General features: G+C 40.8%; 1 long non-coding RNA gene and 1 other non-coding gene across 2 annotated transcripts; one reads left to right on the top strand and one right to left on the bottom strand.

Moving 5' to 3' along the window:
* Positions 1-32458: 32458 nt before the first annotated feature.
* Positions 32459-53728, top strand: LOC132516327 (uncharacterized). The gene is made up of 3 exons (XR_009539298.1): positions 32459-33155; positions 51877-52051; positions 53544-53728. It is a non-coding gene; the product is annotated as an uncharacterized LOC132516327 (long non-coding RNA).
* Positions 53729-63641: 9913 nt separating this feature from the next.
* Positions 63642-63738, bottom strand: LOC132516609 (small nucleolar RNA SNORA40). The gene has a single exon (XR_009539428.1). It is a non-coding gene; the product is annotated as a small nucleolar RNA SNORA40 (small nucleolar RNA).
* Between the last annotated feature and the right edge of the window lie 358 nt (positions 63739-64096).

Here is a 64096-nt window from a genome sequence, read left to right as displayed (position 1 = left end):
GCAGGCACACCTCCTGGGGGTGCTGATGAGCTGCCTGCAGGTGGCAAATCCTTGACTATGACCAGCCCTATTCTGAGCTGATTCATGGAGGGGGGTTCCCTTCCTAAACTCCAACACAGGCTGACAGACCATGAAGCAATTCCACATGTATATTTATATCAATGTTGAGGTTTAAGTGTTTTTTGTTTGTTTGTTTGTTTTTTGTGGTACGTGGGCCTCTCACTGCTGTGGCCTCTCCCGTTGCGGAGCACAAGCTCCGGACGCGCAGGCCCAGCAGCCATGGCTCACGGGCCCAGCTGCTCCGCGGCATGTGGGGTCTTCCCGGACCGGGGCACGAACCCATGTCCCCTGCATTGGCAGGCAGACTCTCAACCACTGCGCCACCAGGGAAGCCCCAATCTTGAGGTTTAATTCACAGAAAATAAAATGCATAGATTTTAAGTGTACAATTGGATGTTTTGACAAATGTGTACACCTGTGAAACCCATACCACTCTCAAGACACAGAATGTTTTTATTACCCAGAGAATTTCCCTGTGTCCCTTCTCAATCTCCCCCAAGGTCAGAGGCAGGCACCTTTCTGATTTTTTGTCGCCATAAATTAGTGTTGCCTGTTCTAGAACTTGTATAAATGGAATCATACAGGGTGTGCTCTTCTGTGTCTGACTTCCTTTGTTCAACATGATGTCTGTGAAGATTCGTGGATGTTGTTGCCTGTGTCCGGAGTTCATTCCCTTTTGTTGCTGAGTAGCATTCTGTGGAGTGAATGTGCCACAATTTGTTTAATCCATTCATCTGCTGTTGGACATTTTTTCCCATTTTGGCTCATATGAATATTCATGTAGGATCTTTGTGTGGACATATGTTTTTATTTCTCTTAGGTAAACATATAGAGGTGGCATTGCTGCATCCCCAGGTAGGTGTATGGGTTTTTTGGGGGGTTTTTTGTGTTTCTGTTTTTTGCTGTACACGGGCTTCTCACTGTTGTGGCCTCTCCTGTTGTGGAGCTCCGGATGCGCAGGCTCAGCGGCCATGGCTCACGGGCCCAGCCGCTCCGCGGCATGTGGGATCTTCCCGGACTGGGGCACGAACCCGTGTCCCCTGCATCAGCAGGCGGACTCTCAACCACTGCACCACCAGGGAAGCCCCCCAGGTATATGTTTAATTATATAACTAAGCTGTTTTCCAAAGTACATTTTACACCCTGACTAGCAATGTATGAAAGTTCCAGTTGCTTCATACCCTTGCCAATCTTTGGTATTATTAGTCTTTTTAACTTTAGTCATTCTAGTGGGTGTGAATTGGTTTCCTTTTGTGGTTTTAATTTACATTTCTCTAATGACTATTGATGCTGAATATCTTTTCATGTATTTACTGGTTATTCCTATATATCTTTTGTCTGTTCAAAACTTTTGCCCCATTTAAAAAATTGGGTTATTTATATTATAGATTGTAAATAATTCTTTGCATATTCTGGATATAAGATCTTTGATCATATATATATACTGTGAATATTTTCTTGCAATCTGTGACTTGCCATTTCATTTGAAGAAGTTTTTCATTTTGATGAAATACAATTTATTTCTCAAATTTCAACTTAGTTTCACTTTTTTTCCTATTTCATATTTTTACCTATCGAATGGTCACAAAGATTTTCTTTTAAGGGAAATCTGTAATTTGAATCCATGATTATACTTAACAACCACTGAGCCTTTGTCACCAAGCACTATGCTAAATCATCAGTGTTACCTCCATGAGGTAAATTATTATCTCTACTTAAAAGATGAGGAAATCTGGGTGGTCCAGTGGTTAAGACTCTGCACTCCCAATGCAGGGGGCCCAGGTTCGATCCCTGGTCAGGGAACTAGATCCCGCGTACTGCAGCTAAGACCCGGCGTGCCAAATTAATAAATAAATATTAAAAAAAAAAAGATGAGGAAAACTAAGCAGTGAGAAGTTACTTACTCAATAACTTACTCAAGGACACACAGCTAGTAAGAGATAGAGTTGGGATTAAATTCAGGTCTATCTAACTTGGCACTCCCTGCTCCTAACCTTTGCTTCTTTACTGCCTCTCTCTATTTTTTTTTTAAATTTTGTTTTATTTTTGGCTGCCTTGGGTTTTCGTTGCTGCACACGGGTTTTCTCTAGTTGCGGTGAGCTGGGGCCACCCATGGTTGCAGTGCACCGGCTTCTTATTGCAGTGGCTTCTCCCGTGGTGGAGCATGGGCTCTAGGCTCGTGGGCTTCAGTAGTTGCAGCACTCGGGCTCAGCAGTCGTGGTGCATGGGCCCAGCTGCTCGGCGGCATGTGGGATCCTCCCGGACCAGGGCTCCAACCCCTGTCCCCTGCATTGGCAGGCGGATTCTTAAGCACTGCACCACCAGGGAAGTCCCATGCCTCTATAATTTTAAACCCAAATGATGGTTAATCTGGGAATTTTAAAGGTCTAGGAAGTTTTTATTGTGATTGCATTGGATCTATAGCTTAATTTGAGGAGAATTAACACTTTAACAATTTTGAGTCTTCCAATTCAAGAATGCAGTATATCTTCACCTTTTTAGGTTTTCTTTAATTTCCCTCAGCAATGTTTTGTAGACTTCAGTGTCCAGGTCTTCCATATCTTTTGCTGACTTTATCCTTAAGAATTTGATATTTTAAAAAATAATATTGTTTCTTGCTTATTGCATTGGCTAGAATCTCTAGTACAATATTAAATTTAAAAACATCCTTGCCTTGTTCTCAATCTTAGGAGGAAAGCACTCAGTCCTTTACCATTAAGTATGATGTTATCTGTGGGTTTTTCCTAGATGTCCTTTATCAGGATGAAGAAGTTCCCTTCTCTTCCTAGTTTGCTGAGAGTTTTTATCATAAATGAATGTTACATTTTTGTCAAATGCTTTTCTGTACTTATTGAGATGATCATGTTCTGTTTGTTTGTTTGTTTTCATTGTTGTTGTTTTCGTCTGTTAAGGTGGTGAGTTACATAGACTGATTTCAGATGTTAAACCAGCGTTGCATTCCTGATATAGATGGCTATTCAGATTATCTATTTCTTCCTGAATGAACTTTGGTAGTTTGTGTCTTTCAAGGAATTTGTCCATTTCATCTAAATTGTTGACATCTAATTTATGGGTGTAAAGTTATACAGAATATTCCCTTATTATCTTTTAATGTCTGTGGTGTCTATAATAATGTTTCCTCTCTCATTCCAGATATCAGTAATTGTGTCTTTTCTCTTTTTTCTCCTGATCTGTCCGGTTAGGGTTTATCAATTCTATTGATACTCTCAAAGAATTAGCTTTCAGCTTAATCAGTTTTTTGTATTGTTTTTCTGTCATCTATTTCATTGATTTCTACTCTTAAAATCTGCAAGGTTTATCCTGGCTCCTCCAATGGAAGCTGACTAAAATACCAACTCTGTCATGCCTCTTTCTCATGAGTTGCTAGTAGAGGTGCCTGATCTTTCTGGAGGGCAATGTGGCAATAACAAAAGGTTTAAAATGTGTATAAAATACACATACTTCTTGCTTCCGAAATACTACTTTGAGGAACTTATACGGTAGCATGCTGGAAAATGTTTAACAACTCATAGGGGCAGGGAGAGGGGTCCCCAATTTGTAGCCTTTACTGATTTTGTGATGTAAACACTCCCATAATAGCCAGTTTCAAGCACTAACACAGACATGCAGTTGGGAAGAGATGGGCACAATTGGCTCTCATGAGCTGGGACAGATGGGCTCTGGGACACCACTAAATTTATGGCAAAGGAGAATTGAGGATGAATATAAAAATTATGCACAAATGTACTCTCAGTGTTGTTTTATTGGTGGGAGATTGGTGAAACTTAAATATACACCAATGAGATAACAAGTGCATATATGGTACAGCCATATGGTGATATATGACATGAATAAAATCTTGTTTGGGAAAATTATTAAGAACATGGGGAAATATTCATGACATAATGTGTTTAAAAAAGCAAGTGTAAGTACAGTATAAGATAAATTTATTTTCTTAATGTTATATGAATAGAAAAAAAACAGATAGACAACAAAACATTAACAATGATTCTTTTTTGTGCTTTTTAAATACTTGACAAACTTCCTAAAATGAATCTATGATTTCAGAAAAAAAAAGTCACAAACTCATACATTGAAAAAGTATGTGCATGGACTTCACTGGCAGTCCAGTGGTTAAGACTTCACCTTCCAATGCAGGAGGTGCGGGTTCAATCCCTGGTGGGGGAGCTAGGATCCCACATGCCTCGTGGCCAAAAAACAAAAACATGAAACAGAAGCAATATTGCAACAAATTCAATAAAGACTTTAAAAAAATGGTCCACATCAAAATAAATAAATAAAAACAATCCGCCTGCCAATGCAAGGGACGAGGGTTAGAGCCCTGGTCTGGGAAGATCCCACATGCCACGGAGCAACTAAGCCCATGCGCCACAACTACTGAGCCTGCACTCTAGAGCCCGTGAGTCATAACTACTGAGCCCACATGCCACCACTGCTGAAGCTGGCGTGCCTAGAGCCCATGCTCCACAACAAAAGAAGGAAGCCACCACAATGAGAAGCCTGTGCACCTCAACGAAGAGTAGCCCCCACTCACTGCAACTAGAGGAAGCCCATGCACAACAACAAAGACCCAACACAGACAAAATTAAATAAATAAATTATTTAATTAATTTTTTAAAAAATGTGCATGCATGTGTGCTTTCAGAACCCAGTCCTTTCCTAAGCACATGTGCTGAGAATCAAACAGGTGGGGAGATTCAGAAGTAGCTGGCTGAACATCGTTCTCAATGGTGAAAAACTGATACCATTTAAGATCAGGAACAAGACAATGTTGCCCACTGTCACCACTATTATTCAACAGAGTTTTGGAAGTTTTAGCTACAGTAATCAAAGAAGAAAAAGAAATTAAAGGAATCCAAATTGGAAAAGAAGAAGTAAAACTGTCATTGTCTGTAGATGACATGATACTATACATAGAGAATCCTAAAGATGCTACCAGAAAACTACTAGAGCTAATCAATAAATTTGGCAGGGTAGCAGGATACAAAATTAATGCACAGAAATCTCTTGCATTCCTATACACTAAAGATGAAAAATCTGAAAGAGAAATTAAGGAAACACTCCCATTTACCATTGCAACAAAAAGAATAAAATACCTAGGAATAAACCTACCTAAAGAGACAAAAGACCTGTATGCAGAAAACTATAAGACACTGATGAAAGAAATCAAAGATGATACAAACAGATGGAGAGATATACCATGTTCTTGGATTGGAAGAATCAACATTGTGAAAATGACTATACTACCCAAAGCAATCTACAGATTCAATGCAATCCTTATCAAACTGCCAATGGCATTTTTCACAGAACTAGAACAAAAAATTGCACAATTTGTATGGAAACACAAAAGACTCTGAATAGCCAAAACAATCTTGAGAAAGAAAAACAGAGCTGGAGAAATCAGGCTCCCAGACTTCAGACTATACTACAAAGCTACAGTAATCAAGACAGTATGGTACTGGCACAAAAACAGAAATATAGATCAATGGAACAGGATAGAAAGCCCAGAGATAAACCCATGCACATACGGTCACCTTATCTTTGATAAAGGAGGCAAGAGTATACAGTGGAGAAAAGACAACCTCTTCAATAAGTGGTGCTGGGAAAACTGGACAGCTACATGTAAAAGAATGAAATTAGGGGCTTCCCTGGTGGCGCAGTGGTTGAGAGTCCACCTGCAGATGCAGGGGACACGGGTTCGTGCCCCAGTCCGGGAAGATCCCACATGCTGTGGAGTGGCTGGGCCCGTGAGCCATGGCCGCTGAGCCTGTGTGTCTGGAGCCTCTGCTTCGCAACGGGAGAGGCCACAACAGTGAGAGGCCCGCGTACCACAAAAAGAATAATAAATAAATAAATGCTGGAGAGGATGTGGAGAAAAGGGAACCCTCTTACACTGTTGGTGGGAATGTAAATTGATACAGCCACTATGGAGAACAGTATGGAGGTTCCTTAAAAAACTAAAAATACAACTATCATATGACCCAGCAATCCCACTACTGGGCATATACACTGAGAAAACCGTAATTCAAAAAGAGTCATGTACCACAATGTTCATAGCAGCACTATTTACAATAGCCAGGACATGGAAGCAACCTAAGTGTCCATCGACAGATGAATGGATAAAGAAGATATGGCACATACATACAATGGAATATTACTCAGCCATAAAAAGAAACAAAACTGAGTTACTTGTAGTGAGGTGGATGGACCTAGAGTTGGTAATACAGAGCAAAGTAAGTCAGAAAGAGAAAAACAAATACCGTATGCTAACACATATGTGTGGAATCTAACAAAAAATGTTCTTATGAACCTAGGGGCAGGACAGGAATAAAGACGCAGATGTAGAGAATGGACTTGACACGGGGAGGGAGAAGGGTAAGCTGGGACAAAGTGAGAGAGTAACATTGACATATATACACTACCAAACGTAAAATAGATAGCTACTGGGAAGAAGCTGCATAGCACAGGGAGATCAGCTCAGTGCTTTGTGACCACCTAGAGGGGTGGGATAAGGAGGGTGGGAGGGAGACACAAGAGGAAGGGGATATGGGGATATATATATATGCATAATATAGCTGGTTCACTTTGTTATACAGCAGAAAGTAACACAACATTGTAAAGCAATTATACTCCAATAAAGATGTTAAAAAAAAAAAAGTAGCTGCTGTACCCTTGACCATAGCCCTATAGAGCCACCTTTCTGCCATCTGGACATCAAAGGAGAGTCTTAACTAATCCCCAGAGCCTTGCAGGGACACTATGGCAAAAAGAAAATGATTTACTGATTCCCGACACAGAAAGCAAGGAAGCCTAAGTAGGGACAGGCAAGTGTTTTGATTGCCTAAAAGGCAAGATGTTTTAGAAAGATGAAATTTATTTATTACACTATACATTGCAGTGATGTTGGCATCTGCTCATTTGTCAGTCAACAAACATTTCCTGGACTTCCCTGGTGGCGCAGTGGTTAAGAATCCGCCTGCCAATGCAGGCGACATGGGTTCGATCCCTAGTCTGGGAAGATCCCACATGCCACAGAGCAACTAAGCCCGTGAGCCACAACTACTGAGCCTGTGCGCCGCAACTACTGAAGCCCACGTGCCTAGAGCCTGTGCTCTGCAACAAGAGAAGCCACCGCAATGAGAAGCCCGCGCACCGCAATGAAGAGTAGCCCCTGCTCACCACAACTAGAGAAAATCCTGCGCGCAGCAGCGAAAACCCAAAGCAGCCAAATAAATAAATAAATAATAAAATATTTTTTTAAAAAAACACAACATTTCCTGGGCACCCACGCAGCATCTAATTTTTTGGAGGAAAAAAAAAATGATGATTTTGGTTTGGTGTTTGTTAAAAGGCAATCACTGTTCCTTCCTCACATTTACCACACACTCAGCACTTAACCAGGGGCTTTAAATGCTTTAGCTCATTTAGTTATCAAAAACTACATCAAAGAGATATTATCATTTCACACATGAAAAACATGGAATGTCAGAGAACTTAAATCAAATGAAATATTGAAGAACTTAAATCCCTTAATCAATAGTTCATGTTTATTGAGTGCTTATCGGTGCCACCCACTGTACTAAGTGCTTTATAAGTATTATTGCCTTTATTCACTTACTTATGGAGAGAATGCTTCGATTATACTCATTTTACTTATAAGTATGAGGTTAAATTATTGTTATTATTAGCCATGTGGCATATGGGATCTTAGTTCCCAGACCAGGGATTGAACCCACACTCCCTGCATTGGAAGCACGGAGTCTTAACCGCTGGACCGCCAAGGAAGTCCCAAGGTTAAATTATTTTTGAGGTTAAATTACCTACCCAAGGTCATCCTGTTAGAAAGTGGTAAAGCTGGTACCAGTACTGGACTTGGCATTAGTAGACCTTGTTCAGATTTTGTTTTTACAATGTGGTTTTAGGCAAGCCACTGAACGGCTCAGTTTAGTTTTTTGCTTAAGTTTTTAAATGAGGATTATTTTAAAGTCGCAAAAGAATTTTGTGTACCTTTAAGGCACTTTACACATGTATTATTATTTAATCAAAAAACATTATTGATCACCAGTTATGTGCACAGCCTATACCGGGAGGCATCGGGAGAATACATAAATGAATAATCTGTTGCTCTTTAGTGGTTTATAGAAAGGTGATCAGATATAAGTGTAAATAAGGAACACAAGTCTAAGGAATCCCATTCTCACAACTAGACTGGGCTCTGGTATCAGATGGATCCAGGTTTGAAAACTTGGTTCCACCACCCACTAGCTGTATGGCTTTGGGCAAAATAGCCAGCCTTTCTGAACCTCGGTTTTTTTCTCTCTCATCTTCCGTATAATATACCTACTTTACACAAGAGTTTTGGAGGACTAAGTTGACTAAGTAAAGTGCCCAGCACCATGTCCGGCACAAAGCAGACATTTAATCAGTGGTAGTTATTTTATTTATTAAGTGCTGCAGGCAAGGTCCCTTTTGCCTGTGTCCCTTTTGACTCTCTGTTTCCTCTTCTTCCTGGGCACGCAGCTAGACTACATTTACCATGTTCTGTGACAGAGTTCTAGACAATGGGATATGAGCGGACATTATCTGTCCACAAAATCCTCCCAAGAAGACTTCTCCATTTCTTTCTCCTTCCTGTGGTTTGACAAACATAGCCACTTTGGGCTTCATGCGGTGAAGATGGCAGAGCCATAAGATGGAAAGAGCCTGGCTTAATGAATCACTGCTTGGAGGAAGGTCACATATCAATCGGGGACACCTGTTCTGGACTTTACATTAGCCAGAAATAAACTTGTTTTGTGGCTTTGTTTCTTACAGCAGCAAGTGCTACCCTAAGAGATCAATGAAGGGTCTATTCTCATCTTTGGCAATCCACAGCCTTCAAGCTTTCCAGGATCTGTCTTTGTGGACCTGAGAAGCCCACACAGAGAGCCCAGCTAGGGTAGTATCACTCACTCCAGACCCCCTCATACTCTGCAACCCCACTAACTAGACATAGTTATCAAATAATGGAAGAGCTGATGACTGAACTCTGTCTTCAGTGTGTTGGATAGTTTCCCTGACCTAGGACTGCGGGAGACATATGGTCTCAAACTAAAAAATTAAGTCTCTAATGATAACATTCTGGGGTGGCAGGTTTCCAGAGGAAAAAACTCTGAACGGGATAGCAGGGTGCCTCCCAAACCATATTCCCATGAAGTCTACCTACTACCCTGTAATTAAACTCTCTTGCTCACAAACATCACTATGCTGTCTTTCCAGGTTTCCATCAAGTTTCACCTCCTCCAGAAAGACTTTCTTGATCATCTGAGCCCAATTGCTTTCTCTTGTCTCCTTTTATTTTTGTTGCTTGCAACACTCATTTGACTATTGCTTTTCCATCTTTCTTCTTACTCTTTCTTTACTCTTTTCTTAACTCTATGAGCTACTCTTCTTAACTCTTTGAGGCAGAGAAAAATAATAGAATGAGGTAGGAGAAAAAGTGTCTCATGCAGAAATCATAAAAACACTGAAGCTGAAGCAAAATTATTGTCCCAATTCTGTTATTTACCAACTGTGTGACCTTGGGCAAGTCACTTCCCTCTCTGGATTTCAGGTTTCCCATCTGTAATATGAGGAACTAAGACCCAACCAATGGTTCTGTTTGTTTGAAAACCATTAAAGCCCCCTTTGTGTTATTTTTTCCTTCACTAATCCTGTGTCTATAATCAAACCACATTTGTTGATGGGAGCAGTGGGAAGAGACTGAGATTTGAAGTCAGTTAGATCTAGACTGGGATCTCAACTCCACAGTTCATCAGCTGTGTGACCTTAAGTAAATCATTTTCCCTTTCTGAGCCTGAGTGATGCTCTTTCTCCCTCACCTTCTCTTTCCTCTTCCCCTACCTCCTCCTACTCCTTTTGTCTCCTTCTTATCTTCCTTTTTCTTTTTTTTAAAGACTTTTTTTTGATGTGGACCATTTTAAAAGTCTTTATTGAATTTTGTTACAATATTGCTTCTGTTTTATGTTTTGGTCTCTTGGCCACGAGGCATGTGGGATCCCAGCTCCCCCACCAGGGATCAAACCCTCACCCCCTGCATTGGAAGGCAAAGTCTTAACCACTGGACTGCCAGGGAAGTCTCCCTTCTCTTTATTTTTAAAATGAGGGACTTCCCTGGTGGTCTGGTGGTAAAGAATCCTCCTTCCAATGCAGGGGACATGGGTTCGATTCCTGGTTGGGGAACTAAGATCCCACAGGCAGCGGGGCAACTAAACCCGTGCGCCACAACTACTGAGCTTGCATGCCTCAACGAGAGAGCCTGCACAACGTAAACTACAGAGCCGATGTGTTCTGGAGCCTGCGTGCGACAACTAAAGAGAGAATACCCGCCTCCACAACTAGAGAGAAGCCTGAGCGCTGCAACAAAGAGACCATGCGCCTCAGCGAAAGATCCCACATGCCTCAACACCTGACGCAGACAAAAAAAAAAAAATCAAATGTCCTGTTATAATTTTCATTCAATAAAATACACCTACTTAAAGTATACAGTTGGATGAGTTTAGACAAATATATATACTCATATATATGAGTATATATACCTCCCCAATCCAGATACAGAACATTTACACTAGCCCCACAAATTCTTTCCTGTCCTTTTGCTGTCAATCTCTCCGCCCCCAGAAAATCGCTGATATGCTTTCTATTACTATAGTTTTGCCTGTCCTAAAATTTCATGTAAAAGAGGGTCATATAGTATGTACTCTTTTTTGTATAGCTTCCTTCATCAGCATGATGTTTTTGAGATTCATCCGTATTGCATATTCAATAGTTTGTTCCTTTTTATTGCCAAGTAGTATTCCATTGTATTATTATACCACAATTCATTTATTCATTTACCTGTTATAGACATTTGGGTTATTTGCAATTTGGGGCTATTATGAATAGAGCTGCTATAAACATTCATATACAAGACTTTTTGTAGACATATGTTTTTATTTATCTTGAATGAGTATCTAAATTAGAATTGCTGGGTCATAAGTTAAGTGTATGTTTAATTTTATAAGAAACTATCAAACTGTTTTCCAAAATGTTTGTATGTACCACTTTATAATCCCACCGGCAGCATATAAGGGTTCTGGTTGCTCAGCAACATCACCAACACTTGGTTTTATGTCTGTTTAAATTACAGCTTTTCTGGTGGATGCATACAGATATCTCATTGTGGTTTTAATTTGCATTTCCCCTGATGCCTAATGATGCTGAGCATTTCCTCATGTGCTTGTTGGTTGTTCATATATCTTCCTTGGAAAAGAGTCTGAACGAATCTTTTGGCTCTTTTTCATTGAGTTTTCTTATTATTGAGTTGATAGATTTTTTTTACAAATTTATTTATTCATTGATTTATTTTTGGCTGCATTGGGTCTTTGTTGCTGAGCGCAGGCTTTCTCTAGTTGCAGGGAGTGGGGGCTACTCTTCCTTGAGGTGTGCGGGCTTCTCATTGCTGTGGCTTCTCTTGTTGCGGAGCACAGGCTCTAGGCGCACAGGCTTCAGTAGTTGTGGCACGTGGGCTCAGTAGTTGTGGCACACGGGCTTAGCTGCTCTGTGGCATGTGGGATCTTCCCAGAGCAGGGCTCGAACCCGTGTCCCCTGCACTGGCAGGCGGATTCTTAACCACTGCTACCAGGGAAGTCCGAGTTGATAGATTTTTTTTACATATTCTGGATACAGCTCCCTTGTAAGAAATATATATTAAAAATAAAAATATTTCCCCCTATTCTGCAACTTGCTGCTTTAATTTTTAAAGGGTGTCTTTAGAAGGGCAGAAGATTTTAATATTGATTAAGTCCAATGTATCAAGTTTTTCTCTTATGGTTAATTTTCTTTTTTAGTTCTAAGAAAGCTTTTCCTATCCCAAGGTCTCAAAGATTTTCTTCTATTTTCTTGCAAAGTTTTAGCTTTTAGCGATCTACGATCCATTTCAAACTAATTTTTTCTGTATGGTATGAGACAAGGGTTGATATTTCTTTTTTATTTATGGATATCCAGTTGTTTCTGCACCATGTTTTGAAAAACTATCCTTTTTTGGCACTTTTGTTGGTAATCAATTGACCATATACATGTGGCTCTGTCCCTTAACTCCCTATTCTATTGCTCTATATGTCTTAATACAATACCATACTGTTTTGATTGCCATAGCTTTATAGTATTTACAGTAAGTCTAAATATTGGGTAGTTTAAAGTCCTCCTGTCTTGAATATTTTTTTATTTTCTCTTCCTTGATTTGGTGCAGTTTCACTATGATGTAACTCTTCTTTTTTAAATGTTGACTCAAGAACAGAATGACTGGGACATAGGCTAAAGCCAAAATTCATTTGACTATGTACTGGCAAAATGCTCCACAGAATGGCTGCACTAATCTGCATTCCCACTAGAGTCCTTATATCCCCCCTTTTTGGCTAACACTTAGCGCTCCCCAGCTTTCTAAGTTTTACCAGTCTAATGTTACGACCTGATATCTCCATGTTGTTTTTTAAAACAACTCTATTGAGATAAAGCTGACATACAATAGATTGCACAGTGTACAATTTGATGTTTTGACATTTGTATACACCTGTGGAACCATCTTCACAAATAGGTGATGAATTTATCCTTCACCCCCAAAACTTCTTTGTGCCCGTTTGAGTCTGAGCTTTTTCATCTGCAAAATGCAGCTCTGTTGTGAGGATGTATGATGTGAACTTAGCTTGTGGTCTGGCATATAGTAGGCACTGGGGAAATAGAGCTTGTACTACTGCAACCATACAGGTGGGCAATTAGGTGAATAGATAGGCCCTGGAGCCATACTGTCTGGGTTCAAACCCATCTCTGCTATTTGCTTCCTTGGACAAGTTATTCAATGTCTCTATGAATCAACTTTTCCATCTGTAAAATGGGAATGATAATGTGACACCTACCTCAAAGGATTGTTATGAGGATTGAGTTAATGTGTGAAAAATTTTTTTTCTCTGTCATAAGTAAATGAACAATTTTAGCTAGACTTTTTGACATTTTGAAAATATTCATTAGACCTTCTCTGACATGTAGGGGTTTGGGACTCTAGCTTGGTAACCTCTGAACTAAAGTGGTTTCTCAGTGGTCTCTAACAACTGCAAATTTGATCCCATAAAGTCTATGATTTAAGTGGTAATGGTAATTCTAGGAGTAACCACAAGAGGGACTAGGAATTTACTCTTGTGGACTGTGAGAACAACTCAATAATATTTTTTATCTACCCACTTGGAAATAACAATACTGATATCTGAGCAACCAGCTCCTTCTTAGTACGTCACATCCAGGGCCATGTGACTGACTCGTTAGTGTCTTGTCCATCCTGAGTCTCTACACTGCAATGTACATATGACCAAAAGGGCTTACAAACAACCTTTTGGAGAGTAACCTGTTTAATAAGTAGCAGTTTTAATAACAATAATAATAGTAACCAACATTTACTGAATGCACACTTTGTATCAGACACTATTCTAAGTGTTTTTCATTAAACTATCCTGTAAGGTGGGTATTCTTATTATCTTATTTCCCCACTTTAAAGATGATAAAATTGAGGTCCAAAGAGTTAGGAAACTTGCAAAGATCACAAGTTATTAGAATGATTTATAGTTAATCTAGGAGAATCCTGTAGGAGGAGAAAAAAGGAGAGAGCCTATTTTGATGAAGGTCTTTTTGTCTCTTACCTGCTTTTGCCACTCATCTTACGTTACTAAAAATTACGCAAACTGGGAAATGAGTCAACCAGATGTGTAGATAAAGCTCCAAAATAAAAGAGTTCCCACCAAATGATTTTACCTTAGTCAGCCTATCATGCAGTCTTCACAAAAAGAAAAACATTAAATTTAGAGTTTACAAGAGGCATCAAGACTTAGTGGAAAGGACATGTCTTTGGAGTCAAAGCAACTAGGTTCAACTTCTGACTCTTTTTTTTTTTTTTTTTTTTTTTTTTTGCGGTATGCGGGCCTCTCACTGTTGTGGCTCTCCCGTTGCGGAGCACAGGCTCCGGATGCGCAGGCTCAGCGGCCATGGCTCACGGGCCCAGCCGCTCCGCGGCATGTGGGATCTTCCCGGACCGGGGCACGAACCCGCGTCCCCTGCATTGGCAGGCGAACTCTCAACCACTGCGCCACCAGGGAAGCCCCAACTTCTGACTCTTCCAATGGCTGTGTGACCTCGGATAAATTACCCAGCCTCTCTGAGCCTGTTTATTCAGGTATATAAAAAAATTAAATACATGTACTTCATTCACAGAGAGTTTGTGAAGTATAAATAATGTAGCTTTTGTAAGAGCACCTAACAGGTTTTAACATATAGTAGGAACTAAGGACATGCTTAGTTGGATGCTTTGGGAACCTTAGAAGCAGACACTGAGAAAATGATTCCTGGATAGGAGATTAATTAAGGAAGTCCTCCAAGAAGCCAGTAAGGGCACAGGGGAAGCAGGGCAAGGAAGGGGAAGAAGCCAAGCAAAAATGAGATTTCAGGCAGTCCCAGAGAGGGTAGCTTAATCCCTTAGGGAACTCAGTAGCAGAAACTCTACTGCAGACAAGTAAACTGGGTTTGCAAATTCCCATATCCAGTTAGTCATTTACTAGAGACTAGGGAAGAGAGAAGAATCAATGCTATTCTGGTAGCCAGAAGACCATCCTCCTCAGAAGAGGCACAGGTACTGACTGGTTATTGGAAACAAAAGCAAACAGCAGCCAAGGGAGGTGGGGAGGAAGTGGCAAGAGATCTAAGATGATCTGGGATGGGCAAGAACAGTATCTGCCACAGGGTTTGGGTTTTTTTCTTCCCTTTAGAAAACCTGGGTTCAAATCCTTGCTTTGCAATTTACCAGGATCAAATGGAACCTTATAATGAAAGCCTTCTGGAAATTAAAATGCTAGATGTGGGAGTTCCCTGGTGAACTAGTGGTTAGGATTCCAGGCTTTTACTGCCATGGTCCGGGTTCAGTCCCTGGTCGGGGAACTGAAATCCTGCAAGCTGCATGGTGTGGCTGAAATAAATAAATAAACAAAATGTTAGATGAATTCTTTATTCAGCAAGTATTTATAGAACTTCTACTATAAACCAGAGACAGTACTAGGTGCTGGGATATACACCTTGAGAAAAGATTCGTAAACAAGGAGCTTTTAATCCAATAAGGGAGTCAGATAAGGAAATAATAGAAAATTACCTGACTATGTGATAAGTACGTTACTAAAGTGTGGTGGGGAAGGGAGCCACTGGTACAAAGGAGGGTGTGGCCAATTCTATGGAGCCAGGTGTCAGGAAAGGTCTCAAGAGGGGCTGATGCCTAAACAGAGTCCCAAAAGATGGGGAGGAGTTTGTCAGGCAGATGGTGAGAAAGGGCATCCCTGGCAAATCAGAGGGTGAAATAGCCTGGAGTTTGATCTTAATCCCATAAGGCAGTGGGAGCTGTCGAAAGATTCTGAGCTGGGGAATGGCTTGATCAACCTTGTATTTTATTTTATTTTTTTATTATTATTTTTTTTGTGTGGTACGCGGGCCTCTCACTGTTGTGGCCTCTCCCGTTGCAGAGCACAGGCTCGGGACGCGCAGGCTCAGCGGCCATGGCTCACGGGCCCAGCTGCTCCGCGGCATGTGGGATCTTCCCGGACCGGGGCACGAACGCACGAACCCAAGTCCCCTGCATCGGCAGGCGGACTCTCAACCGCTGCGCCACCAGGGAAGCCCAACCTTGTATTTTAGAATGCTCACTCTGGCTGGCAGTAGTGTAAGCAATGTCGCGGGGGGAAGAGAGACCAGACAGAGAGGTCAGATGGGAGACAATTACAGTGGCCAAATCAAGAGCTCAAGGGACACACCCATAAGACTTGGATTATTGGGTGGAGAGTGGTGTCTTTTACCAAGATTATAAATTATTATTTTGCCAAGAGTGAGCGGAAATAAAAGTTTTTATAGTTTCCCTATTAATCCCAGAGAAGAAACCAGGGATATGGGTAAGACTGGGGAGAACCTGTAAACAAAGTAAATTATTAATAAAAAATCATATGGAATATCATACTCTTCAAAGTTCTTTCACATCCATTATTGGGTTGATCCTCAAACAACCCTGGGAAGGGAGGGAAACAACTGACAGATGAAAGGCTTGAGCCCCAGAGAGCTGAAGTGAGTTGCCCATGGTCACACAGGGTTTGTTTCTTCGATGTTTTTTAGTAAAATATGGAATTAGAACCCAGTCATCTTTTAGGGGAAATAAGTTTTTCCTCCATTCTGCAACTTAATATATGCTGATTAAAGACAATTGGAAAAGACTAAAAAGTAGGAAAAAATGTTTAGTCCCTCATGGCCTCACAAAGAGCTACTGGTAATATTTTGGTGTGGCTTTTTTCCCCCAAAAATACTTATTTTTCATGCTTAGGTTTTAATCTGCTCTTTTAATCTATTTCATGTGATATTATAATATAAACACTATATCATGTCACTAATTTTTAATATAAGTATTTATAATAGCTTCAGAATATTCCACCAAGTTGGTGGTTCTAACCATTTGCTAGTTGGTGGACATTTGAGTTGCTTCTTTAAAATTTTTTTTCATTATAACATGATCATTGTGATAAACATCTTTGCACACATCGCTTTTTCGGATTCATCAATTAGAAGACGTTTCTAGGAGTGGCATGAATAAGTCAAGGAAAAGAACATTCTATGACTCGTAGAGAATGGACTTGAGGACACGGGGAGGGGGAAGGGTAAGCCGGGACGAAGTGAGAGAGTAGCACTGACATATATACACTACCAAATGTAAAATAGATAGCTAGTGGGAAGCAGCCACATAGCACAGGGAGATCAGCTCGGTGCTTTGCGACCACCTAGAGGAGTGGGAGAGGGAGGGTGGGAGGGAGACGCAAGAGGGAGGGGATATGGGGATATATGTATACGTATAGCTGATTCACTTTGTTATACAGCAGAAACTAACACAACATTGTAAGCAATTATACTCCAATAAAGATGTTTTTTTAAAAAAAACATTCTATGACTCGAAACAATAATGCCAATTGTTTTCAGAAAAGATTGTACCCCATTTCTTGGGCCCTCCATCAGCAGTTTTGCTCTACCTCACAATAATAAAAACAGACAGTGATACCTTAAAAGAAGGAAGATTTTAACTGTACTGAAACCCTTCATCAACTGAGGGACATTGTAGCTCGTTCAACCTGTTTCTCTGCTGCTGTTTCTCTTTTGAACAGCAGATGGCAGGATAATCCCACAACAGGTGGTCATGACAATTTAATTGCAAGAAGAAAATCGGTTTTTTTCCCACATGTATTTCTTTCCGGAGATAAACAGCACGCAGGGCATCTGCCTCTTTATTGGAAGTAAGATATGTAAGAAGGTGGCTTTTCAGCAAGGAATATCAGGTAGTCAACATAAGTTCTAAGCCTTAGGTTATTACTACGCTCTGTGCAAAAACAAATTTCTCGGAAAGAAGCAAATGGAGGTTGAAAGCCGATTGTTAAAATACCACATATTCTAGATTTCCCCAGTTAATAATCATAAAAAGTTTATAGCCAGAAAGTCACAGAGGCCCTTCTGTTGTAATTGTTAGAGCTTAGAGTCAATGGGAACACACTTCTCACACAGGGGATTTTATAAGGCTAATCCCACTCCCTCCCCACAATCCTCTCCCCTAGCCCTTATTTCCCATCCCTTCACAAAATTGCCAGGGTAATTGACTCTTAGATGAGTTTGACTTTCTACCCTGATTTTGTAACAGAAGTTCTTTTGGTGAGGTTCTTTGTTTGAAAATGCACAATAAAAATGGCTTTAGAATGACTTCAGAGGACTCTTTCTGGTGCCAACAACAGATTCCAAAGCAGCTATTATTTGAGGTGGGTGATAGGATCCCTTGAGACTGTTTTAGTATCAGTTTTCAAAGTGCTTAGGAACCTGAAATGTCCTGTATGGTATATTTGCAGGTGCATAATTGGCCAAGTGCTCCAGGGGTTATAAAGACTGCCTTCCTGTAGTTGGAATAGACAGAGTCAGGCTCTTACTGAAATTGAAGGCTGCAATGTTGATAACAAATCTGATTCTAACTCTCCTGTGTCACTGCAGCCCAAAGGTGTCTTTGTCTCCCAGGAGAAAGAGGTTGGAGGTAAGTGAATGGCCCTTCACCAGAGCCATGTAGAAAACATTGCTAAGAAAAACTTTTGTCTTGAGAGAGTAGGTTTAGGGCTGTTTCCTGTGAAGCAAATTTGCTTTGTTTACAGCCAACCTGCCTGAATGCAAATACTGTGAAGTGACTGGAATTGTGGAGTAGCAAACTGCTTTAAAAGCAGGCTTCCAGTGGGAAACTTTAAGCATACAATGGCTTTTTTTGTGGCGGTTGTTAGACATAATTCTCCAACCTGGCTTTTTTATTGCACTCACCAAAATAAATCTGGATAGACTTAAAAGGCTGCCTTGATGTCAGAAGAAAATGGATATTGTCTCTCCTGAACACATTTGAATGATAGTACATAATCCTAGCTACATCCAGATAAGAATACACCTCCTCCCATAGAAAGCTTTTCTGGAACAGAATATCACCAAGAGTATTCACTTAGGGGCTTGATGGTTCCAGCCTGTCTTACTAAAACTTCTAAAGAAATAGTTTGCCCGCTCTTTCACTCTTCCATTTGTAGTTAATACTTATGGGTATTTAGTGGTGTTCTGAACTCCTTTTATTTCTCAAGGCCCCTGGCATTTGCTGAGCCCTGTGCAGTAGGAGCTTTCATCATACCAAATATACAGGGTGGTGTTTTGTGGAGAAGTGGCCAGGAGAGGGGGGAAGGGGGAAAACTGTGCTTTTTCCTAAGTCACTTGACTTAGGAAACCAGTGGGCTCTTTGTAAGATTAAATGTGTCTTTAAATATCAAGATCTCCGGTTACGAAGGTATGGATGAAACGGCTTCCCTCAGACAAACCTGAGGTGGAGGATGTAGGTGTCACATTCAAATCAAAGAGGTGCCTCTCAACAGGAAAGATTTAATCAGCTCTCCTTCCCAGGATCAGCTGCCAGGTTTGAACATTTACTTGTCTGTGTTCCAGGCAGGAGACACTGCTAATTACGGGAGCAATTCCCATGGATACAGAGAAGAATTGTCTGAGCTGGGGAGTCAAAGCCCTGATCAAGAGGGGGCTGAGAGGAAAAATGCCCCCAACATTCTCAGGGAAATTCCAGAGTTGTCAAGGGACATGCCTTCTCTGCAGGAATGCCCCTATGTCTGGCATTTGACTTGACGATTTGGAAACAGCCTTTCCTTCACCTTCCTAACTCAGGTGTTAAGAATCCCTTTGTTTGAAAAATGGAGTTTAAAAAGTGTTTTCTTTTATTCAGACAATATCTGATAAAGTTATCTGGGAAAAACCTGGGCTTTACAGAGTGATTCTCATAAGTGACAGTACCTGACAAGAGGCAGACTTGGCCAGCAGGGCAGCCAAAATGGCACAAGCATTTGGAACCTGTTGCCTTATCCTTGGCAAAGACACCACTGGATCCTTTCCGCTGTACGTAAAGTAAGCTGGGGCAAACTTACCTTTCTTGTAGTACAAAACCTAGACTTACAAGTGAGCTCAATTTATATTCTGCCCCTCTTCTTTCTCCGTTATGCAGAGCACCTGCTCCCTGTCCCTCCCCCACTCCTCCAGCTGTCTGTCTGTCTCATTTGTGTCAATTAAGAATTCAGTACTGCTTGATTTAATTGAATGACTTTCCCTGTATGGAATCCCAACCACAGATAGGGACCAACCATCACTCCCATTGCCTACAATAAAAACTCTAAAAGCCAAAGACCTATAAGGGTATCTTAGAAGAGAGAAGGTGTCCTCACTAGCTTTGCCAATGAACCAGAGAAGGCAAGTGGGGCAAGACTGGGCTCCCTGGAGATACCCAGTTATGTCACTGGTAGCCTATGTCACTGGTAGTCAGCACTGCGTAAACCAAGATTACTTGGGTCCACTCAATTTAGTCAAGGCTTTCAGAGTGATTCTTAAGGCTTAGAAACCAAAGAACCAACTGGAAGAAATAAACCTCTCCATCACTTCCTAGTTTACAAACTGCTTTCCCATCCTCAGGAGAACGACTTTGTCTTTCTGTTCATTCAGTCATTGAACAGATAGGCTCTGTTCTTTAGTCACCTACCTCTATTCATCGGGCCAGGCAGTGTTCTAGGAGCTGAAAACTATTCTAAGAACAGAAAATAAAGTCCCTGTCCTCATGGAACTTACATTCTGAAGGGTGGGAGGAGGCAAACAATAAACAAATAAGTAAACATACAGTCTACCTCATGGTGATAAGGGTTATGGAGAATCAGACAGCAGAGTTAAGGGAGATGGGGATTATGGTTTGGACAGAGTTATTTATTTTTATAAAGGGTAATCAGAAAGGACTCCCTGAGCTAAGACCTAAAAGAATGGAGGAAGCTTTACAAATACGACCGGGAAGAGATTTCCTGGTGGAAGTTACAGCAAATGCAAAGGCCTTGAGACAAGAGTTTCCTTGTCGAAGGAGACTAGTGTAGCTGAATAGAGCGAGCCAGGGAGAGACTTAAAAGATAGGACAGGGGAGTGGGAGTGCAGGGAGCAGACTCTGTAAGGTCTTGGAAGTCATTATAGGCTTTTATTTGAGTGACATGGGAAGTCACTAGAGGAATGACTTATGTTTTACTATATAACATGTTTTAAAAGTTTTATTCTGGCTGCTGTGTAGAAAAAAGAAGATAGGAGTGCAAGGGCAGAAGCAGGGAGAACAGTTAGGAGGCAACTGCAGGAATCTAGGCACAAAACAATGGTGGCTCAGGTCAGAATGGCAGCAGTGGAGGTGGTGACAAGTGGTTAGATTTAAGAGGTAAAGGTACCAGGATTTGCTGATGGATATCAGCGTGGGGTTGGGGGGTTATAGGAGAAATAGAAATGAGTCAAGGATTCTGTGGATGTCTGGGCCTGAGCAACTATCAGATAATCTGGTGGAATGAGCAGGGGCCTCGAAGCAGAGGTGAGGCTAAATTTCAAATCCATAGCTTTGGGCTTGTATAATCTTGGGCAAGTCACTGCATCTCTCTGAGCGTCAGTTTCTTTATAAGTGAGAAAGTGATAATGATGTGATACCTCACTTACAGGTCTACGGTGAGAACTGAATGGGATATTAAAAGGCTGAGACAAGTACCTGGCACAGAAATATTCAATAAATGTCACTTGAATCTGGGAGCAAATAATGCCTCTTGAAATATTATGGATCTGGGGTCTTCTCAATTCTCTCTTCATTAACTTATCATCCTCCAAGGGCTCCACTATATTTAGAATAAAATTCAAACTCTTTCCAAAACCAGGAAGACCCATCATGGCCTGGCCTCAACTACCTGTCCAACCCACCAGCCACATTGACCTTCTGTCCGGCTGCTAAGAGAACTTAACAACTTTCCAATTTCAGAACTATCACACACTCCCTTCTCTCTGCCTGCAATGGCCCTCACCAGAGTGGCTGGTGCCTTCTCATCCCGCAGGAAACTTTACTTCCTCAGAGTGACCTTTCCTGACCATCAATTTTAAAATAGGTTCCCACCATTATTCTTTCTTTCAGAGTTTGTTCTGGGAATTCTCTGGCAGTCCGGTGGTTAGGATTCAGCGCTTTCACTGCCAGGGCCCAGGTTCAGTCCCTGGTTGGGGAACTAAGATACCGTCAAGCTGTGTGGCAAGACCAAAAAATGGGGGGGGGGTTGTTCTTTTCATTCAGAAGACTTAATCACAACACAATTTATAATTCTGTTCACCTGTTGATTGTCTGTCTTTTCCACTAGACTGTAAGTTCCATGAAGGCAGGGACCACCAAGTGTATACACAATGTCTGGCAAAATCTTGGCTCATAGCAGGCTCTCAAGAAATGTTTGCTGAAAAGCTGAGGGACACGGGAGACTGTTATTGGTATTCTGTTTCTGTTCTTCAAAAAAAAGTCTCATTTTTTTCTGCATTTTGCATAGTTCTATATTGCATTTCACTGCTGAGTGGAAAAACTCCACTTTGTTGAATCAGAAAAGCCCTTGACTCTTCTTTGGTGTACACTATGCTGGGCTTAACGTCTATGTATAGTACTAACAGTGGTTTGTTTTATTTTCTCTGCTGACTTCTCAAGGCTGTTCTTGTCTTTAGAGGCAGGTGACAAAACAATAGACCTAAGTTTCAGACCATCTAAGAATCCTCACTCTTATCCTTCCAAAGTACTTGTATAGGCAAAGGGAGTGGGGAGGGAATCCCAAGAAAGGCGAAAACTGTCGGCAAAGGCAAACATCATGTTGTGTGGAAGATAATTAGGAAACATGCGTAGTTTTCGGTGGTTGGGCAGGAGTACCAAAGATCAGGTTGGCTATATAAGGTCGAATGAGCTGGAACTATTCCCTCCTCATCTATTTTCTAAAAGAATTTGTGTAAGATTGGTGTTACTTCTCCCTTAAATGTTTGATAGAATTTGCCAGTGAAACCGTCTGGGCCCAGAGCTTACTTCAGGGAAGATTTTTTTTTTTTTTTTTTTTTAGGGAAGATTTTTGATAACAAATTCAATTTCTTTAAGAGATACAGGGCAATTCACATTTTCTACTTCATCTTGTGTCAGTTTTAATAAGTTGTATTAGATAACATCTTGAATGCTAGACTGAATCTTATTTTCTTGAAATGAACTATATTTTGGAGTCATTAAAGGTTTTTATGCAGAAGAGTGACAGTACTGAAGAATGTAAAATAAGGGTTTGGGAAAGAGGTCAAGGAAAGGGGAGAAACAGGGGTGGGAGAACCAGATAATAGGCTTTTACAGAAATATGAGAAATAAGTGACAAGGGTCCTGACTAGAGTGGTTTTGGAAATGAGGGGAAAGAACCAAATTCCAGAAATATAACCACTTCTTTATCTATATCTTCTTTTGCCTGAACTAGGGTATTGATAAATTTTAGTACTTAATGGAACATTGTGCTGCTTCTCAGCATCTACTCTGCCCTAGGTGGAAAGCATTTCTTGTACCAGAGCCCAGTGGTAGAAAGGTATAATATTTCTGCTGTGATTTAGACTTCCAGCCTTTAAGACTTAGGCCTTAGGAACTGGTGCCAGCTATCTGCCCTTTTGGTTTTAAGTTTAACTTCACAGCTAGCTTTTCCAATATACTGTTGTTATTTCTCTTTTTTATATGACAGATGTGGTTTCACAGGGCATCTAGAGGTTGCTTAAATTCTGTAAGTAAATACTGTGCTGTAGCTGTTTTCCTAATTTGGGAACTGAAATGGTAGCTATGATAGAGGGAAGAAACATGGGATTTAGAATCAAAAGACCTGAGTTTTAACACTGGCTCCACCATTTATTAGCTGTGTGACCTAAGGCGAGGCACTTAATCTCTCTGAGCCTTAGCATCCTCACGTGTAAACTGAGCATAATACCTGTTTTGTCTATATCACAATTTGTTCTGAGAACCAAATGAGAAGAACTACTTTTCATTTTTTAAAAACAAATAATCCATTTAAAATCCAATGTCTAATGGTTTATGTGAATAATGTTTTTTAAATTAAAGTAATTAATTAACATGAATCTTTCAGCTGAAAATTACAAGAAACTGTTTGTTGGTTTGTTTGGTTTCTGGGTGGACTCCCATGCCTCTAAGTGACTACGGTGGCACTGTTTGGCTTTCGGGAAACATTTTTTTTTTGCTTTTCAATACAAAATTTTCAACTAAAAAAAAAAAAAGAAAAAATTTCAACTAAGCCTTAAAAGACTTTATAGTTTTGAGGACTGAATAACTTTCAAGGAGAAGTTATTGTGCATTTAGCAAAGGCACTAGAGTTTGGTTGGAATTTGCAAGACTTAACTCTTAATCTATGATTTGAGAGGTATTAAACCAGTTATTGGGAATTATCTTTTCCCAGATATCTACACGGCTTGCTTCCTCACCTCCTTTAGGTCTTTACTCCAATGACACCCTCTCAGAACGTCCTTGTCCACTGGATTTAAAATTTAACCCTTCCGGCCTTCCCTGGTGGCGCAGTGGTTGAGGGTCAGCCTGCCGATGCGGGGGACACGGGTTCGTGCCCCGGTCCGCGAAGATCCCACGTGCCGCGGAGCGGCTGGGCCCGTGAGCCATGGCCGCTGAGCCTGCGCGTCCGGAGCCTGTGCTCCGCAACGGGAGAGGCCACAACAGTGAGAGGCCCGCGTACCTCAAAAAAGGAAGAAAAAAAAAAAAATTAACCCTTCCCCCAACACTTCTCATTTCCATTCTCTGATTATTTTTTTCTCCACAGCATTCATCATTTAAAATATAATTATTTATTTAGTTTATATCTTGCCATTCACCACCCCTGTTCTTCACCATAATGTAACCCCCATGAGTTTTATCTGTTCATTACTGTATCTCTAGAATATAGGACAGTACTTGGCACTAGATCAACATTTGTTGGACGAATAAAAGAAGACTTCAAGGGTTTTCTCTTTTGAATTTAATAATGTAAGAATGTGAAAAATCCAGAATATGGTGTTTTGTCAAAACAGCGATGGGACTCTGACTCAGATGCTTCTTCTAACACCAGCCACAGCAGACCAACATGTCCACATTTAAACTGTTCTCAGCTCTGAGAACAATGATTGTAAACTTTTACGGTCACTGTTTACTTTACGGAAGATGGTAGAGTCCAGGAAGAAGCAGAGGGGTGCCCAGGGGCTCATCTGCTAAGAAAATGCGCACCCAAATCTTGGGCTCTGGAAGCTTGCCTGTCACGTAAGATTGGGAGTCATTAAGATAATCCCCTCCTCTCACTTCCAGAGGATTCCCTCTGAAACACAAATACCCCAGGAGGGGATCACAGCTTAATCCTTCATCATTTAACACTTGAGTTGGATTTAGGATATGGCGTATTTTACGAATTTTGCAGTTGTGCCTGGAGCTTTTTCACACACCAAAGTCCCCTTGCCCCTAAATAGTACTCCACAAACAAATACTATAGATTGCAACTGATTGAAGAGGATGGGCAATGAAGATGGGAATGTTTCTAACCAGCTACAATTCCATCAATTCAGTCAACCTAATCTCTGTAATTGTAATTACAAAGAGATCATAAGGTGGAGAGAGATCTGGATTCTAAACATACCAAACTGATGCCACCAAAGATAAACCAGATTATCTGCCTCCAAACTTGTGCCCTGAGGTGTACATTTGGCAGTCGGAGTGCCCATCAATTAGGTCACCATGTGACATTAATAACTACATATACTGTAGTTTATACCCAAATGTTCATAGTCAAGTTGAGTGACTGCCATGCCATGTGCTGTGAGCAGCGATTCTCTAACTACTCTCAGGGACTGGCTATACCTGAAGCACTTGTAAAATATACAAACTCCTGGGTCCCATCTGTGACCTAACAAAACAGAGTCTCAGGGAGGGTACAACCTGATAATCTGTGTTTTTAAACAAGCACTGATGATTATCATGGATGGCCATTTTGGGATACCCAGGAAGTATATGATATGGACCCTGGCTTTCAGAACTTGACAGTTTACATGGAAAGTTAGAACTGAGATAAGAAATAACTGAATATGGTTTCATCAGAGTGGTCAACATGTGGTACATTATATAAATGTTAACCAATGTGAAGACAGACGGGGAGAAGTTAGTGGTGGGGAAAATTGAATGGAGGAAATAATATCTTGGTGGGCCTTGAGGTTTGGATAGGATTTAAATAAGGGGGAGAGGAGCATGTGTGGGGAAAATCAGTGGCGAAATGAACAAAGGTTCAGAAGCAGGAACATAGCAGCATGTTTTCAGAACATTGAGTCTGGCCAAATTAGAAAATACACTTTGATGAAGAGTTAGAAACAGGGATTGATAGGTAGGGTGAGGTTAGATTACAGAAGGTCTTGGAAGTCAGGCAGAAGAGTTTAACCTGCCTGAGGTGGGGAAACTGGGAGTAAAATGAAACCACCAACTGAGCAAAACCCACTCTGAGTGGCAGAAAGGGTATGGGTTCTGGTGCATACTCGAGGGTTAAGCCTACCCCTCTGCCTCTTAATTCTGAGATTCTCTCCAGCAAGAGCAAGCTATCAGAGGGATCTGTGGGAAAAAACTTGTGTCTTTCTTCTCACCCAACTCTCTAATACAAATCTTTTCAATCTCTGATACAAATTCCCTTTGCCTCTTCCTTTTGAAATCAGCAGAAAAGTTCCCAGAGAACCTGAAATCTGCTTCAAAATTCAGAGCGATGCTTACTTCTAATGCTAGACACCCATCTGGGTCTGTCTGTAACCCTAAGGTAGTTTTCTAAATTATGAACACATATTGGCCTGGAAATTCCTTGTAACTCATGAAGCAGTTTACCTACACTGAGTATTAATGTTTTGTTCCCAATTCTCCTGGTGAAAGGAGTTGCGAACTGTGATCCTATAGAAAACCATTGTGAAGATAGAAGGGCACAGGAGGTATGGTATATACCTAAGTAGGTAAGCTTTCTCCCTTTCTCTTCTGTTTCTTTGCTCGCTACTGAAAAGGAAGTTTCAGAAGCCGATGCTCAAGCCAGAAAGCCAAGCTCTTGGGTGATTGAGGATTTTCTGGTTTCAAATTAAACAGAAAACTAAATTAGCAAATTAATTGTTGGATGTGTTTTCCTGGGCCCTTCATCAGCTGCTGCAGGACCAGTAGCCAATCAAAGAAGACTTTTGGCTGCCCTGGAGAGGGGGCAGGGTTCAGAATCAGGTTCTGCTAGCTTCCAAGTGTCAGACATGTTAATTTTAAATTACTTTTGTACAGCTTGGTGTCAAAATGATTAAAGCATGAAAAGAAAAGCAGAACCAAAGGAGAGAAAAGGGAAATCATTTACCTTGCATTTGGAGCAAGGACACTTGCAATTCCATTCCAGCTGTCTTTCTCCTATAAGTTACACAAGTTCTTAGCTTTAGGCCCTTTAGTGACCACCTAAGATGGAAGGGTTGTGCAGTGGTCATGGCTCTTCATTCCCTTTGTATAATGTCACTATCTCTATATGGCAGAATCTATATCACAGATACTAAGATGGCCAAACCTTCTTCCCTGCTTCCCCAGTAATATTTATTCTGGTAATATATTAGGCACTATGTGTCAGGCATTGTCCTAACTATATTTTACTGGTAATACATAATCCTCACAACAATGCCATGGGGTGTGTGTTATTATTATTCCCATTCTACAGATGAGAAAACTGAGGCTTAGAAAGGTGAAGTCATTTGCTCTAGTTGCTCATCTAGCAGAGGCAGAGCTGGGATTTTAGTTCCAGTATTGTCCTACTCTGCAGCAGTCCTGTCTCCTTTCCATTTTCCCTTTTTGGTTGGAGGAAAGAAGAATTTAAGTAAGTCTGATTGCTAAAACAGCTTCATTGTCCCTTTTAAAAGTCATGTATGCTTTCTTTTTGTTTGAAGATGTGGCTGAGGTCAGCCTTATTCTACATGAAATAGCAACATCTTTACCAAACTACTTTCCTGGGGTGAGCAGGTAACCAGCTCACTAGTTGGCTTGTCTTCGTCTCTGTACCCAGCTTTCCCAGTTGGTTTCATGACACGTTTTCCTCAAGATGAGCCATCTCATCTGACTCTTCTACGTGAGATGCAAGGCTGACCTCAGCTGCCATTGCTTTTCAACCATCAAAACAAAGCTGTACTGCTTGACTTCTCTCGGTCTGCCATATTTTATTAATTTTATTTTATCCACCCTTCCTACAGTCACCCCACATTATCTTACTGTGTTGTTTGCCTCTGGAATTGCTGTGTGGTACTACAATTCAATTTTAAAGATCCTCATGGTGGAGAATTCACAAATTGCCCCTTGATGCTACTAAATAAGTTTTAGTTGCACCAAGATCTCCTAAAGGTGACAGTTGATACCCAAGCCATCATTCAGGATAGTACTGATAATGCCAAAGAAGTGATCTATAAACACAAGACTTAAATAATTGCCCACTGATAAATTTAGAAATCCTGAATCTTAGAACTTCAGGGATGTTATTATCAGCTGACTTTTAGTGAGTGCTCTCACTTATCACTATGTGCTAAGTGCTTTTCAACAAACTAATGAGGTGGGTTATATTGTTTTCCCCCTTTTTACAGTGTCCAAGTGAATGGTAGCAAGGATGAAAGGCACCTCAACATTGTACAGTCCAGCCACCACATATATTTGGAATGCTTCTAGTGATGGACGTGGAGCTTCTTACATTCTAAGACAATCTATTTCATGTTTACATGACTTCTTCTGTATTCTGAGCTAAAGCTCCTAACCATCAGTTCTAGAATCTTGGAGCTTCCCAGGACAAGCCTAATTCTTTTTTTACACAATAGCTCTTCAGGTATTTTAAGATGGCTCTTCTATCACTTATGAATTCTTCAATTCTTCCTTGCAAGCCAGGGTTTCAAGTCTCCTCACTATCTTGGTTGGTTGCTGTCTTTATTACCTCCCTCTAAAAGTGAACACATTACTTAGATGTGGTCTAACATAGAATGAAATGGAGCTCTTTCTTTCCCTGTTCCAGTTGCTATATTTCTATTAATCCAGGCTAAAACTGTATTTGATTCATCTGAAGCTCCATATGTGGAAAAAACCAACCTGACTCCCCACTACCTCTCCTTGTTATGTACTTGGTTTTCATGTTTATGTTCTTCTTCTAGTTCTCTCATAACATGCCCATACACTTCTTTTCTGCGTGACCTCGATCCTCATTCTTTGCAGTGTCAGACTGCTCTCTCCCTGTGCACATATGTTACATTTATTTTCTCTCAGTTTCCATTGCCTTATCTCTTCCCACTTCGTCTCCTTGTTTCTACCTGTTCCAACATCAGAGAATCCAAATCACTTTCTAACCATCTTGCTTCTTTCTGAATCTGGTGAGGCTGGATGTGTCTGTCCTGGTTAGCATTTACAATGCATATGCTGACAGTCTGAGGCTGCCTTCCAAGAGAGTAATCTGCTTTGGGAATGTTTTTCCTAAGCAGATCTCAACAATTTCACTCTACTGGAGTTCCAGAGGAAAAAGCATAGCCCAGGACTTAGTCATAAAGGGGACACTCTGAAAGCAAAAGATGGTGAATTAATGATGACTCTCCACTTTATGGACAGTCGAGCTGATAACCAGCTTGGATGATGAGAAGCACAATGGAAACAGCCTGGGTTTAAATCCTAGTTCTCTAGGTTCCACCCTGGATGATCCTGTGCCAGTTACTTAACGTCTATGACTCAATTTCCTCATCTGTAAAACAGTGGCAACAATCGTACCCACTTCTTAGGCCTGTTGTAAGGAGTTAATTCATGGAAAAAGCTTAGAAGAGTGCTTGTCTCGCACACAGTAAGGGACAGATATTATTATTCCTGCACGTTGCAAAATAATTTAAAGTTAGAACAGAAAAGAGATTATTTCTCCCAGGCACTTAGGTTTTCTGCCTGAACCTTTACAAGCCTTAATTCACTGAGTCTTAGCATTGAGGTTTTGGCTTTATAAGGAAGCAGACACTCAGAAGGAAGCTCAAGAGTCATTTGTGAATGAATGCCCCTCAATCTGGGGCTGGTGAGAAGCAGGGTAGAATTGTTATTTAAGAGGGAGAGTAAAGGCTAGAAGAATTAGAATCTATCGGGCATGAGATCCAGCATGCTCTCTTCCTTTTTTCCCTATTGAAACAAACAAACAAATAAACAAACCCACTTTCAGACAGAAATGAGTAAAGGCTCCTAGAAAGGGCTGTGGAGCTATAGATCTTACCAAAGAATTAAGTGGTCTACAATGGCCACGCTTTTGTGTTTTTAAAATCTCTGGATTAAAAAAAAAAAGAAAACATGACTTCCTCCCCACCCCTCCCCCACCAAACCCCCACTTTTTTAGTCTTAGTCATATAGCAGTTTAGTACAGAATTCTACAAAGACGTTAAAGGTTCCACAGAAAGCTATGGTTGGTTACGTTACACGGTCCACAGTGTAGACTCTACACTAACAGAAGAAATTAGTTTAGGTTGTGTCAAATCATGTTAAAATACAACATTAAATAAATGCAAAGAGCCCAGAACAAAGAAAGTGATTAAGCTGGTTTAACTACATTCAACCCACTATGCTAAATCCCCGTAGGGGGCTCGAGTTAAACAACAAATTTGGTTTCTTGGCCTAAATCCTTTTCTTCAAAGAAGAAATTTTTCTTGTGAGTAACTCTGATAAATTTGTTTTCATCTTCTTCATTTCTTAGTCTCTAGGGAAGCTGGGGTGAAAATAACCTATCTGATTGGGTTGCATTTTTGGAAGAGATGGACCATAAAGAATGAACTAGAAGGCGACTGGTTGTACAGCTAAAGAGGCGTTGGAGGAACTGAGGCATGGGAGGTGTGTGATTGTTCAGCCCCAGAAAAAGGCCAGCTAGTGACACCCGGGATGAAGATTTTATCCGGCAGTGAATCAAATAAGGCTGCGAGGGAGATAATAAGGTGTAATTATAGCAGTGCTGTTAGTGCCTGTTTATGGGGTCTGGCAGCAATTTGGTTGAACACCCCTCATTTTGAGAAATTTGTAATTTGGCAGCAAGAATTCTTGCCTTAAAATTTGGCACAAACCTTCACAGTTTAATATTGCAAAATCTGGGAAATGTTGAAATGTGGCTGCTATTCTAACTGAACTTTTTTAGGCTTTTTCGAATTGGTTTTTTTCCTGTTGGATTCGGAAACAAACCCCTCTCTTTTAAAAAGTTCAGGAAGGTTTTTTTAAACCACAAACTCAAGTACGCTTACAAGCAGATGTACTGCTGTAATAAACTCTCATGACTTAAATCTTTGTGTACACACAGAAGGGAAAAAAGCCTTCACTTCAAAAACCCGAGTCCCTTCTGTTGGTAGTCCTTTAAAAATTCCCCACAATCAGTATTTTAATTTCCTTTGAGTCAGAGCAGTGCAACGTAGTGTTGCTCTTGGTTTTACCAACCGACTGCTTCCCCCAAGATTATTCCCCGTTGTTTTAAAGTAGAAGGGAGGTCACCGGGCTGTAGTGAAATGTGGCCAGTTCCGGCTGGGACCAAGTTGGCCCAAAGGGCTTCTCTAAAGTAACTGGAAGTTTTCTGACAGGAAACCGGTCAGTTCTTATAAGCCTCGGCTCGGGTTCCCACGGCCCCGGAGGCTGCGGCTCCCCCGACGCCCCTCTAGGGGCTGGGCAGGACCGCGGGGTGCGGGGCTCTGTGGGCGGCAGGGGGCAGCAGCGGGAACCCGTTGTTCTCGAGGCGGGGGTAGGGTGGGGCGGGAAGCCGCCCCCACCCCCCCGTTTCCTTGCCCCGCGCCCTCCCCTCCCCCTCTCGCGCCTTCCCTCCCCTCCCCGCGGGGAGGAGGGCGGGGGCGCGGAGTCCTCCCCCGGGACAGGGGGCGTGTGCGTCCCCTCCGCTCCCCTCCCCCCCGGCCGGGCTCTCCTGGCTCCCCGAGGCGGGAGTTTCCAGGAAGAGCTCAGAACGCGGCCGCACCACCGAGCGCACGAAGACGTCAAGTAGTCCCTCAGAGCGACCTGATTAGAGGAGAATTCTAGCTACCAGGGGCTGTCGGAGTTGAAACTCCGAAAAGATAGGGAGTGGCTGCCTGGTCTGAGGAGCTCAAGCAAAGAGGTCCGAGCTCCCACTTTCCATTCCTGGAGAAAGATGTGTGGGGGAGGCGGAACGAGTTCCGGCGGAGGGCTCGGACGCGCCGGGTGGAGTAAAGCGCTCACAGAGTTAAAGTGGGCGGGAAAACCCGGAGCGGACTCTCCTTGACACGCCCAGAACCTCCCGCCCCATTCTTCGTGGGGGAGGGGAACGAAAAGAGCAAGGGAGAGAAATGTGTTCCCTTTCCCTGCTTCCTAAATCCCCACTGAAGAAACAAGTGGCGACCCGCCACCTCGAAAGAAGCGCAGAAGGGCCGTCATGTCCCGGCGGGGAGGGGCCACGTGTCTCCTCCTCCTGTAACGTCCGCGCCGTCGGCGCTGGGCGTGCGGTCAGAAGCCCAGGCCTGCGACCTGGAGGAGCTAAGCGCGCGCATGCGTGCAGTGGGCGCGCGCTTTCCGCCCCTTTCCTGAGCGCGTTAGCGTTCCCCCTCCCCCCACGTTCCTCATCCGCCACCTCAGAGCCTCCCCCGCACCCAGCCCTCTCTTTTCGGGGGAGGTGGCCTGTCTTGCCCATCCACTGACTAACCCCTTCACCCCAGCTTCGCCCCGCCTCCCCTGAGCTTCGGTACAAACTCCGCAGCTAGGGCTCAGCTTTCACATTCCCGCCTCCACCTTCTATCTCCCCTCCCAAGCCTGAAGCGCTTCCTGCAAACTGCCCTGTTCTCGCTCCTCTCGGCGCCGCCTCCTCCCGGCCCTAACTGGATGGCTGCTTTCACGTTGGTGGGGCTGCGGGTAGTAATCCTGTATTTTTCCTTCGGCAGGCTATCGCCTGCTCCATTTTACAGATGAGGAAGTTAAGGTCCAGAGCTAGGACAGGCTGGCCTCTAATAAAGGCTCCTTGAGTTGTCCCCAAAATCAAACACGGTAATTGACACTGTTAAGAGTAACCCTTGACTTCTTACAATTTAAGCAGCCGTGGGAAGCCAGTCCCCAGTCTTTCCTTGGCACCCTCAGTCCTGCAGTCCAGCCCAGTTGGCAAAAGCCAGAGAAATGATTGATCCCAAATGAACTATGTAGCGATTACTGAATTAGAAGAAGGGCCAGTTGGAGATCTTAGCAGGCACAGAGGCTTTTAGAGGTGCTGCAGGTTATTTATTCAATGTGAAGTCGTTTTTTAACACAATGTTTAATGTTTTCTCTTAGATTTTGTAATTCTTTTATTCCTTCCCCCATTCGAGATCATTCTTTTGGTTTTGAAAACATTTTGACGTAATTTGTCTCCTCCAGTAAAAAAGAATTACCATTTCATTTTAAAGGATAACTTTTCCTTTTTGTTAGTATGGTTGATTATTATTCCTAAATTCCACACCACAATCCCCAAAGTCAATTCTTCCCTGGGCTTCAGCTCTAATTAAAGTTACCTTCAGTCGATGAGAGGCTTGCAAGAGATGTCATGGAGAATCTTGAGGTACTGCTTCTATAAACTTTTTGTGTATCACAAACTTTAAAGCTATAAGTGGGAATGAAAGGAAATAGACTTGTGTAATTTTATGTATATCTAACGAGTCATTATTTAAGATTCAAATATTTTGAGTCTCATTCCAAGCATTGTAAATATGGGTCTGTTTTGTTATTTTGTTTTCTTTTAAATGACTTTTATCGTGATTTTCCTCTATTGCAAATATTTCTAAATAATCTGTTGGGCAGATGTCTTCTAAGCACAACGATGGTCTGAAGAACCAGTCCAGGTTTGTTACAAGGCAATTTTTCGTTAAGTTGACTGAGTGTTGCATGATAACACTTTCTGAACTTTTGTTCAGTAAATAAATGTTTTCTATGTGCATAGCACTATATTAGGTCTTTTGTGAGAAATAAAGGTGGACAAGATAAGGCTATTCTTTTTTTTTTGCGGTACGCAGGCCTCCCACTGTTGTGGCCTCTCCCATTGCAGAGCACAGGCTCTGGACGCGCAGGCTCAGTGGCCACGGCTCACGGGCCTAGCCGCTCCGCGGCACGTGGGATCTTCGCGGACCGGGGCACGAACCCGTGTCTCCTGCATCGGCAGGCGGACTCTCAACCACTGCGCCACCAGGGAAGCCCAAGGCTCTTCTTAAGAAGCAACCTAGTAGTGGAGATGAAATTCTTCACCACAGGCTCAAATCAGTAGAAAGTCATTGTTATTTCTAGATTAACTTTCTTTTTTAACCACTTAAGTTATATATTGATTTGAGATTTCCCAAAATTTTCCCCCTCGTTCATGTGCAGTTCTCAGGTTCTGAACATGTAGATTAAGGGATGGGAGGAATGAAGAGCTAAGAAGCATCTAAACAGAAAGGATCAGGAGTGGGCAGTGATTTAATGGGAATATGAATAATCACACCGTTCAATACTGAAGAATAAGACTGTAAGAATGGCAAGAAAGAGAAGTGTAAGTGTAAGGATGTCCAGGTCTTCAGATTTTAAATACTGAAAAACGACGGAAGGCCTTAGGAATTATGTGCTGTTTAACTTTGTGTGAGTGTTGACAAACGTAGCTTTTATTTCTGGAAGGATGAAATAGTCTTGCATCTAAGTCTAAGCAGTTGCCTAGGTGCACAGATTGGGTGAGGAAATTTTTTTTTTTGGCCGTGCCTCGGAGCATGTGGGATCTTAATTGCCCAACCAGGGATGAACCCGTGCCCCCTGAAATGGAAGCGTGGAGTCCTAACCACTGGACCGCCAGGGAATTCCTTGGTGAGGAGTTTTAAGGAAGACCAGTGGTAGAGAAGAAAAAATCTAGTTTGCAATGGAATTCAAACTTCCTATAGTAGAAGGAGGGGAGAATCCTTTGATTTAGGTTAGAGAGAACCAAAACTCTTATCCACCCCACCCCTAAAGAAAATCACTTACAGTTGACATTAAACATATAACTTAAATCTAAATACTTTTTGACCAATTTAGAAAGCCTTGCATTTGAACTTTATTATTCAAATTTACCTTCTACCGTGATTTTATAAGCTTTAGCTTCATTCTGCTACTCTAAATGTTTCTGCTGGGCTCCTGCTTCTCCTTCCAGAGTTACTGCAACCTTGCTGTTACATCCTGGTCTGCAAACTGATGCCTTTCATGGGGTTGGTGCTATAAGATAGTGTAACTAGGTTTTCAGCTCAATCCTATTCTAACATTTAGATTCAGAAGTTAAATTGTAAGAACCCCAAGAACATAGTCTTTCTTAAGTAAAATGAAGAAATTACCACAGGCTCAGATCAGTAGAAAGTCAGGAACATAGTCTTTCTTAAGTAAAATGAAGAAATTACATATGAAAATGTACTACTTCTCATTAAATCTAGGGATAATTCTCTGAACTCTTGTATGTGACTGTATTGCTATTCATAACCTGCAACAGTGCCCCATAGACATCAGAGTCAAACTGCTGTGGATTATTGTCACTGAACTGGGAGAAGAGTGGCACTATCTGATTTCTTAAGGGAAAATCATACTGTAGACTAAAACCTATAGAAAAATTGACACAGTCATCAGCTTTATCATAATGGAATTCAGGCCTTGCTTTCCCCTTTACTGTCAACCTCTGTGTCATAGAGCATAAATGTATCCTTATTGTTGGTCTTGCATCCAAGCTGGAAGTCATAAGGCTTCCATTTCTTTAGTAATTTTAGAAGCCACAGTTTGAATAGATGCCTGCAAAATCTTTTTATCATGAAGCTTTCTAAAGATGATTTTTCTGGCCACTGCTCTGACTTCATTCTTTTTGGGATCCTGGGTAAGTCATTCCTCTTATTCGGGCTTCAGTTTCTCTACCTTGGGTCTTGCTGAACCCACAACCAGCTCCAGGTCATTCTCCAGAAGGTTACTTCTTTGCTTTAGTGCTGCAGGACCCTGGACTTTTAAAGTAATTTCTTTTACTCATATCTGTCTTTTCTAGTCTTATTTAGCTTTTATACATTGATGAGAGAAGTTTTACACTGAGGGAATTGAAATTTTGGGCTCCAAAAATAATGTGATGTTAAGGCAAGGTCTTAGGGAGGTTAGGGGAACAAAGAGACTATTTCAGGGATTCTTAACCTGGCATCCAGGATAGAATGCATTGGGTCCGTGAACGTGGATTGAGGGAAATCACGTCTTTATTTTCACTAATTTGTAATTGAAATTTAACATTTCTTTTTAGTTTGAATGTTAGTAACAAAACCACAGCACTACTGTATTAGCAGTACTGTACTTGTGACTGTCATTGATAGAAATCACAGATAATTTCATATCACACTGCAGTTGTTGCAGACACATTGATATAGTTTGTACTCATTACTAGGAGATCTTGTTATTTAATGTGTTAATAAAGACATACATTTATTGGGCTTCCCGGGTGGCACATAGGTTAAGAATCCACCTGCCAATGCAGGGGACATGGGTTCGAGCCCTGGTCCAGGAAGATCCCACATGCCACAGAGCAACTAAGCCCTGGTCCAGGAAGATCCCACATGCCACAGAGCAACTAAGCCCGTGTGCCACAACAACTGAGCCTGCGCTCTAGAACCCGCGAGCCAGAACTACTGAGCCCGTGTGCTACAACTACTGAAGCCCGCGCACCTAGAGCCCGTGCTCTGCAACAAGAGAAGCCACCGCAATGGGAAGCCCGCGCACTGCAACGAAGGGTAGCCCCCGCTTGCCACAACTAGAGAAAGCCTGCGCACAGCAATGAAGACCCAGTGTAGCCAAAAATAAATAAATTAGTTTTTTAAAAAAAGAAATACATTTTATTTATTTATTTATGGCTGTGTTGGGTTTTCATTGCTGCGCGCAGGCTTTCTCTAGCTGCAGTGAGCGGGGGCTACTCTTTGTTGCCGTGCATGGGCTTCTCACTGCGGTGGCTTCTCTTGTTGCGGAGCACGGGCTCTAGGTGCACAGGCTTCAGTAGTTGTGACACGTGGGCTCAGTAGTTGTGGCTTGCGGGCTCTAGAATGCAGGCTCAGTAGTTGTGGTGCATGGACTTAGTTGCTCTGCGCATGTGGGATCTTCCCAGACCAGGGCTCGAACCCGTGTCCCCTGCATTGGCAGGCGGATTCTTAATCACTGTGCCACCAGGGAAGTCCCAGAAATATATTTATTAATGTATCATACATTTAAAAATTTTTGATAACTAATTCAGTATATTAGGTTTCCTCTGTAAACCAATGTAATATCCTCTGCATTTAAAAACATTACTCTGACAAAAGGTCTATAGGTTTCTCCACACTGTTAAAGGGATCCATGGTACAAAGAAAGATTAAGAACCTCTGCTTTAATCAAAATAAATACTATTAGTAATGGGTTATAAACCACTGAATAAAATAAGAATCCCTGTTGTAAATAAGTAAATGAATAAGTAAATAAGTAAATGAATCATTATAAATAAGTATATGAATCATTACATAAATATAGGAAAAGTGAAAGTGTTTCCTTTCAGGAGGATGACAACTAATAAATACAGATGGGATGATGGAGTAAGAAACTCATTCATGGATGCTAAAATACTGGGTGAAAGTTTGATGAGGAGCCGGATATTTACATGGCAAAGTATCTCTCCATAAATTATTTAATAGTTACAGAGCAATAGTGGAGGAACCTCATCACACCACTTTAACCAAGTCATCAAGCCTACATCACTGATACTGGGACAAACTGACTGCATGTACCTCTTAATAAAAAGCACTGAGGAATCCTAAAGATGCTACCAGAAAGCTACTAGAGTTAATCAATGAATTTGGTAAAGTAGCAGGATACAAAATTAATGCACAGACATCTCTTGCATTCCTTTACACTAATGATGAAAAATCTGAAAGAGAAATTAAGGAAACACTCCCATTTACCATTGCAACAAAAAGAATAAAATAACTAGGAATAAACCTACCTAAGGAGACAAAAGACCCATATGCAGAAAACTATAACACACTGATGAAAGAAATTAAAGATGATACAAATAGATGGAGAGATATACCATGTTCTTGGATTTGAAGAATCAGTATTGTGAAAATGACTATATTACCCAAAGCAATCTACAGATTCAATGCAATCCCTATCAAACTGCCAATGGCATCTTTCACAGAACTAGAACAAAAAATTGCACAATTTGTATGGAAACACAAAAGACCCCGAATAGCAAAAACAATCTTGAGAAAGAAAAACGGAGCTGGAGGAATCAGGCTCCCAGACTTCAGACTATACTACAAAGCTACAGTAATCAAGACAGTATGGTACTGGCACAAAAACAGAAATATAGATCAATGGAACAGGATAGAAAGCCCAGAGATAAACCCATGCACATATGGTCACCTTATCTTTGATAAAGGAGGCAAGAATATAAAATGGAGAGAGAACAGCCTCTTCAATAAGTGGTGCTGGGAAAACTGGACAGCTACATGTAAAATAATGAAATTAGAACACTCCCTAACACCATACACAAAAATAAACTCAAAATGGATTAAAGACCTAAATGTAAGGCCAGACACTATAAAACTCTTAGAGGAAAACATAGGCAGAACACTCTATGACATAAATCACAGCAAGATCCTTTTTGACCCACCTCCTAGAGAAATGGAAATAAAAACAAAAATAAACAAATGGGACCTAATGAAACTTAAAAGCTTTTGCACAGCAAAGGAAACCATAAACAAGACAGAAAGACAACCCTCAGAATGAGAGAAAATGTTTGCATATGAAGCAACTGACAAAGGATTAATCTCCAAAATTTACAAGCAGCTCATGCAGCTCAATATTAAAAAAACAAACAACCCAATCCAAAAATGGGAAGAAGACCTAAATAGACATTTCTCCAAAGAAGGTATACAGATTGCCAACAAAAACATGAAAGAATGCTCAACATCATTAATCATTAGAGAAATGCAAATCAAAACTACAATGAGATATCATCTCACACCAGTCAGAATGGCCATCACCAAAAAATCTACAAACAGGGTTTCCCTGGTGGCGCAGTGGTTAAGAATCTGCCTGCCAATGCAGGGGACCTGGGTTCGAGCCCTGGTCCAGGAAGATCCCACATGCCGTGGAGCAACTAAGCCCGTGTGCCATGACTACTGAGCCTGCGCTCTAGAGCCTGCGAGCCACAACTACTGAAGCCTGCGTGCCTAGAGCCTGTGCTCTGCAACAAGAGAAGCCACCACAATGAGAAGCCTGTGCACCACAACAAGAGTAGCCCCCAGTCATTGCAACTAGAGAAAGCCTGCGCACAGCAACAAAGACCCAATGCAGCCAAAAATAAATAAATAAATATATATTTTAAATCTACAAACAATAAATGCTGAAGAGGGTGTGGAGAAAAGGGAACCCTCTTGCACTACTGGTGGGAATATAAATTGATACAGCCACTATGGAGAACAGTATGGAGGTTCCTTAAAAAACTAAAATTAGAACTACCATATGACCCAGCAATCCCACTACTGGGCATATTACTTGAGAAAACCATAATTCAAAAAGAGTCATGTACCACAATGTTCATTGCAGCTCTATTTACAATAGCCAGGACATGGAAGCAACCTAAGTGTCCATCGACAGATGAATGGATAAAGAAGATGTGACACATATATACAGTGGAATATTACTCAGCCATAAAAAGAAACGAAATTGAGTTATTTGTAGTGAGGTGGATGGACCTAGAGTCTGTCATACAGAGTGAAGTAAGTCAGAAAGAGAAAAACAAATACTGTATGCTAACACATATATATGAAATCTAAAAAAAAAAAAAAAAGGTTCTGAAGAACCTAGGGGCAGGACAGGAATAAAGACATAGAGAATGGACTTGAGGACACGGGGAGGGGGAAGGGTAAGTTGGGACGAAGTGAGAGAGTGGCACGGACATATATACACTACCAAATGTAAAACCGATAGCTAGTGGGAAGCAGCCGCATAGCACAGGGAGATCAGCTCCGTGCTTTGTGACCACCTAGAGGGGTGGGATAGGGAGGGTGGGAGGGAGGGAGAGAGACATAAGAGGGAAGAGATACGGGGATAAATGTATATGTATAGCTGATTCACTTTGTTATAAAGCAGAAACTAACACACCATTGTAAAGCAATTATACTCCAATAAAGATGTTAAAAAAAAAAAGAGAAGACAGAAAGATAATTTTTGTAAAGAACAGAACTCTTGGTAACATGAATAAAAGCTAATCAATTCTATGCATCGATAAATAAACAAGTAAATAAAAAACAGAGATGTAAAAAAAAAGCACTGAGGACCAAACATTACTTCAGTGATAATCCTGCCAAAAATGCACAAACTGAATCTAATCATGAGGAAATGTCAGACGAACCCAAATGGAGGGCCATTTTACAAAATAACTAGCCTGTACTCTTCAAAAATGTCAAGGTCAGGAAAAAAAAGAAAGCCTGAGGAATTGATCCAGAGTAAAAGAGGCAAAAGAGACATGACAACTAAATGCAATGTGTGACCTTAGATTTGATCCTGAACTAAGAAAAAATATATCTCTACATAATGTTTTTAGGATAATTTACACCATTTAATATAGACTGTAAGTTAGACAATAATATTGTATCAATGTTAAATGTCCTAATTTGTATATACACACAGGCACACACACACGCACATGCACACACACACACTGTGGTTACATAAGAGAATGACCTTGTTCTTAATAAATAACACACTGAAGTATTTAGGGTTAAAAAGTGTATGATGTCTCTAAGTCTCAGATGGTTTAGGAAAAAACACATATAAGTCTATATGTAAGAGGGAATAATAAAGTAAATGGAAAAAATGTAAATAATTTTAAAATTTGGATAAAAGACTTAGGGGAGTTCCTTCTGCTACTCTTGACATTTTTCTGTAAGTTTGAAATTACATTGCTTTAGATCATTTGTTCCACCCTCTCACTTTGAAGAGGTGAAAATTGAGATTTTGGAAGGTGAAGACTGCTCAAGGTCACACAAAAAGTTAGTGACAGAGTTAGGGCCAAAACTCAGATCTCCAGATGTCAGTCCTCTTTTTACAACACCAACTGAATTGTTTGGTGTTTCTGTTTGGATGGAAAAGGTTGAGCCACCCCTTTTTTACTTCTCTTTTTAGTTTCTTGGTTCCTTAGAGCTAGTTCCTTCTGCTAGAGAACCAGACTAACATAACTAAACGCTTCTTTCAGTTCCTTCATGATTAGGCAAGGATCAGTCTGAAATTTGTGAGCTGTACAGTTGGGATATCTCTTTCCTCTTGTAGGTTTAACATCTTTCTTATCGCCAGTCTTTTTCTGTACATGGTCAGCTTCTTTTATATGGTATTATTTGTACCCTGTCCCCCATAGAGTGATGATATATTATTGTTTAAACTTCTTTCCATAGGCCACTCCATTTCAAGGTCTCTTCAATATTATCTATTCTAAATAAAATTGTATGTTTTCATTTCTGTGGTTCTATGACTCAGTTTCCTTAATTGGTGGAAAATTAAGACATAATATGCCAAAAAAAAAAAGGGAACATAGCATTTCAGAATTATAGTCTTAAAATATGGAGATTAATCTAACCACAATCATAGATGGTGGGGGCCATTTACTAGTTTTACTAGTTACTGAGTAAATCAGCTTTATCAAAAAATTAAGAAATCAGATCTATCATTTTCCATGTAAATCAGTGTAAATTGGCTAATTGTCATCAGTGGGAGGATGCCTTGTCTCCAAGTGAGATAATGGAAAATATTAAATAAAAATTAAATGTCAACAATTTCATATGGCTCAACCTGATAGCAGTAAGCATATTATTAGGTAGTGATGTGTTTTCTCTTCTCTTACGGAATTGGTAGAAAAATGGAGATAGTTCATGTGGTATCTGCTCTTGAATCTTCAACTTCTCACTTTCTTTTCCTACCCTGGCTGTTCCTCTGTCCTGTCACTCTCTGTGAGATTCTTTCTTCAAATTACTCCAAATTTCCATCTTGGCTTATATTAGCTTCTGCCACCTGGGATCCATCCAGCAATTCATAGAAAGTTAGAGATGGAATACCAGAAGCAGTTTGTTCAGTCTCCTTATACTTCAGATGAGGAAACAGAGGTTAACATCATAAAGCTGATATCTCAGAGATGTGGCATGAATGGAATATCCTGACTCCCAGGATAGTGGTCTTTCTATCTCAGTATCCATGTTCTACCTTATATTTTCTACAGCCCAATTTATGGACTTGGGTCTATCTTTCAATCTCACTGGCTCTTTCTTCCCCTTATCTTTTTCTTAGTTCTCATGTCAGTCAGTCACCTGGATCTCCTTTATTTTCTCATTTTTGCCTTTTTACCATTCAAGAGCAACTTTAGCTTGTGCACTCTCTCTCTTTCTCTTTCCATCTTGCCATTGATGAAATAAATTTATTTATTTTTAGCTGCGTTGGGTCCTCGTTGCTGTGCACAGGCTTTCTCTAGTTGTGGTGAGCGGGGGCTACTCTGCCTTGCAGTGTGCGGGCTTCTCCTTGTGGTGGCTTCTCTTTGTTGCAGAGCACGGGCTCTAGGCGCGCGGGCTTCCGTAGTTGTGGCACAAGGGCTCAGTAGTTGTGGCACGCGGGCTTTAGAGCACAGGCTCAGTAGTTGTGGCGCACGGACTTAGTTGCTCCGCGGCATGTGGGATCTTCCTGGACCAGGGCTCAAACCCATGTCCCCTGCATTGGCAGGCGGATTCTTAACCACTTCACCACCAGGGAAGCCCGTGTATTATTTTATACGTACAGAATATTTTGAAAATAATTTAAGAAAAAATAGTGATTGATAATATCTGTCCTTACAATAAAAACTACCATAGCCCAGTGGAAACAATGGAAAGGAATCGGAATTAGAATTTTTTTTTTTAATGAATGAGTGATGTTTTGTTAAACCTCACAAAGTAGAGTTTGAATTACCTTTGACTCTGCTGAAAATATACCCTATCTTTATTCCTAAAATGCTGAATTGTTTATTTGAAAAGACCTTTGGGATTCATGTTCAGGGGAGCAGAGTAAAATATCAAGAAAAAATTATTTAGTATGAGGGAAGCAGAAGATTTTAGGGTAATGGACAAGTCTTTGGGTCGTAGGAATACTGTAACAATTTTTAAAGGATAGAGCAGAGGCAATTGGTTTTTTTTACAATTTATGTATTTTTAAGACAGTTCAGCTAGAGACTCAGCCAATAAGTAGAAAAACTTCAGAGTGAATGTTTGGTGTGTGAATCTGGTACATTGAGGAGTATCTCAGGTTTTCTCTACCTTTATTTTATTATTATTATTTTTAAGATATTTATTTATTTATGTAGGCTGTTCCGAGTCTTAGTTGCAGCACATGGGATCTTCGTTGTGGCATGAGGGATCTTTAAGTTGTGGCATGTGGGCTTCTTAGTTGCGGCTTGCATGCAGGATCTAGTTCCTGGACCAGGGATTGAACCCAGGCCCCCTGCACTGGGAGCATGGAGTCTTACCCACTGGACCACCAGGGGAAGTCCCTTCTCTACCTTTAAAGACTTAGCTGTTGATAAGAAGTACCCTGTAAACACCTTGTTTAGTCAGCATTTGCATCTTGCAGCCCAGAAATTTGGTTTTGGGTGCTTTACCTACTTTGGGACAAATTGGCCTTCTATTGGTAGGTGAGCCTTATATGAGATAATACTTCAGCCTGGAGTTTGGATAAGCACTGACTGATGGATGTAAAAAGTCAGTGGAAGCTTTACTCTTAAAGAGAAAGGTCAATGTTTATATTTTCTTTCCTCTGCCATGTAGCTTTTCCAGAAATAGTCTTTGGGTTTTTTTTATTAGTTAATCTCTTTATTCCCACCCCCCAACCCACCCCCGTGCTCACCTCCCTACCATCTTTTTATGTGTAAACTAAGCCTTTGTTGAAAACAATTTATGGCAAAATTGTACAATTTTTTCTTTAATTTCTTTTATTTTTGGCTGCATTGGGTCTTCATTGCTGCATGCGGGCTTTCTCTAGTTGCTACTCTTCGCGCAGTACATGGGCTTCTCATTGCAGTAGCTTCTTTTGTTGCGGAGCATGGGCTTTAGGCATGCAGTCTTCAGTAATTGTGGCCTGCGGGCTCAGTAGTTGTGGCTTGTGGGCTCTAGAGCACAGGCTCAGTAGTTGTTGGGCACGGGCTTGGTTGCTCCGCAGCATGTGGGATCTTCCCAGACCAGGGCGCAAACCTGTGTCCCCTGCATTGGCAGGCAGATTCTTAACCACTGTGCCACCAGGGAAGCCCAAAATTGTACAATTTTCTTTGGAAAATAAAGGATGGATATATATTAATGGTCTCTTTTCCTTTCAAGCTTTAATTGGCATGCTATTCATAGACGTGATTTGGAAAAATGTGGAAGAGAAAGACCTCTTCATCTGGAATTAATGGAGTTACCATCAATAATTGTGAGAGGCATATACCCTGAGAAAACTGTAATTCGAAAAGAGTCATGTACCACAATGTTCATTGCAGCTCTATTTACAATAGTCAGGACATGGAAGCAACCTAAGTGTCCATCGACAGATGAATGGATAAAGAAGTGTGGCACATATATACAATGGAATATTACTCAGCCATAAAAAGAAACGAAACTGAATTATTTGTAGTGAGGTGGATGAACCTAGAGTCTGTCATACAGAGTGAAGTAAGTCAGAAAGAGAAAAACAAATACTGTATGCTAACACATATATATGAAATCTAAAAAAAAAAAAAAAAGGTTCTGAAGAACCTAGGGGCAGGACAGGAATAAAGACATAGAGAATGGACTTGAGGACACGGGGAGGGGGAAGGGTAAGTTGGGACGAAGTGAGAGAGTGGCACGGACATATATACACTACCAAATGTAAAACCGATAGCTAGTGGGAAGCAGCCGCATAGCACAGGGAGATCAGCTCGGTGCTTTGTGTCCACCTAGAGGGGTGGGATAGGGAGGGTGAGAGGGAGACGCAAGAGGGAGGAGATATGGGGATATATGTATATGTATAGCTGATGCACTTTGTTATAAAGCAGAAACTAACACACCATTGTAAAGCAATTATACTGCAGTAAAGATGTTAAACAAAATTGTGAGTTTTAGAAACTTAATGATTCTGTCTTAATAAAGTAACAACCCTAATTCTCTAATTTTATCCCTACGAACTTGCAGAGTTTTCTCCAACTATCAATTGTTCCTGTTGGATAGCAGAGCTGAAAAGATGTAGTATTTATTTCAGGGTACATTCACAATTATATAGTGAAGCTGAATGTGACAAATGCATTACCAGGTCCCTTATCAAATATAAAAGAATCAGTTGCTTGTTACTCATGCCTGTGTTCTGCAAGTATTTCCTATAAATACAGTGGCCAATACATTAAAAAATTTTTCACTTTAGCTTTTTTTTTTTTAGTAATAGTTATTACCTTTTATTTGTTGAATTTGCTGCAGGACTCAGAAAAAAAGAGTGTTACTGATAAATTTTAAAAGTGAGTCACCGTTGGCTAACCTTTCAGATTTCTTCTGGACTAAAGAGCTTTGCTGATGAACTTGACTTAGTCAAGAAGCTACCTAGGGGCTTCCCTGGTGGCACAGTGGTTAAGAATCCGTCTGCCAATGCAGGGGACACGGGTTTGAGCCCTGGTCTGGGAAGATCCCACATGCCGTGGAGCTACTGAGCCTGAGCTCTGGAGCCCGCGAACCACAACTACTGAGCCCGTGTGCTACAACTACTGAAGCCCACGCACCTAGAGCCCCGTGTTCCACAACAAGAGAAGCCACTGCAATGAGAATCCCCCACCACAACGAAGAGTAGCCCCCATTCGCTGCAACTAGAGAAAGCCTGCTCACAGCAACAAAGACCCAACGCAGCCAAAAATGAATAAATAAAAATTAATTAATTAAAAAAAAAAGAAGCTACCTAAATCCATTCTACTTGGTCAGGACTTATCAGTCTCTTAAAATTTGTTTCAAATGCCCCATCTTCATAAAAACTTCCTAATAAGGTGGCCAAGATGCTCTTGTTCTTCACTTCTAGCCATCCATTAACACATTAAACATACCAGTGTTTCCCAAGCCGGCCAATTCCTTGAAATATTACTAGGTGTTCTGGGTGAAATAAATTTAGTAAACACTGTATATTATATCCTTCTCTTGGAGATATTTATGATTCATGTTATGAATAATTATGAATGAATGTTAAAGTCTCTGAGAACATCTGCAGTAAAAGAAATCTGCTTAACTTTGTTTAGCCCATTGTACTCAGTAAATACTTTGTTAATTGCAAGTTGTAATTCAAATGTTACATTCCACATGAAGCCTTTCACGACTCCCACAGGCAGTAGCCAATGTGTCCACCACTGAATTCACACAGCTTGAAGTTACACTATATAAGTGCTGTAAAAATTTAGTTCCTGTTCATATTATTATGTAATCTTCTGATTGTTAGCAACAGAAAACTCATCTCAAACTTAATTAAGGGAATTTACTAGTTATCAACTGAAAACTCAAAGTTTCGTCCTCAGTGTTGAGGCTCAATGATACTACTAGAGACCTGGTTTCTTTCCATTTCATCTTCTAAAATATTTGATTTTCTAAAGTTTCCTCCTTCATGATCTCAGTATGGCTGTAGCAGTTTCTAGTAGGGCTGCATGTGCTTCCCTCATCTCTAGTGGGAAGAGAACATCTCTCAAGGAAGCTATTTCAAAATAACAAGGAAGCATCTTTTCCAGAAGCCCCAGCAAAGGTCTTTTCATATCCCATTGTCCTGAATTAAGATCACTTGTCCAGGGGCTTCCCTGGTGGCTCAGTGTTTAAGAATCTACCTGCCAATGCAGGGGACACGGGTTCGAGCCCTGGTACGGGAAGATCCCACACTCTGGGGAGGAACTAATCCCATGCGCCACAACTACTGAAGCCTGCACGCCTAGAGCCCGTGCTCCACAACAAGAGAAGCCACTGCAATGAGAAGGCCGTGCGCACCGCAAGGAAGAGTAGCCCCTGCTCACTGCAACTAGAGAAAGCCTGCACACAGCAGCAAAGACCCAAAGCAGCCAAAAATAATAAATAAAATAAATGAATAAATTTATTTAAAAAAAAAGATCACTTGTCCATCACTGAACTAATCAATGTCCATGGAGATAGGATGTGCTCTGCTTAAGCCAAATAGGGTCTATCCTGGTTTTGGGTGTGAAGTCAGCTTCCTTGGAAGCTTCCTTTTGTGATCATACGTAAGAGAATATGGGTACTGTTTCTAAGGGGAAGGAGGAATAGATGCTGGGCAGCCAAAACCAATAAAAATCCACTACATGATGCTTACCACATTCCATTACTTCTGTATTAATGAATACATAATTAGTACATTAATTAATCATGCTGTATTAACTTTGTTCACACAAAAACTTGTACACGAATGTTCATAGTATCAATATTCATAATAGCCAAAAAGTGGAAACAACCTAAGTATCTGTCAGGTAATGAATGGATAAACAAAATGTGTATATCCATACAGTGGAATACTATTCAGAAATAAAAAAAGAATGAAGTACCGGTACTTGCTACAACATGGATAAAACCTGAAAACATTATGCTAAGTGTAAGAAGCCAGTCACAAAAGGCTACATGTTGCATAATTCCATTTATATGAAATGTCCAGAATAAGCAAGACCATAGAGACAGAAAGTAGCTTTGTGCTCGTTTTCTGCTTTGTATTTTCAACAACCACCCGTCACCAACCCCAGTGCCTCACACATAGCAGGTGCTCAAAAATTATTTGAAGGAATGAGTGGAAAATTAAATTGAAATAATTGATAATATTTTTCTCTTTAAGCTCCAGAAAGACAGTTGCTTAGTTCTCTCCTTAAATTAGTAATGCACTCAATTAGCATGAGTGCAGATCAACATCTCTGCAACTAAAAAGTATATTATATTCAAAGATTATTTTCACTTTTGTTGGCTTATTTTGTGATCTGTCACTTGTACAGGTACCGTTTGGTCATATACCATTACAGAATTGAGCTGGTTAGTCCATGTTCTCCTCATTTCCACAGTATTTATTTTCCTGATTTACTTGTAAAAATTGCTCTCATTAAATTTCACCTTTGAGAGCAAAGAGTTTAACTGGGTCTCTGAATTTGTTTTGTCTGATTACTGCTTATAATATTTACATTATTTTAAAAAACAATTACCCTGGGTTTGTTTCCTCCTCAGAGGACTTTAATCATATTAGCACCATTCAAGTTAACGGTCTCCGTACTTAGCACCATAAAGGCAGGATGTGGAGGAACCCATATGTGCAGGTGGAATTATTTCTTCATATCATGAATCTGAAGAAAGGGAAGATGAGAAACAAATTCATTTTCTAAGTTCTTTCTCGTTTTACTTAAACTGGCCACTCTACCTTTTCCTTGTCACCCCAGTTTATAAGTACGGTATGGAGCCTGCTTAGCTCTGCCATTCAGAAGCATTAGATAGTTTCCATAGCCCTTCCATCTTGAGGGTTGGGTGGAGGGTGTAAGGCAGCAGATTTTGCTGGTTTTGATTTGAGATTTCCAAGAAGCTTTCTGAAATAACTGTCCTTCTACCTATGGATGCTGCTTTTAAGAACTGACAGCCCCATGGCCAGTAAATCTCTTTTTTTTTCTTACTTAGCTAGAGAAGTACTCTTTTATTATTTTTTCCAAACTTCTACTTTTTTTTTTTTTTTTTTACAAATTTCAATTCTACATAAAAATGGAAAGAATAGTACAACAGGGGACCTCCCTAGTGGTGCAGTGGTTAAGAATCTGCCTGCCAATGCAGGAGCGCGGGTTCGAGCCCTGGTCCAGGAAGATCCCACATGCCACAGAGCAACTAAGCCCATGAGCCACAACTGAGCCCATGTGCCACAACTACTGAAAGCTGTGCATCTAGAGCCTGTGCTCCACAACATCAGAAGCCACCGAAATGAGAAGCCCGTGCACCGCAACGAAGAGTAGCCCCCACTCGCCACAACTAGAGAAAGCCCATGTGCAGCAACAAAGACCCAACGCAGCCAAAAAAAAAAAAAAAAAACAATAGTACAACATCCATTTATCAATTGATAACATTAATATTTTGTCTTATTTACTACATGTGTCTGTGTATATATATCTTAAAAATATATACATACATACTTTAAAAATATTATTTTATGATCCTTTCAAAAGTAAGTTACAAGTTGTAGACATCATGGCATTTCTTAAATATGCTAAATATTTTAGCATACATTGCTTAAGAAACAATACATTCTCTACTGTTTTAGTTTCCTGTGGCTGCTGTAACAAATTACGACAAACTTGGTGACTCAAAACAACAGAAATGTATTATTTCTCAGTTCTGGAGGCCAGAATTCTTTTGTCTTTTTTTTTTTTTTTTCCCGCGGTACGCGGGCCTCTCATCGTCGCGGCCTCTCCCGTTGCGGAGCACGGGCTCCGGACGCGCAGGCTCCGGACGCGCAGGCTCCGGACGCGCAGGCTCCGGACGCGCAGGCTCAGCGGCCATGGCTCATGGGCCCAGCCGCTCCGCGGCAGGTGGGATTTTCCCGGACCGCGGCACGAACCCGCGTCCCCTACATCGGCAGGCGGACTCTCAACCACTGCGCCACCAGGGAAGCCCTAGAGGCCAGAATTCGAAAATCACAGTGTTTGCAGAGCCACATTCCTTCTGGAGACTCTACAGGAGAATCCTCTTTGCCTCATCCAGCCTCTGGTGGCTGCTGGTATTCCTTGACTTGTGGCCACATCACTCCAGTCTCTGCTTCTGTGGTGACATTACCTCTTTTTCTTCTCTGTCTCCTCTGTGCATCTCTTATAGGAATCCTCCTCATTGGATTTAGTGACAACACAGATAACCCAGGATGATCTCCTCATCTCAAGACCCTCAAGACCCTACATCTACAAAGACCCTTTTTCCAAATAACATTCAAAGGTTCTGGGGATTAGGACATGGATATATCTTTCTGGGGGCTACCATTCTTTCCAATACACCTACACAACCACAATACAATTGTCATCCTCAAGAAATTTAACACAGATACATAGATTACCTAATATATGATACGTATTTAAAATTTCCCAATTGTCCTCATAATTTACTTTATGGCTTTTTAAAAAAAATTATTTATTTTATTTTTTTATTTCTGGCTGCATTGGGTCTTCGTTGCTGCGCACGGGCTTCCTCTAGTTGCGGCGAGTGGGGGCTACTCTGTTGCGGTGCGTGGGCTTCTCATTGCCGTGGCTTCTCTTGTTGTGGAGCACGGGCTGTAGGCGCGCAGGCTTCAGTAGTTGCGGCACGCGGGCTCAGTAGTTGTGGCTCGTGGGCTCTAGAGCGCAGGCTCAGTAGTTGTGGCACATGGGCTTAGTTGCTCCAAGGCATGTGGGATCTTCCCGGACCAGGGCTTGAACCCGTGTCCCCTGCACTGGCAGGCGGATTCTTAACTGATGCGCCACCAGGGAAGCCCCCAAAGCAACTTCTTAATGGTATTGTTTTCTTGCATCCTTCCTGCTTTGTACAATTGGTCATACGTCAACCTCTGTTTTTGTTCCTCCTCAAAGAGCTACTATTAGTTTTCTGTCTGTTTTCTTCCTAGTCTCTTCTTTTTGGGGAGTATGGTTGAACAGATGCTTTCTGTTTTCCTTGTCCTGGTGAAGGTGATTGCTAATGGGTGGGCTCTTTGGTCACACTGCTCTCCTTATCTTTCTCGAAAATATTTTCAGGGGCTTCCCTGGTGGTCAAGTGGTTATGACTCCACGCTTCCACTTCTGGGGGTGTGGGTTCGATCCCTGGGCAGGGAAGTTCTCCATGCCACAATGTGTGGCAAAACAAACAAACCAACAAACAAAAAGCTTCAAAAGGTGGCTTCTTAGTACTCACAAACATTTTGCCACTTCTCCCTTGGAGTGCAATTGTTAGAACTGGTTGATACAGGTCCCTGAGGAATGCTCTAAATTTGTTAGTAATTGCTTTGATTCCTTATTCTCTGATTTTCATAGAAGTTACAGAATTGTGTAGATATAACGTTGTGTGTTTCTTTTGCTGCATTTGACCAGTAGTGTGATGGTGAATGGTCCTTGTATGGAAGAAGGAATGAAATGTTAGAAGGGAGAAGGGATGAAAATGTGGAAGGAAAAAAAATAGGATTTTGTGGGAGTGGAGAGGGAGGTGGGTAAAGTGTGAATTAGTCATAAAGCCAGCTAATGAGTTTGAAGCCTTGTCATTCAGGCATGAAAATAAGGAAAAAGATTAAGAATCTAGAGAACCAAATCTAGTAGGGTAAAAGTAGTTAAGAAATTGCCTCTAAAATGATTTCTTTTCTTTTTTTTTTTTTGGCTGCTTTGGGTCTTAGTTGCAGCACGCGGAATCTTCATTGTGGGATGCGGGCTTCTCTCTAGTTGTGGTGTGAGGGCTCTCCGGTTGTGGCGCACAGGCCCAGTTGCCCCCCGGCATGTGGGATCCCAGTTCCCCGACCAGGGATCGAACCCATGTTCCCTGCATTGGAAGGTGGACTCTTAACCACTGGAACACCAGGGGAATCCCTAAAATGATATCATTATCTACTCTTTCTCAAAACATACCTGTATTCTTAGAAGAAAGGAGAAAAAGGGCTTTGTAAGTGTTAAGGTCCTGTGAATGACAAACCACTGAAGTAAGTTATTTTTTGGAGTTGGAATTTTATAGAATCATGGAATGTAAGATCTGAGGGAACTTAGAAAGAATTGTTCTTTACTCACAATCATTCATTTATTAAACAAATATTTGTTGAATGTGCCTGATACAATGTCAGGTCACATAGGTGAAAAAATAATTCCTACCCTGAAGGATAGAAAAATTGTTATGAAAAAGTTTTGCACAGTACAAAGAGCATACAGAGGAAGGGATGTCTGTCTTTGCCTTTTTGTTTATTTGTTTGTTTGCTTGTTTTGAGATGAGGTATCAATACTTGAAAAGAGATGGTAGTTTGTCTAGTGAACCAGAGGGGATGAAATGCTGGCTGAGGAGATAGCATATGAAAAAGTACAGGAATATGACATCGGAGAGTATATTTAGAGAACAGCAAGTAATTAGGTATATTAGAGATGCCAATCATTTCTCCTATGCTCACTTCCTCTTCTTAGGAATCTGCCCTTCTCAAGGCTAATATATATTGAGTACTCTATATATTGAATGACCCTATACCCTTGGCCACATCACCAGGAATCAGCCCTTGACTGGAACTAATGAAATTTTCTCTTGCAGGAATAAGGTAAACTGAATAGACTTTCACTGTTAGTAATGGTAGACTACATAATTCACGTCAACCCTCCTATTGAAGGCAGCTAAACAACCTGGATGAAACCTAAAAAGCATCTTCTAGAAACATCTCATAAAATAACAAGACAGTGAGGAATTACTCGGCCAAAATTCTCAATAGGTAAGGAATTTGGAGTGATGAGCCTGGGACTCATGCTGCTTTTGTCTGGAGACATTTACTGATTCAGAAGTGACTGGGAAGTTAGTGTACTTTTGGCAGTCTCGAGAGTTTATGGGAACAAAATTTGGAGTCTAGGAGCCATAAAAGGTGGTAACCCTAATATACCACCCTGTGCTTTGGCTCAGGACTTTAAAACACTGCACTGTAGGTATAAGGGAGCACTGGAAGTTAACTAACCCTCATACAGACTGCAGGCTGACTTCATATCTTCTTAAGTGGCCCAGAAAAATCTAAAAGCCTGAACTTGTATTAAACTGTCCCTAATTGCTAGTGGCAAGAGCAAATAAAAATCCTCTTTGGAGGAAAATATCATCATTGTTGGCATCAAACTATTTATATAATTTTTTTTTCTTTTTTTGCCATGTGGCATGTGGGATCGTAGGAGAAAACCTATGCCCCTGCATGCACCCTGCAGTGGAAGCATGAAGTCCTAACCACTGGACTTCCAGGGAATTTCCAATTTTTTTTTTTTCAAATACAGTGTCCAGCACAAAGATAACCAGGCACATAAGGAGACAAGATACCATGAGGAAGGAGAGAAATAACAGATAATAGAAACAGACCCACAGGGACTCTGATGTTACAATGACTGGACACAGACTATAAAATAACTCTTTACTATGTTCCAGGAGATAAAAACTAAACTTGAAAAATTTGGCAGAGAACTGGAAACTATAAAAAGTGACATTAAAATACAAATAGCAGCTTTGTAAATGAACAAAATAGAAACTCTAGACTGAGACATGGTGAGCACTGAAATTTGTAGGATCAGAGATTCAAGTCTGGTGACCTTGTTGGTCCATCTGTAAGACCAGGAAGAAATACAGAGAGAAAGAGAGATGAGAAAACATGTGATCCCAGGGAAGAAAAATGAATGGAGAGAAAGCTACCTGGCTATTTTCCAATTCAGCCTTTTCCCACTACAAATGATGCCACAATAAATATCTTTGTACACGTATGCTTATGTACTGGTATTTTTATTTCTATAGAAAAGATCCCATATACTGCATTAAAAGGATATGTTACATTTTAGGGACTTTCCTGGCAGTCCAGTGGTTAAGACTCTGCACTCCCAATGCAGGGAGCACAGGTTCGATCCCTGATTGGGGAGCTAAGATCCCGCATGCCACATGGTGCAGCCAAAAAAAAAAAAGGTATACTACATTTTAAAAGATACTGCCACATTACTTTCCCAAATGGTCATAGCACTTATCATTTCCCCCAGCAATGTATGAGAGTTCTCATCCCCCCATATTCTTTCCAGTACTGAATGTTATCAATGTTTTGAAATATTGCCAATCTGAGGAGTTAAAAATGGTATATTAAAAATCTATTTTTCATAAAGAAAACATGACCAATGGAATAGAATTGTTTTGTTTTGTTTTTTTTGCGATACACGGGCCTCTCACTGTTGTGGCCTCTCCCGTTGCAGAACACAGGCTCCGGACGCGCAGGCTCAGTGGCCATGGCTCACGGGCCTAGCTGCTCTGTGGCACGTGGGATCTTCCCGGACCGGGGCACGAACCCGTGTCCCCTGCATCGGCAGGCGGACTCTCAACCACTGCGCCACCAGGGAAGCCCTGTTTTGTTTTTTGACGTTTGTATTTCATCTTTAATAAATTGCCTGTTCTTATTCTTTGCCCAGCATTTTTCCTGCTGGGTTGTTTATCATTTTGTTATTAGTTTATATGAGTTCTCTTTACAGTAATAGTATTAGCCTTTTGTCTACAGTGGTTTTTCTTCCATTTGATTTAGTTTATGGTGTCTTTTGGTGTACAAACATCGCACAAAATGGTACCAAGGGCCCACTACCATTATAAGGTGAATTTAGTGCTGTGGAGGTGGGGAAAGCAGTTCACAGAAAATATGATGCTGGACAGAAAGCCTAATGGATGCCTACTATATGAAATTTTATAAAGATGTGGCCTTTCCAGCAAAGAACTGCAAGGAAATGACAGGAGGCACTAGATGTGGGTGTTGTTAGTTACCTGAGTCATGGTTTACTTGTCACCATTTACTCATTAGTTCCTCCAGTCATCTATTTATTCATTCAACAAACGTTTATTAAGCAGCTATAATGTACCAAGCACTGCATTATAACAGAATACAAAAATAACTAAGATGTGGGTCCTACTTTTGAGAGGCTCATACTGTATTTGAGGAGGTAGAAATGTTAAATTACCAATAGTAGCAAAAAGATGAGTAACACACTAGGAAGATGATGGTGCCTCAGGCTAGGAAGCTGTAGACATAAGAAGTGAATGAATTTGGGCTATGTTTTAAAGGTAAAACTGAAAGAACTTATTGATGATTGGATATAGGTATCAGGGAAAGAGGAATCAAAGATGATTCTAGGTTTTGGATCTGAGTAGCTGTGAATATCCACAAGAGGTTTTTACTGAGCTGGAGGAGACTGAGTAGACAGAGGTTTGAGGAAGTAAAGTCCTATTTTTTTTTGGCCACACCATGCAACTTGCAATATCGGATTGAGCCCAGCCCCAGCAGTGAAAGCACGGAGTCCTAACAACTGGAGCAGCAGGGAATTCCCATATGTTAAGTTTGAGATGTCTATTAGACATCCCAGTGAATTTTCAAGTGTATATTTAATATATGAGCCTGGGAGCTCAGGGAGACAGCCGAGACTGGATTATAAATTAGGTGGTCAATAGTAGTATTTAAAGCTATTGGACTGGATGGGATCACTTAGGGCAGACTGTGGATGGAGTAGAAAAGACCCAAAGAGAACGGATGGACACCAAGGGGGGAAAGTGGCGGGGGTTTGGGGGTGGGGGTGGGGGGATGAATTGGGAGATTGGGATTGACATGGATACAGTAATATGTATAAAATGGATAACTAATAAGAACCTGCTGTATAAAAAATAAATTAGGGCTTCCCTGGTGGCGCAGTGGTTAAGAATCCGCCTGTCAATGCAGGGGACACGGGTTCAAGCCCTGGTCCGGGAAGATCCCACATGCCGCGAAGCAACTAAGTCCGTGTGCCACAACTACTGAGCCTGCGCTCTAGAGCCCGTGAGCCACAACTACTGAGCCCACGTGCCACAACTACTGAAGCCCGTGCACCTAGAGCCCGTGCTCCGCAACAAGAGAAGCCACTGCAATGAGAAGCCCGTGCACCGCAACGAAGAGTAGCTCCCGCTCGCCGCAACTAGAGAAAACCCACGCGCAGCAACGAAGACCCAACACAGCCAAAAATAAATAAATAAACTATTAAAAAAATTAATTAATTAATTAATTAAATAAAATTCAAGAAAAGAAAGAGAACAGCCAAAGAGAGAACCAATCTTTAGAAATTAGATAGAGGAAGTGGAGGATCCCACCAAGATGACTGAGGGGTGGCCAAGGAAGCAAGAAGAAAACTAGGAGAAAGAAGTGTCCTAGAAGCCAAGAAAAGAAATGACTTCAGCAACTAAAGATTACACGTGCCCCAACTAAAAAAGATCCTGCGTGCCTCAACTAAAGATCCCGCATGTACCACAATGTTCATTGCAGCACTATTTACAATAGCCAGGACATGGACATCTGTCCATCGGCAGATGCATGGATAAAGATGTGGCACATATATACAATGGAATATTACTCAGCCATAAAAAGAAACGAAATTGAGTTATTTGTAGTGAGGTGGATGGACTTAGAGACTGTCATACAGAGTGAAATAAGTCAGAAAGAGAAAAACAAATACTGTATGCTAATATATATATATGGAATCTAAAAAAAAAAAATGGTTCTGACGAACCTGGGGACAGGATGGGAATAAAGACACAGACATAGAGAATGGACTTGAGGACACAGGGAGGGGGAAGTGTAAGCTGGGACAAAGTGAGAGAGTGGCACTGACATATATACACTACCAAATGTAAAATAGATAGCTAGTGGTAGCTAGTGGGAAGCAGCTGCATAGCACAGGGAGATCAGCTCAGTGCTTTGTGACCACCTAGAGCGGTGGGATAGGGAGGGTGGGAGGGAGACGCAAGAGGGAGGGGATATGGGGATATATGTATGCATATAGCTGATCCACTTTGTTACACAGCAGAAACTAACACAACATTGTAAGGCAATTATACTCCAATAAAGATGTTAAAAAAAAAAACCCTATACACAGCAAAACCAAAAAAAATAAAAGAAAGATCCCACGTGCCACAAGGAAGACCCCACACGTGGCAATGAAGATCCCGCGTGCTGCAACTAAGACCCGGCATAGCCAAATTAAAAATAAATAAATAAATTTAAAAATAAATAAAAATAAATAGATAAATAGAAATTACTTCAAGCAGGGAGTAGTCAACAGTGTTGAATACCATTGAGAGGCTAAGATGAAGGTCTTAGCCTCCATCAGAGATGGAGGTTATAATGCCCTGAAGAAGGCAGTTTCAGTAGAATGGTTGGGACAAAACCTAGGTTTGAATGGATTGAAGAGAGAATAAAGATGAGAAAGTAGAGACAGCAAATATAGACAAACACTTTGAGTGGTTCTGTAAAGAATTAGGATGATAGTTGGGAGGGGAGGTAGGTCAGGGAAAACTTTTAAAATGTTTTTTTTAATGGAAGCAAATTCTGAATACGTTACATTACATGGTACAAAATTGTAAAGGTACAAAAGGGTATATAGTGAAAAGTCTCACTCCCACAACTTTCCCCCAGTCACAGTGTTTTCCTCCCTCATTCCAATGTTTCCAGTCTCTTAAGAATCCTTCTGGAAATACTCTGTGTATGTACAAGCAAATATATATATATTCTTCCACTTTCCCTCCTTTTAAACAAATACACAAATGGTAGCTCATTGTACACACTGTTTCTGCCCCCTACTTTTCTACTATCAACATATTTTGGAGATTGTTCCATATAGGTATACAAGGAGGTCTTCCAGTTTATTGATGGTTACATTGTGTTGTTATACCATAATTTATTTATTCAACCCCCTAGTGATTCCTGTTGATGAATATTAGGTTGTTTTCAATCTTTTGCTATTACAAACAAAGCTGCAATGAATAATTTTATACATAAGTCTTTTCACATGTGTGGCAACATATCTATAGGGTAAAATTATTAATTGTTAAGTCAAAGGGTAAGTACATTTGTGAGTTTGATAGATATGGTTCCAGAATGCGTCAATATAATTTGTACCAATATCTCTCCCACATATGGTTCCAGAATGCGTCAATATAATTTGTACCAATATCTCTCCCACCAGCAATGATGAGAAAACCTGTTTCCCCATATCATGTTATTAATTTTTTTTTAATGTTTGCCAATCTAGTAAGTGAAAAATGGTTTCTTGGTGTTTTTTTTGGCTGCGTTGGGTCTTCGGTGCTGTGCATGGGCTTTCTCTAGTTGCGGCGAGTGGGGGCTACCCTTCGTTGAGGTGAACAGGCTTCTCATTGTGGTGGCTTCTCTTGTTGTGGAGCATGGGCTCTAGGCACGCGGGCTTCAGTAGTTGTGGCTCATGGGCTCTAGAGCGCAGGCTCAGGAGTTGTGGCGCATGGGCTTAGTTGCTCCACGGCATGTGGGATCTTCCTGGACCAGGGCTCGAACCCGTGTCCTGGTTCTTAACCACTGCGCCACCAGGGAAGTCCCCTCTTGGTGTATTTTTTTTTAATATAAATTTATTTATTTATTTACTTATGGCTGCGTTGGGTCTTCGTTGCTGTGCTTGGGCTTTCTCTAGTTGCAGCGAGTGGGGGCTACTCTTTGTTGCAGTTCATGGGCTTCTCATTGTGGTGGCATCTCTTGTTGCAGAGCAGAGGCTCTAGGCGCCCGGGATCAGTAGTTGTGGCGCTCGGGCTTAGTTGCTCCGCGGCATGTGGGATCTTCCTGGACCAGGGCTCGAACCCGTGTCCCCTGCATTGGCAGGTGGATTCTTAACTACTACACCACTAGGGAAGTCCCCCTCTTGCTGTATTTTAAAGTTTCATTTATTTCTTTTACTTCCAGTGAGGTTGAATATATTCTCAAAAGTTTAAAAGCTATTTGTATTTCTTTTTCTTTGAATTGTCTCTTCTTACCTTTTGTTCTTCTTTCTAATGGGTTATTGGTCTTTTTCTTATTGATTTGTAGGAGCTTTTAATATATCAGGCACATTAGACTTCACTTTGTGATATGAATTGCAAATATGTCTTTTCACTTTATGTTGATTTTTCTCTGCAGAAATTTAAAAAGTTTTACATAGTTGAATTTTTCTGAATTTTGTGTCATACTTTGAAAACTGTCCCTACTCCAAAAGTTTTTTTTTGTTGTTTTTTTAAAAATTTCCCAGGAGAGTTTTTAAAGTATTGGGGTTGGCGATATTAGAGCATGTTTGCATGTTTTCAATAGAAAGGGAGGAATTGATGATGCAGGAGCTATTAAGGAAAATTTTAGGAGCAAAGTCTATGATTAGGCTAGAGGGAATGAGATACAAAGCCTAAATGGGATAATTGGCCTTTAATAAGAACAGGGGTACTCCTCCCTTTGTCATGGGAGAGAAAACAGAGAATATGCGTGCTGATGCAGATAGGTTGGTGGATTTGGTGGTGAGAGGGTGAGAAAGTCTTATCTGGTTGCCTATATTTTCCCAGTGGCATAAAGGCAAACTTATTAACTGAGTGCAGGGCAGAAAGGGGTGTTAAGGTTTGAGGACAGATGAAGATATAGAAGGTTTAGAGGCCTTGTTGGATTAGATGTTCTAGCTTATGTTCATTTTCCCCACCTTGGAACAAAAGATAATTTATTTAAAATTCTTATTGATATAATGATTCAATCTGATGGAATGACTTTGTTTCCCTTTGAAAACTCCTTTATCCTTAGAAAATGCTTCATATAATTATATTAGTAAAATTAACTTGGTATCAATGTGCTTTGCATGGGTTCCTAGTGGGGTAAGATTCTCTTCAAGAGGTGTTTGGGCTTACTCTTTGGACAACAACTGAAAACTCTCCACAAAATTCATTTTCTATACTTAGCACACAGCTGCTAAAAGTTTAACACCTTGGGCTTGAGTTATTTGCCGTCTCTTTGTTCACCTGGCACATCCCTACAGAGATAATTTGATTGGGTTGATTTACCATTACTCAGTATTGAGTGCTGCTTTTCTTTGTTTTTAATATTTATTTATTTATTTGGCTGCATTGGGTCTTAGTTGCGGCACGTGGGATCTTTCGTTGTGGCGTCTCTCTAGTTGTGGCAAGCGGGCTCTGTAGTTGTGGCTTGAGGGCTTAATTGCCCCGAGGCACGTGGGATCTTAGTTCCCCTACCAGGGATTGAGCCCGTGTGGATTCTTAACCACTGGACCACCAGGGAAGTCCCAAGTGCTGCTTTTGAACTAAGCTACTAAGCTTCTAAGCTACTGCTTCTGCCTCAGTGGAAGTTGACTAGCCTGTATGTAGTTGCCTTTGGCTTGTGTCTTAGCCACTGGTTAATCAGCTGTGATAGCAGGGTTTATTTCATTCAGAACAGGTTGTTTGAGTCATACAACTGCTCGGGAAAGAACAGTTTGGATCACTTTGCCTAGAAGGGGCCCATGTACCTGGCAAGCCCAGATGGCTGCATGGACTCCTTCAGCCCTTACAATAAATTGTTCAGATCCTTTGTCTCAGTAATTAATTCTGCTTCTGGGAATCTAACCTAAGGAAATAACCCTTAGGTTATCTGCAGTATAGCAGAGTGGTTAAGAACACACAGTCTTTGGAGTCAGATACACTTAGAATTGGATCCCAAATGGTGATGCTAAGTATCTACTAGAGTTTTATTTCTCTGTTCCTGAAGTCATCACTATGCAATTAAAAAAAAAAAAAACCCACCACGTCTTCATGGGGATGTAATTCACATACTGCAAAATATACTCATTTAAAGTATACAATTTAATGATTTTAACATATTCACAGAGTTGTGCAACAGCAATCAATTTTGGAATATTTTCATAATTTCAAAAAGAACCCCCCATCCATTAATCACTCCTATCTTATAAAACCCTACACAAACACTAATCTTCTTGTCTTAATGGACTTGCCTATTCTGGACTTTTCATATAAAGGAATTATACTACGCGATCTTTTTTAACTGGATCCTTGCATTTAGCACAATGTTTTGCAATTCATCCAAGTTGTAGCATGTATCAGTACTTGAGTCCTTTTGATTGCTCAATAATAATTCCATTGTTTGAATATACCACTTTCATTGATCTCATCAGTTGATGAACATTTGGATTGTTTCCACTTTTGGGCTATTATGAATAATGCTGCTGTGAACGTTCACGTACATCTTTTTGCATACGAGTTTTTGTGTGGACATATATTTTTATTTCTCTTGGATATATATCTGGAAGTGGAATTGCTAGGTCATAGAGTAATCCTATATTTAACTTTTTGAGGAACTGCCAAACTGTTTTCCAAAATGCTGGACCATTTTATATTCCTACCTGCAATAAATGAGAGTTCCAATTTCTCCGCAAACTCACCAACATTATCTTTTTTATTATAGACATCCTAGTGGGTATGAAGTGGTATCTCATTGTGGCTTTGATTTGCAATTCTTTAATGGCTAATGATACTGATCTCCTTTTCATGTCCTTATTGACCATTTACATATCTTCCTGGGAGAAATGTTTATTCAAGTCCTTTGCCCATTTGAAAAAAATGGGTCATTTGGTTTTATAGTGTTGAGTTACAGAATTTTAAAATATATATATTCTGGATACAAGTCTCTTATCAGATTTGTAAAAATTTTTCTCCCATATGGAAGGTTGTCTTTTCATTTCTTGATGATATCATTCGTAGCAAAAGATTTTTAATTGTGATATAGTCCAATTTATCTATTTTTTTCTTTTGTTGCTTGTCTACTCAATGTTTTGAATTCCTCTCCTCTCAGTCTCTCTCTCTTTTTTTTTTTTTTGGCCGTGCCATGCAGCATGTGGGATCTTTGTTCCCTGTCCAGGGATCGAGCATGTGCCCCCTGCATTGGGAGCGTGCAGTCTTTACCCCTGGGCCAAACAGGGAAGTCCCTCTCTCAGTCTCTCTTGAAGCTACTCCAGCCAGGCTTTTGCCCTTACCACTCCACTAAAATTGCTCTTGGTATGGTCACCTGTGACCTCCATGTTGTTAATCCAATGGTCAAGACTCAGCCTTCGTTCTCTTTTCTTTTTCTTTTTATTTTTTTGCGGTACGCGGGCCTCTCACTGTTGTGGCCTCTCCCGTTGCGGAGCACGGGCTCCAGACGCACAGGCTCAGTGCACATGGCTCACGGGCCCAGCCGCTCCGCGGCATGTGGGATCCTCCCCGACCGGGGCACGAACCCGTGTCCCCTGCATCGGCAGGCGGACTCTCAGCCACTGCGCCACCAGGGAAGCCCAGCCTTCATTTTTATTTGACAGAGCTCTTACCTCCTCCTTCTTGAAATTCTATGCTTTATCCACTAGGCTTCCAGGACACTACACCCTCTTAGTTTTCTCCTAACTTACTCACTGGTTGCTCCTTTCAGTCTAGGATTCAGCCCTTGGCTTTGTTTCCCTTCTCTACTTTTACTCTAGTGGTGATTTCATCCAACCTGAGGGCTTCAAATATCATTTATATGCTGACAACTCCCTAGGTTGTATCTCTGGCCCAAACTCTCTGCCTAAAACATTCTTCCCCCAGATATATGTATTACTAACGACCTGCTATGGACTGAATTGTTTTGTTCCCACCCACCCACCCCCATTTATATGTTGAAGCTCTAACTCCCAATATAACTATTTGGAGATAGGGCCTTATTGAAGGTAATTAAGGTTGAATGAGGTCATGAAGGTAGGACCTGATCTAACAGGATTAATGTCCCTGTGAGAAGAGATACCTGAGAGCTCTCTCCCTCCCTCTCCCCACCTCCTTCTCTCTCTCCTCTGTCTCCATGTGCGCGAAGAACAAGAAGGCTACCTCTGGAAGCCAGGAAGAGCTCTCCTCAGAACCGGACCAGGCTGACTACCTGATCTCGATTTCCAACCTCCAGAACTCTGAGAAAATGAATGTCTATTGTTTAAGCCACCCAGCCTATGGTATTTTGTTATGGCAGCCTGAATTGACTAACACACTCCACTTTCAGGTTTTTGCTCAGATGTTCCCTTCTCACTGAGGTATTTCCTCTCTATCGTATTTAAAGTTGCAACCCTGTCTAACCCTGGCATTCTCTTTCCCCCTTTCCTGCTTTATTTTTCTCCAGTAAATCATCTGGCATATTATACCTATATTTTAATTATTTTTTACTGTCTAGCTCCCATCACTAAAATGTAAGTTTTTAAGGGTAGAGACTTTTGTCCACTTTGTTCACCTCTGTTTCCCTAATACCTAAAATAGTGCCAGGCAAATTATAGGCTTTTAAAAAATATATGAATGAACGATTGCCATTGTAGTTTGAGACTATACAATGAAATTAGATATATTAAATTGGGATATTATCAAATTGGCTACTTCTGTGAAAGTTAGACTTTAGGCTTTCATGGTTCCTACCTCTTAGGAACTGTTAATTAACAGCTTTGTCAGCTTTATCAGCTAACAAAATTTCTTCCCTCATGACCATTGCAATGAAAGACTCTTGGTGAGCAAGCCATAATTGGAGCTGAGATGGTTTTTATATCAACACCGTGTAAACATAGCCCAGTGCCAGAACATTGTGCTTTTATGTTTCATTAAACACCATGTGTACAATGGTGGCTCCTTTGGCTTTGCTGAGAGATCCTCTTCAAAGTTGTGTGATCCATTGCTGGCATTACTATGACCTCCTCTTTTTGGCTAAATACTGTATGATCTAAACAAAAATGTTTGAATACGGGAGTACCAGCTTAAATGTTACCTTTGCTTTTTTTTTTTTTTTTTTTTAACCAAGATCTGTGTTTCATGCTGGTCATTATACTTTGGCAATATAATATAGATTTTTTTTAAGTGTAAAGGGTTTTTTTATTATTATGTGTAACACAAAGTTATTTAAGTCAATAAATTTTTAAGGAATTTCACACGTTCTGATTCTTTCCACTGCTAATCACCTTAGTTCCTCCAAACTCATAATCTTCAAGATAAAATAGCCCTTTCAAAAAGAAGTTATCATGTGAGTCAGTCCACAATTCTTTTAGTTAGGCTTCTTTGATCTCCAATGAAATATGGACACACTTCAAAATTCCCCACCTGTAATCTTTGGGATCCAATTTCCTCAAGCGATTTACTTTAGGACCATGTTTAGGGTCAGGAGATGGATCTGCCTGGTTCTGAATTTGACACCCTCTAAATACGTATTAGGTTCAAATCATATTCACTCCTAAGCCATCACACCCTAGAACAGTACAGATCATTGGGATATGCCAATACCTTTTAAAATTATCCAGACATTGTGTTCAAGATAAAAGCCTAAAAAAAGAAGTCATCTTTGTTTCATGTCAACATTAAAATTAGAGTACTAAATCAATACAGCTGATAATTTAAAAGCTTAAGATATGAGGGAAATTATCAGCTCTATAGTCCTGGAAGCAATCTTTATGTTTATCAATACACCCCCATCACTTGACTCTCTTAGGTATCATGTTCCTTCTTATCTGTATCAAAACTCATACTGAACAATGAGTTCTGGGTTGCAAAAGAGGATTATAGATTTGTTTTTGTTATTGCTTTATGGCAATTCTTTGTATATGGGATGAGAAGGTCATCAATAGTAAGGAAGACCACTAGTGAAAAAACATGACCTCATTATTTTGATGAGAAGTCTACATGGATACATTAGTATGAATAAGTTATATTAGTAGTCATTGCAATAGGAACTGTAAGTAACAGAAGAAAATTAACTGTTTCAACTCTCAGTCATCCCTAAATCAACTGATACTCTTGCTAGTTTTAATTAGTGAGTATACTTATTATATAATTTGTATAAGCAGCTGTGGTTGCAGTCAGGACAAATCATGTTTGATATGTTCTAGTATAACATGATACTTTATTTTTCTTTCTTTCTTTCTTAATATTTATTTGGCTGCGCTGGGTC

This window comes from Lagenorhynchus albirostris, chromosome 2 (genome assembly GCF_949774975.1).
Source record: "Lagenorhynchus albirostris chromosome 2, mLagAlb1.1, whole genome shotgun sequence".
Taxonomy (NCBI): Eukaryota; Metazoa; Chordata; class Mammalia; order Artiodactyla; family Delphinidae; genus Lagenorhynchus; species Lagenorhynchus albirostris.
This window is presented reverse-complemented; position numbering and strand designations above follow the sequence as displayed.